Source organism: Mytilus trossulus, chromosome 5, assembly GCF_036588685.1.
Source record: "Mytilus trossulus isolate FHL-02 chromosome 5, PNRI_Mtr1.1.1.hap1, whole genome shotgun sequence".
NCBI classification, from domain to species: domain Eukaryota; kingdom Metazoa; phylum Mollusca; class Bivalvia; order Mytilida; family Mytilidae; genus Mytilus; species Mytilus trossulus.
The window spans coordinates 54,485,303-54,557,391 of NC_086377.1; the positions used below are offsets into that span (position 1 = coordinate 54,485,303).

Consider the following 72,089-nt stretch of genomic DNA (forward strand, 5'->3'; position numbering starts at 1 on the left):
CACAATAAATTGTCCCATGTCTACGTGTACGTTGCATGAAAAATCACACTGAATATCTAATCCAGACCTATAATACACGGATTCAAACAATTTCTAGCTACATAAACATAATACACAAAAATCACACTTATTTTCTAATCTTGAATTCAACAGTTACTTTCCAATGAATTCAATTTTATCACCTTTATATACATTATTTACATCAGATACATGCCTCAATACATATTAGAAAATTATCTTGATCATGTAACCGATTTAAAGTCACATGGTGTACAATTACCCCCAAAAAATGTCAAATTTACAGTAAAATGTTCAAAAATTACCAATAAAGGTCAAATCTGAATGAATATCAAAAAGTAGAAAAAGATACTGAAAAAATAGTTCTGAGAAAATGGTGTAATTTTTAAATAAAGTTGTGGTTATATGAATTTTACTTCTAATACATTTGTCAATACATATTAAAAAATTATCTTATCAAATGACCGATTTAAAGTAACATCGTATACAATTATCCAAAAAAAAATTTCAACAGTTTGTTCAGTTTTTATAAAATCACACATTTGAATCTTATAGTTAATATCTGAAAGTTTATCAATTATTATATATGGTCCATGCCAATAATGTAACAGTTTTGTCGATAGTCCTGGTTTTGTACTTGGATTAAAACCTTATATCTTTTCACCAATCATCCAATAGCAGAGTTAATCACACCAGACTTCAAGTCATATTGTTCTTTTGGCTTCCGCTACGCTATCTGTAAATTGTCTTTGGCTAGTGTAAATGCCTCTTGCAGTTTAGTTACCATTACTGATTTGTAATCGTCACTCGAGGTATACGTAATAGTAGGCGGAAACATCACTGCTTCCACTGGTAGTACCGGATCACGGTCATGCATTAAGAAAAACGGAGACTCTAGTATACTTTCTTGTAACGAGTTTCTGTAAGCGAACAAAACGGAAGGAAAACAGGTATCCCATTCACGCTGGTGTCTACTAACATACATGGATACCATTACGGTTAATGTTCCGTTAAAACGTTCCACTTAACCATCAGTCTCATGATGGTATGCTGTAGTAAATGTTTTCATGAGTCCATAAGTTTACATATTTCTTTAATAGTCTTGACTGAAAGTTTTTAACTGCTGTCTTGGAGCCCAATGACGCCAAATAACTTCAAGACGATAACTATTATATAAATAACACATAGCTGAGAGGGTGATAGAGCAGATTGGTACCCCGAGAAAACATTGTCAACCGCGGCGAAGACAAGGTTGACAATGCGTTTACGAGGTGTTCCAATATTTTCATATGTTCATAACAACGTTACGGGCATAAGAACAACAATAAAACTCAAGCAAGATGTTTTATTTTATTTATTTTAACATTTGATAATAAAATCTGAGTCAAAACGTAGAACTTAAGCGTTGTATTTAATTCCGTGATGTAAATTCAATTCATTGTTCTTTGTATATCGATTTCTGATTGGTCTAGACGAGAGGTTAACAGTAAAAGTAAAAGAAATTGTAACCTGCTCAGCCATGTAAATTGACAACCTCGTCTCAACCAATCAAAATATGGCATTTTAACGTGAAGTATACTAATATTATTTACACAATAAATTGTCCCATGTCTACGTGTACGTTGCATGAAAAATCACACTGAATATCTAATCCAGACCTATAATACACGGATTCAAACAATTTCTAGCTACATAAACATAATACACAAAAATCACACTTATTTTCTAATCTTGAATTCAACAGTTACTTTCCAATGAATTCAATTTTATCACCTTTATATACATTATTTACATCAGATACATGCCTCAATACATATTAGAAAATTATCTTGATCATGTAACCGATTTAAAGTCACATGGTGTACAATTACCCCCAAAAAATGTCAAATTTACAGTAAAATGTTCAAAAATTACCAATAAAGGTCAAATCTGAATGAATATCAAAAAGTAGAAAAAGATACTGAAAAAATAGTTCTGAGAAAATGGTGTAATTTTTAAATAAAGTTGTGGTTATATGAATTTTACTTCTAATACATTTGTCAATACATATTAAAAAATTATCTTATCAAATGACCGATTTAAAGTAACATCGTATACAATTATCCAAAAAAAAATTTCAACAGTTTGTTCAGTTTTTATAAAATCACACATTTGAATCTTATAGTTAATATCTGAAAGTTTATCAATTATTATATATGGTCCATGCCAATAATGTAACAGTTTTGTCGATAGTCCTGGTTTTGTACTTGGATTAAAACCTTATATCTTTTCACCAATCATCCAATAGCAGAGTTAATCACACCAGACTTCAAGTCATATTGTTCTTTTGGCTTCCGCTACGCTATCTGTAAATTGTCTTTGGCTAGTGTAAATGCCTCTTGCAGTTTAGTTACCATTACTGATTTGTAATCGTCACTCGAGGTATACGTAATAGTAGGCGGAAACATCACTGCTTCCACTGGTAGTACCGGATCACGGTCATGCATTAAGAAAAACGGAGACTCTAGTATACTTTCTTGTAACGAGTTTCTGTAAGCGAACAAAACGGAAGGAAAACAGGTATCCCATTCACGCTGGTGTCTACTAACATACATGGATACCATTACGGTTAATGTTCCGTTAAAACGTTCCACTTAACCATCAGTCTCATGATGGTATGCTGTAGTAAATGTTTTCATGAGTCCATAAGTTTACATATTTCTTTAATAGTCTTGACTGAAAGTTTTTAACTGCTGTCTTGGAGCCCAATGACGCCAAATAACTTCAAGACGATAACTATTATATAAATAACACATAGCTGAGAGGGTGATAGAGCAGATTGGTACCCCGAGAAAACATTGTCAACCGCGGCGAAGACAAGGTTGACAATGCGTTTACGAGGTGTTCCAATATTTTCATATGTTCATAACAACGTTACGGGCATAAGAACAACAATAAAACTCAAGCAAGATGTTTTATTTTATTTATTTTAACATTTGATAATAAAATCTGAGTCAAAACGTAGAACTTAAGCGTTGTATTTAATTCCGTGATGTAAATTCAATTCATTGTTCTTTGTATATCGATTTCTGATTGGTCTAGACGAGAGGTTAACAGTAAAAGTAAAAGAAATTGTAACCTGCTCAGCCATGTAAATTGACAACCTCGTCTCAACCAATCAAAATATGGCATTTTAACGTGAAGTATACTAATATTATTTACACAATAAATTGTCCCATGTCTACGTGTACGTTGCATGAAAAATCACACTGAATATCTAATCCAGACCTATAATACACGGATTCAAACAATTTCTAGCTACATAAACATAATACACAAAAATCACACTTATTTTCTAATCTTGAATTCAACAGTTACTTTCCAATGAATTCAATTTTATCACCTTTATATACATTATTTACATCAGATACATGCCTCAATACATATTAGAAAATTATCTTGATCATGTAACCGATTTAAAGTCACATGGTGTACAATTACCCCCAAAAAATGTCAAATTTACAGTAAAATGTTCAAAAATTACCAATAAAGGTCAAATCTGAATGAATATCAAAAAGTAGAAAAAGATACTGAAAAAATAGTTCTGAGAAAATGGTGTAATTTTTAAATAAAGTTGTGGTTATATGAATTTTACTTCTAATACATTTGTCAATACATATTAAAAAATTATCTTATCAAATGACCGATTTAAAGTAACATCGTATACAATTATCCAAAAAAAAATTTCAACAGTTTGTTCAGTTTTTATAAAATCACACATTTGAATCTTATAGTTAATATCTGAAAGTTTATCAATTATTATATATGGTCCATGCCAATAATGTAACAGTTTTGTCGATAGTCCTGGTTTTGTACTTGGATTAAAACCTTATATCTTTTCACCAATCATCCAATAGCAGAGTTAATCACACCAGACTTCAAGTCATATTGTTCTTTTGGCTTCCGCTACGCTATCTGTAAATTGTCTTTGGCTAGTGTAAATGCCTCTTGCAGTTTAGTTACCATTACTGATTTGTAATCGTCACTCGAGGTATACGTAATAGTAGGCGGAAACATCACTGCTTCCACTGGTAGTACCGGATCACGGTCATGCATTAAGAAAAACGGAGACTCTAGTATACTTTCTTGTAACGAGTTTCTGTAAGCGAACAAAACGGAAGGAAAACAGGTATCCCATTCACGCTGGTGTCTACTAACATACATGGATACCATTACGGTTAATGTTCCGTTAAAACGTTCCACTTAACCATCAGTCTCATGATGGTATGCTGTAGTAAATGTTTTCATGAGTCCATAAGTTTACATATTTCTTTAATAGTCTTGACTGAAAGTTTTTAACTGCTGTCTTGGAGCCCAATGACGCCAAATAACTTCAAGACGATAACTATTATATAAATAACACATAGCTGAGAGGGTGATAGAGCAGATTGGTACCCCGAGAAAACATTGTCAACCGCGGCGAAGACAAGGTTGACAATGCGTTTACGAGGTGTTCCAATATTTTCATATGTTCATAACAACGTTACGGGCATAAGAACAACAATAAAACTCAAGCAAGATGTTTTATTTTATTTATTTTAACATTTGATAATAAAATCTGAGTCAAAACGTAGAACTTAAGCGTTGTATTTAATTCCGTGATGTAAATTCAATTCATTGTTCTTTGTATATCGATTTCTGATTGGTCTAGACGAGAGGTTAACAGTAAAAGTAAAAGAAATTGTAACCTGCTCAGCCATGTAAATTGACAACCTCGTCTCAACCAATCAAAATATGGCATTTTAACGTGAAGTATACTAATATTATTTACACAATAAATTGTCCCATGTCTACGTGTACGTTGCATGAAAAATCACACTGAATATCTAATCCAGACCTATAATACACGGATTCAAACAATTTCTAGCTACATAAACATAATACACAAAAATCACACTTATTTTCTAATCTTGAATTCAACAGTTACTTTCCAATGAATTCAATTTTATCACCTTTATATACATTATTTACATCAGATACATGCCTCAATACATATTAGAAAATTATCTTGATCATGTAACCGATTTAAAGTCACATGGTGTACAATTACCCCCAAAAAATGTCAAATTTACAGTAAAATGTTCAAAAATTACCAATAAAGGTCAAATCTGAATGAATATCAAAAAGTAGAAAAAGATACTGAAAAAATAGTTCTGAGAAAATGGTGTAATTTTTAAATAAAGTTGTGGTTATATGAATTTTACTTCTAATACATTTGTCAATACATATTAGAAAATTATCTTATCAAATGACCGATTTAAAGTAACATCGTATACAATTATCCAAAAAAAAATTTCAGCAGTTTGTTCAGTTTTTATAAAATCACACATTTGAATCTTATAGTTAATATCTGAAAGTTTATCAATTATTATATATGGTCCATGCCAATAATGTAACAGTTTTGTCGATAGTCCTGGTTTTGTACTTGGATTAAAACCTTATATCTTTTCACCAATCATCCAATAGCAGAGTTAATCACACCAGACTTCAAGTCATATTGTTCTTTTGGCTTCCGCTACGCTATCTGTAAATTGTCTTTGGCTAGTGTAAATGCCTCTTGCAGTTTAGTTACCATTACTGATTTGTAATCGTCACTCGAGGTATACGTAATAGTAGGCGGAAACATCACTGCTTCCACTGGTAGTACCGGATCACGGTCATGCATTAAGAAAAACGGAGACTCTAGTATACTTTCTTGTAACGAGTTTCTGTAAGCGAACAAAACGGAAGGAAAACAGGTATCCCATTCACGCTGGTGTCCACTAACATACATGGATAACATTGCGGTTAATGTTCCGTTAAAACGTTCCACTTAACCATCAGTCTCATGATGGTATGCTGTAGTAAATGTTTTCATGCGTCCATAAGTTTACATATTTCTTTAATAGTCTTGACTGAAAGTTTTTAACTGCTGTCTTGGAGCCCAATGACGCCAAATAACTTCAAGACGATAACTATTATATAAATAACACATAGCTGAGAGGGTGATAGAGCAGATTGGTACCCCGAGAAAACATTGTCAACCGCGGCGAAGACGTGATGTAAATTCAATTCATTGTTCTTTGTATATCGATTTCTGATTGGTCTAGACGAGAGGGTAACAGTAAAAGTAAAAGCAATTGTAACCTGCTCAGCCATGTAAATTGACAACCTCGTCTCAGCCAATCAAAATATGGCATTTTAACGTGAAGTATACTAATATTTTGTGTAATCATACGTTTTTTGATTGAGTTTAGTCTGCCAATTGATATTTTATCGTATTTTTTCTATGTAGTGATGTTATGCTATTGTTTCAGAAAAAGGGAGAAGGTTTGGATCCATTAAAACGTTTAATCCCGCTGCAAAGGTTTGCACCTGTCCTAAGTCAGTAATCTGATGTACAGTAGTTGTCGTTTGTTTATGTAATATATACGTGTTTCTCGTTTCTCGTTTTGTTTATATAGATTAGACCGTTGGTTTTCCCGTTTGAATGGTTTTACACTAGTAATTTTGGGGCCCTTTATAGCTTGTTGTTCGGTGTGAGCCAAGGCTCCGTGTTGAAGGCCGTACTTTAACCTATAATGGTTTAATTTTTAAATTGTTATTTGGATGGAGTTGTCTCATTGGCACTCACACCACATCTTCCTATATCTAATATTATTTACATAATAAATTTTCCCATGTCTACGTGTACGTTGCATGAAAAATCACACTGAATATCTAATCCAGACCTATAATACACGGATTCAAACAATTTCTAGCAACATAAACATAATACACAAAAATCACACTTATTTTCTAATCTTGAATTCAACAGTTACTTTCCAATGAATTCAATTTTATCACCTTTATATACATTATTTACATCAGATACATGCCTCAATACATATTAGAAAATTATCTTGATCATATAACCGATTTAAAGTCACATGGTGTACAATTATCCCAAAAAAATGTCAAATTTACAGTAAAATGTTCAAAAATTACCAATAAAGGTCAAATCTGAATGAATATCAAAAAGTCCATGGAAGTGCCAGGATACCGTGACCATCCTGTGTCACCCCTCTTGAATGCATTCCACGTTTTTTAGGAATTGTCACAAACTTCAAGTGGTGCACAGACATTTTCATACTGTCTCCTACCCATAGCATTATGGCATATTTTAGTTGTGCCATAATGAGTTTGTTTCAGTCTTGAATCAGTTGTAAAATTCGACTGCTGCGTCGGTGAGCGTCAAAAACGGAAAGGCCTGGATGCTACAAACTGGTACTGGTTCAAACTGATTCCTAACTAGAACAATATATAAAATAAAGAAACCAGACCGCGCAGCCTCTCTCCGGAAAATCAACGCAGCGTACATCTTGTCAAATAGAACGGAAACGCCAAAAAATAAGAAAACACGTTATTGGTGTTATAGTCCAGACTCTGACAATGGTGAGATATAAAAAAATTGTTTCAACATATATGTCCAATCGAGTTTATACAATAATAATGAATATAGTGACTAAAGTGAGTCAAGTTTTCATATGAACCGCCATTTGCATTGCAGATTTAAGGGGGGGGGGGGGGGGGGGGGGTAATCTCATACGCTTCACGCCACTGTTCTGTTATGGTTGAGAAATCCCGTCTGTTTTATATTTATACGAAGGTTGGAATCAATGACAAATTGCTACACACCTAATTGACCTACTTTTTCACCAAATCGTCCAACTTCCTAAAAGTTTAAAAATCGCCACACTCTTGAGTCTTGTTTACCAACTCGCCCCACTTTTGCACTTGTGAAAAGGACAAAAAAATCTTGAAATAAAGTATACTAACTGGCCTCACTCCCCGGAGGTGGGGTAGGATTAGTCCAAATAATTATGACGTCTTGAAAGGCTATTATAATTTTTTTCTTTAAGAAAAGAATTATAATAGTCTTTCAAGACGTCATAATTATTTGGACAGGGTAGGATGTTCTGACTATCCTTTCAAGTATACGTGTGCTGTCAGCAATTGTCAAATCATACCCTAGCTGTTCTAACCATATGTAAAGGCAATAATTAAACATTGAAAAACATACCCTGTTCTATACACGCTCAAAAAACCTTACACTAGATCATATAAAATAGAAACAGTTAAAAAGAGAACCTGTTCTCACCAGCACGGCATGAAAAGCGACCCTGCTGTAACCAGCTAAACCCCCAGGAACCCCGAACCCCCCTTTTCTGGATTGGCGCCTGTAACCCACCTCTCTGGCCCCACTCATGACAAAAAGATAAATCACAATTGATTAAGTAATGCCAACTCACCCCACTCATGGATGAAGATGCTATCCTGTTGTATATGTGCCTGCCACTTACGTACATTACCTTTCACTAATTGTTCATTGGTGTTGAATTATTCTCAGTTTAAAGACAAAAGTAGCCATGCAATCCTTGGAGATTGTACATCCATGTACAAAAAATGTACCTTCAGTCATATTTCATTGACATCGAATATATATAGGTCGGTGAAAAAGTGGCACAATAAGGTGTGGGGCATTTTGTCCTGCTTTCCTGAATTTAATCATCATCATCTGGGACCACAAATAAAATTACAAAATCAAATGGGTCAACTAATATCCACATGTGCAATACATGTCATATGAGCATAAAAAACATCAAGTTTTCAGCAATTTTCCAAACTGTCCATAGGCGTAGCATGTTCAAAATTAATGGTACGGTTTTGGAAAGTAAACCTAAGGGACACGAAGTGTGCCTTCAGCCTCGCGAAGCGAGGCTCCCTTACGGCGGGGGTCTGGGGGCCGCTCAAGGCCCCCCGAAGCTCTTCGGGTTATAGCGTTAAAATCCTGCATTCTAGGTGTTTCCTGGCACTAAAATTTGTTTTTGAAAAGCAGTATTTTTTACTTGACAACTTGAAGAAAAAAAATGTAATGTCTGTGGTCCAATCACTTGCCGGTTTTGTAGTTTATTAATAATCGTTTCACAAATTCTCTAAAAAATATTTCAATCGGTTTCAAAATTTATATTGTAAAAATACACACTGCTGTTATTCATAAATAAATAAAAAAAATTAGTGTACCCTTACATCCAATCACAGCGCTCCTAAGTTCACTTCCTTCACCTGCCTTTGGTACACAAAAAGCCAACCTAATGCAGGGGAAAAGGTAATAGTAGTACCGTTTTCCCATGTAGTGAATAGAAGAGTGGATGGAAATGGGATATGTGTCAAAACAATACCGAAATCCTAACACACACTGGGGTAGGCTGCATCCGGCCAAGTAACAACGATGTAAACTAGCTCAAAGAAATTCGCTCTTCTACACTCCATAACACACAAAAAGAACTAAAACGGAAAACAGAACAAGAAGAAACATTGGCCAGAGGTTCCTGACTTGGGCCAGGCGTAAAATTGCGTTGGGATAAACATGTTTTAATGTGAACTTTTAAGACTACCACTGAAGTCGACACTAGGGTGGTCGTCTTGACCTTGTAGGAACTTGAATGATTTTTTGAAAATCATACAGCGACTATCAAGATGGAGAAATGAGATAAAGCACTGTGTTTCTTGATTATTTGTATCGTTTTTAAATGTATTGTGTACGATTTTGTCATATGCAACTCGTCAGCTAAAACTCCGATTAAAAGAAGTTCATTTCAAAATCTATATGGATCAAAAGATAAACACCCAATAGCGTGTGAAATGAAACACTAGCTGTGTATAACAGAAACTTTATATAATGTGTACATAAAACTGTTTATATATTCTTGATGGTGGAGGTAGTCCTGAAGGACGGAAGATGATTCAGCGGTAAGGCAAGAGAGCCCTACACAATTACACTGATTTTTTTGGATGTCTTCACTTACCCTTTCGGAGCACCTGATGTCGCCCCAGTATTTTTGGGGTCTGTGTGTCTTGTTTTTTTTTTAGTTTTCACAGTTGAATGGTGTCCTTGTGCGTCTTATTTGTTCCCTAGCTTGTCTTGTCCATTGATCGCGATTATTTTTTTGGTTAGTGATTCGTTTGTCAACTTTTCTTTTTACTACATTGCACCTTTTTAACATTTTGGTGGCTTTGTATTTTTCTGGTTGAAAAATTTATTGCATAAGAAATCAGTTTCCGATATCAAAGAACTAATCATTTATACCGGTAGCGGTTGGGGGAACTCTCCATCTCTGATTTTACTTTATGAAAAATGCCAAAATCACCCTTGCAAAAAGGAAAACTTTTTTCATGTTAGAATGATAAAGAATGTTTCACCCCTTGTCGATTTTCTTTTTCATTTTAAAGTTTTTTCCCTATCCAAAACAAACCATGATACCCCCAAGAAATTGAAAGCCTTTTCCCTTTTCAAGGCCACCTTGGTCGGTAAACAAATTATAAACCCGTAATCAGTACACGTTTCATGTTTAGAAACGTATGAAGAATAAATTTATTGAAACTTTCCAAATATGTTTTTACGGTATTCCTTGAATGCAAATTCCCTAGCGATACTCTTCAAGTCCAAATTATCTGTTCTTGTTTTATGAACATGCAGCACCATGAGATCGTTTAACCTGTCCTGTTTCATGGTCGACCGTAGATATGTCTTGATATGACGAAGTGTACTAAACGACCTTTCGCTTGTTGCATTTGTTGCTGGCAGGACTAAAACTAGTTTTAAGACTGTAACAACCTCTGACAATAACACTCGTTCTCTTGGTGTCAATCATCTTATGAACGTAATGATATCGGCAAGGACTATATCTTCCCTTGGTGTTGCTGATTCGAATATAGTTGCAAATAGCCTTAACTGGCATTGAAGATTTGCTTCGTGTAAATCTTCCTTATAAAACTGGCAAACTATCTTAAATTCTTCGCTGAAATCAACGCCCTTGGTGCATTTTAAAAGAACTTGCTCTGTATTTAGATAGATGGTGAAGTCTTCTTGTTCGAATCTATTAGTAATAGCTTGAACAATATGGTCAACAGCTTGATAATACTTTTGACGGTAGAAATCTTTAGGAGTAGAATGAAACTCTGCAGTCGCCGTCCCAGTTTCAAATCTAGAAGGCATTCTTCTCTTCCTTGGGAGAACTGGTTCCTCAACTGACTTCCGTCTGGATTTCATAATTACATTTTCCCAGAACAAATTAAAGCACTTGTCATCTCTCAAGCTTTTCAGAGTTTGAACTGTCTTCCGGGCAATAGATTTACTCTCAGCGGCAGACAAATCTTTATACTGAAGAGTTTTGCTTAGATTGTCTGCATTTCTAAGCAGCACCTCTGCCAAGGATGACCCAAAGAAAAATTCAAATTTCTGCATATGGGCTTGCACTCCCCTTATTCTCGCTTTCATGTCAGTGTCCTTTACTGTCTGCAGGGACCAATCCCATAAGTCGTTGAGGGTGTCGTAGTTGTCAATGATACTCAGCAAGGCATCTGCTTTCACTGTCCACCTAGTTGGACATAGATTTCTTATCTTCGAGTTTGGTCTGTCAAGATCTGTTGCAGCATCTTTACAAATTTTTTCAAGATGTGTATCACGATTGGGCGATTTCTTTACAAGTTTTGTTATCTCGTAAGCAGTATCCATTGCACTGGAAAGCGATTCATTCTTCTTGATTTTATCTGCACATGCAAGATTAAGCAAATGACCGTGACAATGGTTGTAAAGTGCTTTTGGTTCAATTTCTTTTATTCTCTGTTGTACCCCAGATTTTCGTCCCGCCATTGCGCTGGCTCCATCATATGTTTGGCTTCTACAATTTCCTATGTTAACGTTCAGTCCTACTAACACATCTTTGATTGATTCTGCTATGGTTGCAGCCTGTGTGTTGTCTACTTTATAAAGACCAATCAAGTCTTCGTGTGCCTGTAGATGATCGTCAATCCATCGTAGACAAACAACTAACTGTTGACGGTTACTAATGTCAGTTGTCCGTCGGCCAATATGGCAAAGAAGTTGGACTGTCGAATTTCTGTACCTAAACTTCTAACAACCTGATCAGACATTATCGAAATGATTTCATTTTGGATCTCAGGAGAGGTAAACCTATCTGTTTTTCGTTGAAGCCATTCTTTAAACTTTGGATCTTCTTGACATCTCAGGTTGTTCAACTGATAGAAATTAGAATCTTTATTATTATCAGCACCTCTGATTGGAAGACCCTGTCTTGCTAAAAACTGAATATTTGAAATAATTTTCAGGAGAGAATATCTATTTTTTTCTTTTTCTTGACTTGACTGAGTTACTAATGCTTCATCAATGTTTGAATTACTTTTCTCATATGTTTATTTACATAGTTCTAAAACTTGTCTTTAAAAGATTTTATCGCACATCTATATTGACACCGGTGTCCTATAGCCATTCTTCCCCCATGCCAATTTTTCCGGGGGGAAAAACTGGATCGATCCAATATTTCCCCGCGGAAAAATTGGCATGATCCAACTTTTCCCCCTCAACGTTATAGGGGGAAAACGAGGATCAGGCCAATTTTTCCCCTTTGCGGCATGATAAGCTATTTTTTCCCCTTTATAAACTTATAACGTCGGCGACGTCAGTTAGAAATTTTTATCCTGAAAAAAAGAATATTATCTTTTTTGATTAGTTTAGCGGTACCAAAGCTTCATCGTATTAATATAAATTGATATGTATTTATATACATCATGTATACATACACACGAAGCACATTCTGATGCAGTGATCACATCCATTCTCAATCGTGAACCCTTGGTATCATTGACCTACTGAATACAACCACTTCTGGTCAGTTTGAAGATTTTGACTTTACATGATAAATCATTTTTGTACCACAAGGTAAAAGTACCCATCAAAGGCATGGATAGAGAAAAATACTCATCGCCTTTAAGCTTTCATTCAGGAGAAGAAGTCCCATAAGTGTGAAACTTCATCAAACCTAGGGGAGATATGAACCCCCTCTCCAACTAGCATGGGAGACGTGCAGTGGAAACTTGGATCGGAAGTACAGGAACTACCTCTATTATTGTGACTCGCTGTACAAGATCTACAAAAATATTCCACCTGCCCTAAAGGTGTATATATAGGGTCGACCACGATCTAGCACTTATGATACAAATATCCACCGGAGTTACACGGACCTGGTAGTAAGTAATAAAAGGCCACCGTACGGCCTTCAAAAGAAAAAAAACATATATAGTCGGCTATAAAATGCTCCGACCATACAAATAAGGGAACAAAACAAACAAAACTAACAGGCTTATTGATTGCAAAATAATTTACAAAAAACCCAAACTCAAACGACATGAACCAACAACAACCACTGTAACCGGTACTACATGTTCCTGGCTTTCAAATGGGCATTGGTGCATAAACAATGTGATGGTCATAAACTCAACCCTCCCCAATGAACCCAACCTAGAACAGCACACCGCAAGAAAAAAAATATCAGTTGAAATTGGCTTCACTAAAAATGTTGATACGTTGCACAATAATCACTTACATAAAAACAATAGAAACAAAACACCGAAATACAAGTACTCGCAGTTACTGAAACTTATTTCAAAGCTAGTGAAAATATAGACGGACTAGTGATCATAGACAGACTGGTGAACATGTGAACAGACGGATGAATATGTAGACAGACTGGTAAACATTTGAACAGACGGTTGAATATGTAGAAAGACTGGTAAGCATGTGAACAGACGGGTGAATATGTAGACAGACTTGTCGACATACAGACAGACATGCAGTTGAGAATGTATAAAGACTAGAGGACACAAAGAAAGACAGATTAGTTGAAACATAGATAGACTGATAAACCTGCAGACAGACTTTTGTTTATGTAAAAGAACTAAAAATTTGTATCTATAAACCCTTTTTCTAACACTGTTCGGGTTAATTTTCAGACGTGTATATATCTACAGTGATATCTATAATATAGGGGGAAAGATTGGCATGGGGGAAAAGTGACTATATGTATACGTATTGTCAATTTTCCGCGGGGGAAGAATGGCAATGATCCAAACTTTCCACGGGGGAAATATTGGCTCATGCCAGTCTTTCCCCCGGGGGAAAAACTGGCATGGGGGAAGAATGGCTATATAACAGGGGCACATCCATATTACGTATTTGTTGCAGCATTATGCATAATAATCTTTGTACGTATGGTCAAAATACACCTAGGAACTCCGAAGTGTTTGAAATTTATATGATGTTATACAGTGAGCTCGACTTATTTGGAATTGGCAGCCCTACACACCCAGACCCAACCCTACCATAGACCCTGACCAAGGCATCTTCCAATCAGCTATGGTTGAAGTAGGAGTTTATATCTGGCGCTGTGTATAAGGAATATGAGACGTTTTGCTTGGTGTTCTATCTATGAGACTTCTTCACTGTTTGGACGTTTATTGCTCACGGGGGGTCAACTTCCTATTTTTGGGTATACGGGATGTGCCGAAAATATGGGTCATAATTTTGCGTGATTTTATATAAAAATGACCCTCCTTTTTAATGTCATCCTATATTAAAATGCATTTGTAATGTTTGATAACTGTATATTGATTTGGGGTATGATCTACACACCAATCCAACAATCCATGCGGATTTATAACGATAAAATATACATATGTGCATCAAACGATGTCAATTCATATATAACAACTTATGGGTAGCTGGTATATTTATGAATATGATGATGAGTTAGTGCTTATGTAAGCATGGCCGTCATATTTTAAATATTGTATATAAGTATAGTACTAAACAATGTTGTTTTCTTATATTATATGTCTCTAATTTATGTCTAATCATATGTACTTGTATGTAATGTCATGAAAGCTCTTTATAGGGCCCTTTAATTGGAAATAAAATATTCTTATTCTTATTCTTATAGGTAATTCTTTCTTATATATTTATATAACCATGGAAGTATAATACTTCCATGATATAACTATAGGTAGTGAATTTCATTGAATGTTATATTAAAATGGGTACGTTTTTTAGGGCAAAAATGGCACACCCTACCAAAATAATATCGAAGGTTACCCCCCCCCCCCCCCCCCACCCCCCCGTGTTATTGCTATGATTTTTGTTTCACGTGCAGTCGTGAAAAAGGTGCGATATGTACATGTGTCGTGAAATCGGTAAATATGTCAACGTGCAAAGTTTTCAATTTTACGTTCATCGTGAAATGGCAATTTTATTTCGCGTCCCTTCAATGCAGTTACCTTAACCCCAATTACCAATACATATTTTTTAACGTCAAATACGTTAAAAGGCTTCAGTAAGCTTTATTTGTCATGTTTGTGTATATGATAGTGGCTGTGTAAACCATTTGAACGTTGGCCTCTGTTCTAAGAGGATTTTTTTTTCATGCAGAAATTTAATCTTTTAAAAGAAACAGACCTAAGGGAGCTACCATTTGATTTTTATGGGGGGGGGGGGGGGGGGGGGGGGGGGGGGGGGGGGGGGGGGGGGCTAGGATGAAATTTGAAAAAAAATAGGCAGGACAGGAGTTTTGAGTAAAACAGAGGCAGGATGACGACAATTTAGGTAAAAAAAAGTCAGGATAAACTAAAAAAAAAATGGCAGGGCCGAACAGAGTGCAAAATAAAAAGGCAGGACAGAGATTACAGCTATTAAAAAACAGGACAAAATTTTCCATCCTAGCCCCCCCCCCCCCCCCCCCCCCCTAAAAATCAAATGGTAGCTCCCTAGGAAGAAATTGCCCAACCTTGACCTCACATCGTGAGTTGACAGAATGTCTACCATTCCGGCGAGCGGAAGAATATTTAAAGCGGCGACAAAAAGATAATACAGATGATATACATGCTGATCTAGCCGTGTGTGAAGTAGGTGCATTGAAAATGAAATTTTATTGTCGATGTCACTCGACTACTACACTATTTAATTTAAACGGATCAATACAAGAAATATATTCTGATATAGGGAGCTACCACTTGATGTTAAAGGAGGGGGTTAGCATGAAACATTTGTACTTGTTCAAGTTGTAATCTCTGTCCTGCTTTAATTCTCACTATATTCGGTCTAGCATTTACATGGATAGCCGACCTTCCTAAGGAAAGAAACAAGTGCTTGTGCTCATGTCCTGCCGTTTTTTTCAATTTCATCCTAGCAACCCTTAAAATTAAATTGAATGGTAGCTTCCTTTTATAGAAGACGACATAATTTTGGCGGATAATCCTATCGGCGCACATGATGAAAAATCATGAATTTGTCTCATAAAATGGAAGATAAAAAAGTGTGAAAGAATGAAAAATAAGCCGACTGTCTTTTTAGCAAATTTAAGGTAATATATACTGTAATACCACCCCCCCCCCCCCCTCCTAACAAGAAAATTAAATTATCGCACTAACTTAAAAGGCTGCAAACTTAAAATTTCTAAGTCAAAAAGTGAAAAAGTGAAAGTTGAAGGAGTTTATAAAGGCATGTGACAACAATTCTACGTAGAAGCAATTTATTAATGAAACACACAAGTAAATGATAGCACTTAAAAAACTATTTAAAAGAAAAAAAAGAAAAAAAAAATATCCCTTGGGGCAGAGAACTGTTGTATTCCTATAATAAAAAAAATCGATAAAAAACGTTGAATGTTAATGATATGAACCTTCAGAGTCTTATATTATAGGATTAAGACCTGATGGAACCCCTGGACCCTTTTCTGTCATAAAAAAAGTCTTTCAAGTAGTATATATTCTTCAACGTATCAAACTAAAACAGTGGTGTCTATCAGATATGTTTTATATCTTCTGATTATTATATTCATAATTCAGGTGTGTACAACTAATGTAGAACTTATTTTTATGTTCATATGCAAAAAAAAAAGAAATTCATTACATAAAAAAAGACATGTGACAATTGTAGGATATTGTGTTATAAATGTTTGACAAACTGGAAGAAGCATCGCCAAACAATAAATAGATGTGTTTAGAGTTTCATGGTGGTTCGTCATAACTAAAATGAATGGCTATATTTACACCTCATTACAATCATGTAAACCTGTCCAGTTTGAAAAGTTTAAAGGTGTGACCGTGTGTATCAAGTAAATATATAAAAGCTTATTTATAATATAAGTTGTGTGTCAGAAAGATGAAATGTTTTTTTTGATTTTGATTGACATTTTTATGCTCCTGCTGCAGCGGAGAGGCAATTAAGTTTTACACTTGTATTACTCAATGATGTTTTCTGTTGCAGGATCCTCACACTTCCTCTTCACCAAACTCAATCATATTTTGATTGTTATCTTTATTATTTCTGTTGCTGCTTCTGGTTATTTCAGCTGGACATCATAATCATGATCATGCAGAATGTCAGATAGATTTCTTTGCATTCCCAGTACTTATCTTATCTATTTTTAAATGCGTTTATAGATGGATCTTTTGTTACTTTATCTAGTAATTTGTTCCATAATTCGCCATTTCAGAATCTAATGCATTCTGGGTAACATTTTTAAAAGGGTACACCAACACGTTGTGATTGTGAAATGCTCTAAACAATGGAAATTCAACCAATGACGTTACTTAACACAATGCTTATTACCAAAAAACTTAGATGTGGTCTGGCTTATATGGTAGCGTAATTTTTACTGTTCAGAAGTTATGCCCCTTCATATAGAGAAAAATAGATGAATATTTATTTTACTTTCTAACATTGCATCACATTGATAACGATCCAGAAAAAAGTAGTTACAGAAGGCACTACCATAATATCTCTAAAGGGCCCTGTGCAACAGATGAATTTGTTATTTTCTTTTAAGCACTTTTTTTTTCAGTGGATGCAATAATTGATAAATGACCCAACACCAATACAGGATACTTTTTAAGAACCATCATATGCATGTTATATTTAAAATCAAGATGTTATATGAACAAAGCTACATTGGTGATATATAATCCCTAACATGCTTGACTAGATAATGAGATTTGAGTAGAAAATTTTATTCACTGCTATGATTATGACAAAGATTTAAAGAATGTATTTTTTCCATCAACTTTCAATATGTAAAGTGAATTGTTACAGACTGACCATTTCAAGAATATTGTGTCTTAAGTAAATATATGCCTCCATGTACATGTACTGTCTGACACTATGTAGTATGCTAGCAATTTATAAGTTCAAATCGCTCTTTCATTGTACAAATAGTTAAAGATGATTAGAAATGAAACTTCATTATACAAATTTACATTTTTTTATTATAGCAACTAATGATGGATGATGGAATGTTCCCTTTTGGTTCCCATGTTGCCTGGGTTACAGGATAGCCATCCCAATGAACCAGATACATTCTCTTCCTGCCTACTTTTTTATCTCCCAAGATGCCCGCAACTCTAAAGAAATTGGCATTGAGTTCTTCATCTGAAAGAAGTAAAAATTTTAAATTGATATAATTTATATATATACATATATAAAACAAAAAATTAGGTAAGTCACTAACAATATGCTTAGGATTTTAGTGTAACAAATTTATTGGATCTAAATGTGTCGGTGTATCACATGGGAATGTAAGGCCAAATGAAAAAAAATATGCGTGTTTTGCTTTTGACCCTACACTCCCTCCCTATTTTTAAGATAAAAAAAAAGCATACCCTTAATTTTTTTATTCAATTTTTTAATTTCAATGTAGCACTTTCATGACAGTTAAAGTGTGATTGTCCCTTCCGTAGACTCAATGTGAAAAAAATGGTGAAAAAAAATCCCTGTATGTCATGTATGTATGTTTTTATTTTGTAATGTTTGTTATAGAAACCAATTCATTTGTTAATTGTCAAAAGTTCATTTTGTATACTATGAATCTGATGAGTTTAGTCTTTTTTAACAAATTTTTATTCTTTATCGGTAACATTGGTAATTATACACACATCATGATCAATATCTTATTTGTATAGTTTATATTCAGAAGTTATTATGTTAAAATTTTGATCACAATCCAAAATTAGTTATTATCAAGCATGAATATTATTTCCAAATTTGCCCCTTCTGTTCAGAGTTTAACCTCTGCAGTTGTATCAGGCAGCGCTCAGCATGTTGATACATGTACTACAGTAAAAGTAGAGAGGCAATATCTAAACATTGAAAAATCAAGATTTTTATGTGTCAGACAAGTATTTTAAAACACTTTACCTATTTTATTTTTCTTAAAGCTGCCTTCAGAATCTTTGCTGTCTTTCCTCTTTTTTGTGTGGGTAGGGTTGGAAGTTCCTGTTTGTGTTGTTTCTATAGTTTTTTGTGTCTGTCCAAGTTGTGATGTTGAGGGTGTGTCTGTAGTTATAAGATTAGGTGTATGCATTTTTGTTGAGAGGGTGTCTGACATTTTTTTAGATGTTGATGGTGCAAGTGTAAGTTTTTTGTTTGTAACTGATTGTATAGTTTTTTGTGTTTGTCCAAGTTGTGCAGTATCTGTAGATATGAGAATGGGTGTATGATTTGTAGTTTTTAGAGTGTCTGATAGTTTTGTAGATGTTGATGTAGGATTAGTAGTTGTGTGTGTGTGTACAGTTGTTTGTGTAGGTTGTGCAGTAATTACAGGTGTACATGTGTGCATTGATGTTTTAGTTGAGGATGTGTTAGTTATTACAGTGGGTGTACGAATTATAGTAGTGAGGGTGTCTGATGGTTTTGCAGATGTCGATGGTGCAAGTGTAATTTTTTTGTTTGTAACTGATTGTATATTTTTTTTGTGTTTGTCCAAGTTGTGTAGTTGTAGATAGATTTGTGTGTGACAATTCATGTTCTGTAGTTGTTACAGTAACTGTAGGAATGATAAATTCGGTCAGCAGATCTGGAAATAAATATTGAACGTTGATTTAGAAAATATGCAGTAATTATAAACAAAATACAAAAAATAATATATAGCAATGGACCAAAAGATCTAGGTTATCAAAACAGTTTACTTCTTTAATCATATTTTCCTTTTCATTTAATATAGTTTCTGATTTAATTCTACAACCAGCAAAAATGTGACTTTAAATTTCCATTTCTAGTTGTTTGTCTCATACAGTCCACCATTAATCAGGGAAATCAGTTTTGTCATGACCTGACATGCAGATAGTAGATTTGTTATTTTGCATGGTTAACAAATGACCAGTTATGATTCATAAGTTTTTTTTCTTAATTTTATATAGATTAGACTTTTTTTCTTCTAATTTGAATGGTTTTACTCTAGTAATTTTTAAGGGGGGTCCCATAGGGGGGTTCTGATCCCAGATCCAGATTACTGTTTTGTCAGATTCCAGTATCCAGCTTATACTATATATATAAAAGCAATTCTCAATTGTTTGTAATTTCCTGTGTCCAGCTAGACTTCATGTTTGGTTTTGACAGCACAATAATTGGACTTTCACATGTCACTCTTGCAAAAAATTGTCAATCCCGTGTCACCCTTAGAGCCCAATGAGACCCACTTTTTATAGGCCCTTTAAAAACTTGCTGTTTAGGTGTTTTAGCCAAGACTCTGTGATGAAGGCCAAACTTTGACCTATGATGGCTGACTGTTACAAGTTGTGACTTAGATAGACATGATAGAGACCTAGTTGTTTCATTGGCATCTATACCACATCTTTTTAAACTCACGCTATAAAGATTAAATTGTAGAGTTATTGTCCTTGGACTTAAAAAATACATGCAAGTAACCAGTTTTCTATATTTTAACTGTGGTTGTCATGCAATTCTCTCTAAATGCTTTTTGTTATCTTCAGTTTTCGTTTGTTCAACTAATATTATAAGGGTTAAGCTGATTTATTCCTTTCTATACATGTAATGTGTAAAATGCATTAAAAGCAAATCATAAATGAGTCTTTCAAAACCTTAAATTTATCATACATGTACAATGTATAAGACAATGAGTTTTAACAAACATATATTTTCATTTGCCATTTTTGAAATAGTAAGTGTAAATGTATGAAACTAGAAATTACCAAAGTCATTAGGCAATTCCACAACTCCAATGTCATCTTGATTCTGTAAGGATCTGAAAGGGTTTAAATATAAATGAACACTGCAGTCATTTCTATTATTTTGTGCATGCAGAAATATCATGTATATATTTTTGCGGGTATTTTTGTTTGTTTGCTGATATCTGGAAAAATCATGATTCAAATAATTGCTTATACTTTAACCAGAAACGGCATTATATATAGTTTGTCAATGAACATGATGAAAGGAGTTGTGATTTTCAATATATGCATCCTTTCTGTTCTGTGGTAAAAGTTTTTATCAGGTTAAGCTTTAAAGATCTGCTTGTAACCGAATTTTCAGGTGATTGATTAAATGACAGGCACTCATCATGACAGCTACTTCGTGTACTTGTTGAAGATTAAATTTGATCTTTTCTTAGCCCAACATACATGTATTCCTTTTCACACAAACAATTGAAAAGAGGGTTGTAGTGTTAGTTATAAATGAAATGCAATAGGCTTAGGATTAATTTTACTATTCAGATTTGTATTGAAAGTCTCAGCGGACTTTTTGTGTTAAAAACAGTTAAGTAACGCTTTAAACATATGAACTTGCAAAAATGATATACTTTGACATGTCACAGTTCTTATTTATTTAACTTACATGTATTCCTCTTGGGTCAAAGTTAAGATATCAGATTCTGAAATTAGATTAATGATATAAAGCATTAAAAATATACTGCAAAAACTTGAGGTATTTTAAAAGATTATTTAAGGAATGAATAATCCTTTTTATACGAAAAAAAATTATGGGATCGTAAATGGTATGATGTTGTGTGAAGACACATTGGTTTTCGGACAATGATTTTAGTTTAAGATAATAGGTCCACAAAAGGAAGGTTAGGATCGGTTTTGGGATGGTCCCATCCATTAAGGAAAAAGGGGCCCAAAACAAGCACTTTTCTACTTTAAGGATAATAAATTGTGTATAAGCATTTCAATTGCTCTGAAATTGTACCAAAATGTTTGAAACCACAAGTAGGTTTGGATACATTTATGGGGTTATAGGTCCAAAGTTTAGGAATTAAGGGCCAAAAACAAGCATTTTTCTAGTTGCAAGACACCCTTGTAGATTCTGAAAAAAATAACAGGCTAATGACGCTAAAAGGCAGCACTCACACCTTATATGATAACCCTATATTATTGTTATGCTTTTTATACCTTGCATGTGACTGACATTGTTTGATCTGACTGTAGTTTAATATCTTAAATTTAGAATTTGAGAGGGTAATGTTCATATTTATTAATCATTTATATTAATTTTTGTTATTGTTCATTTTCTGTTTTCAGTGATCCCAGTCTCAGTTATTATATTCTACCCAAACATGAAAACTTAGCAAGATGATTTATATTACTCATTTACCTTGGAAAGTTGAATTGTCAGTTTGGTTCTCAGAAGAAGAGGTTTTTTTTCTGAAAAAAAGAGGTATTATATACTAATGATTTATACAATATTGTTAAATATGAGGAGATGATACTAGCAAATCATTTTCATGATGAATACCGTACATTTTTATTCAAGCATTGATACACATATAGCAAGTTTGAAATTATTCATTGGTCAAATAGTTCATGGCTTGCAATCTAAAAATATAAACATAAATAATTTAAGAAATTACAAGTAATGATAAGACAATTTGTTACACAATCATGATGGCCCTGCTATTTTTAAGATGAGTTCTGAACATATGTCAGTTGTTCCGTAGAACCTTTTTGACTTACGTTTCAACTGAAAGTTCAGTTAAAGAAATTATTGTCTTTAACTTGTCCTTGCCATAGGTCGACATTCTTTGGATTGGCAAAAGCTCTGCTGGTACACCAGATATGGTAATCTTGCCATCCTGTACTTTTTTATAAGGGAATCTACTTTCCTTTTCCACTGCTTTAGCTACAAAATAGTAAATACTAAGATGTAACTATATATATATAAATAACCGTTATTATCTTTTAATAATTTTCTTATATGTTACCAGCATACGGACTTTACGTAACTTTTTCTTAAATAGATAGATATATATGTTTAGACAAGTTGTATATACATTATGTACACAGCTATGTATATATATGTTTAGACGAGTTGTATATACATTATGTACACAGCTATGTATCACCATCATTGATGGCGATCTGATGGATCAATATGTTGTAGAGTTGTCACTGACTTCGACATACTTATATATATATATATAAAGACCCGTCAATTCGAAATTCTCCCTGTTCTGAACACTTTGACCGATGTGGAAAGGGAAAATTTAAAATATATCCCTTTTTTAAGATGTGGACCGAAGATAAAATTTCGCGTGAAGCCAAGGAACAATATTTTATTGAACTTTATAAGCCCACACTAAATAGGAAGTGAAATTCGGTCCGTTAATAAAATTCCGTAAGATATATACAATTACCGCATGACGTTACTATAACGTAACGTCACAAGTCGTTACTATTAACGATAACAATTCTGTCTGATGAACCGCTGGAGATGCGGTGAAAGCGCTAACAGAAACAATGTTCGATTTATGATGTGATTTTTTGTGTTTTTTACTTTTAAATTATATTTTCTGTACCAAGGACTTTTTATTTATCAAAATATATATATATATATATGTTACAGTAAATAGGTGAAATTAGGAATTACACGTAATTACTAAACATTTCAGTAAATACCTGTAATTACTAGCTAATTTAGTAATTACATGTATTTACTAGTTGTTTCAGTGATTACTGGTAATTACTGATTTTTTTTGTCATTTTTACAGCTATTTACTAACTTGATGTTTTTGTTTAAAAATTAAAAACATAACTCAAGATACCAAATAAGAAAGTAAAGGGGTAGGTATTTTAAGGAAACTTACTTGAGGATGTAGGACTATAAGGCACATCAAAAGTGCATACTCTTTAGTGTTTGTGAATTGAAACTGGAAAATGGTTGTTTTATAGGTCTTGAAACTCCGTAAATATATGCATGCAAGACAATGATATCAATCCAAAATTGATTTTCATAATTTTGTTAAACTAAAATCTCAATCATGCACTGTGATTTAAAACTTTAAAATAACTTTCTTCAGATATCTTATATTTCTATCAAACTTGGACAGAAGCTAAATGTTTATGAGCATAAGGTAATATCCGAAAGTAAAGATTGTAAAAAAAATCCTTTTTTTCTTATATTACTTATATTATACATGATAAATGGACTAGTTTTTTCCCAGTTAACATTACATACACTCTGCAGTTAAAGTCTTTAAAACATTAGATTTTATAAACCATCCTGGATTTTTACCCAATTTTGACAGAAGCTTCTTTATATAGTACTAGTCAAAAGATAGTATCTAGAGGATTTTTTTTTTTATTTTTTCCTCATTTTTGTTGAGCCTGCGATTAACTTCAAAAGTAGGCGATACTATTTGTTCGGCAAAACCCTTACAATGTTAATAGCTTAATACATCGATAACCGAACTTCAGCTAGAGGTTGAATTGAAAGTCACATGAATACGTATTCAATGAGGTCCAAACATTCACTCGCAAGTGCACACAACTCATCAACTTTGTTTATCAGCGAATTTAACAAAATAGAACTAGATTGGCTACTAACAGTGAATTATAATTTCACTTTATATCATTTTTATTAATGATTTAACAAAAAAAAAAATATATATTTAATTTTTTTCATATCTTGAAGCTAGTATAAATGCACATAACAGTTAATTCCAGTTCTTAACATTCACAACATTATCTGATCTTTATAAGGTAATAAGTCTAAATATTCTTCAAACTCAATGATTTTTGAAAAAAGTTAAAACATAATGTTTTGGGAGAATTTTCCATTTCTGATTTCCATGTCTGCTGAAATTGGTCAAAAATTATCTGTATATTATGCTCAACTTTAATCATTTTGGATTAAAACTAAAGTTTCTCTGATTCAACCAAATATTTGAAAGTCCATATTTATTCAAAATATTTTGAATACAAATCAACCATTCAATATTTTAAGAGTACTAACTGATCTTCTAGTTAGTATTACCATACCTTTTGATCATCTGACCATAATACAACATTGTTTTAGCAGTCAGTAAATAGGTGTAAAAACTCATTTTAAAATTAGTAATTACTGGTAATAACTGGGCTGTTTCAGGAATTACTTGTATTAACTAAGTGCACTGGGAATTACCTGTAATTCCTAAATTTTAGTAATTACATGTAATTCCTAATTTCACCTATTTACTGTAACATATATATATATATAAAACTCGTCTAAACATCAACCCAACAATGTTAGATCTGTAAATTTGCTTTCGCAAATTTTTGGTTCTTCCCTCGCCGGGATTCGAACCCACGCTACTGTGATATCGTGACACCAAATCGCCCGCTAGACCACACGACCACCTGGACTCTCAAATTAAAAGAGCTTTCGCTGGCCATGTGTTACCTTTCCACATCAGTTTTAATCTAGCGGCGTACTACAGTACATGATATATAAGGCATGAAGATGTTATTGTTACAGTTCAGCTAAATTATCTATAGTAAAGGATCCTAGAAATTAATGTAAGATACAGTCACAGAAAATAATTATATTCATAAGTACGTCTGAGTCTATATATATATATACAACTCGTCTAAACATCAACCCAACAATGTTAGATTTTTAAATTTGCTTTTCTTTCCTCTGCAGGATTTGAACCCATGCTACAGAGATAGTGTGATACCAAATCGACTTCACTGCAGTGGTTCCGCTAGACCACACGACCACCTGGGCTTCACAATGATAAAGTTTTTGGTGGCTGTGTTTTATTTCCTCGTCAGTTTTAATCTCGCAGCGTACTACAGTACATGATATATAAGGCATAGAGATGTATATATATATATATACATATATAAAACTAGTCTACATTAAAAACCATGTTCAAACCTTTGATTTTGTTGGATAAAATCTGTAATTTTTATACATGTGCATGTAAAACAAATTTCTTTGTAGAAGGGTCCAAATATATATATATATCCCATTTAAAGACTGTTATATAGCAATAGCAATAACCATTGATTGTGCCGAGTCAATATGATAATTTTTACGTATTCCATCTCGTGATGCAACCAGTTCTTATATACATTTGTACGACATATACTGAATACTATATTAGATATATTACTTGTTCCTTCTGTTATAATGAATAAGTGGAAAACAAAAGGGGCTGGAAGATAACAATTTTAGACTACACCACATTCTTAAATATACTTATTACATTGGTTGCAAGGAATTACATTAATTTTCCAGTGAAATAAAAACCGCTCATGGTTATTTCACTCTCTGACGTCATACAACAATAGAAGCTATCAAGACGTCAATAAGGGTGGATCAAAACAAAAATTGAATGTGTAGAAAAAAAGAAATAGTTCCTTTCATGTTTTACATTAATTTCTTTAAAAAATGCCATTTGCCAATGTTAAACTAATTAAAAAATTCAAATGTCAAAAAATATTCAATTCAATATTGTTCTCTATTCGAATTCTTTGAGTAGTTATTCTATAATTTATGGTGTTCTGTACATCAGTGATTTAGATTTCTTTGATTTTTATTCTGAATAAATGAAAAAATGGGTAGTTCTGCAAACAGCTGACAAGAAAAAACAAATAAATAATAATAATATTTTTTTTCAGCTTTGCGCTCCATCAGACCACAGATGAATTATCACGTTGTGATTGGTTAAACGCCGTCATGTGGTGACTGAGACCGTATGGGGTTAGTATGTTTCATATGTGTTTCATGACGCGTTAATGGTGTTGTCATCAATTAATGTTGTCATGTTTCATTGTTTATTTTTCAACAAAACGCCGCAGAAAAAGTCCAGCGTCCGATAAATTAGTTATACGATTAACTTCTGACCCCCTATGGATTCATAGAGGGTGAATAAAATTCATAGGGGGTGAGGCCGGATATTGTCCATCCATCAATCACACTTCAGTTTTCCAGATTTTTATAGAAAAAGTTAAGGCAAATTTAGTTTTAGTTTTAGTTTTTGTAAGTATATTTTATGATTTTTAATTACAAAGTTCAATTTTCACACTTATTGGAAATGGGATTATAATTATTAGGGTTATTTCCCTTGAAATTGTTAGTATTCATATGTATTCAACACTAACAAATGACTAAAGCATTTATAATTTTAGACCTATACAGATAACTTTATGCTGAATTTGCAAACATATTTTATTAGATATAGGACAGTCAGGGGTATTACTGAAGAAGTAATATTATTATACTTATATAAGTAAATTTGAAGGATACTTAACTTCAGTGAATTTTATTTACTTGTATAAGTAAAAAAATATTGGCTGAGTTATTTCCTTAAACATTCAGATTATTTTACTTGAGTAGAAGTATTATAAAAGTGATCCCTTCTTTTATTGAGTTCTTAGGATTTCTTTGCTAAAATATAATTTCAAATTATCTGCCCTTTGCAGATGTCTTTACTAATCATTTAAGTGTAATTTCATGGACTATGAAAATTTTATTTGTCTGTTATCTTCAGAACACTGTACTGGTCATTTACATGCCCACAAGGAGATTTTTTGAAGGCCTTGGGTAAAAACTTAAGATCTTTGCACAATCAGTTTCTTTGTTGAATTAATTAGATAAAACATTGAACTCCAATAAAAAAATATAAGCTATCTTAGGAAAAATTATTAAAGCCATGATTTTACATCTCAAAACTTGAGAATTTGTGTGAGATTGTAAGAAAACTTGTATAAGTAAATTTTTTAGAAAATTAAAGGCAGATTATTTAAACATTATAGTTAACTTATATATGTATACTTTTTTTTACTTCTTCAAGTAAATAAAAATAACTTGTACAAGTAGTACCCCTGACTGCAGGAAGATGTGGTGTGTGTGCCAATGAGACAACTCTCCATCCAAATAACAATTTATAAAAGTAAACTATTATGTACACTGCCTTCAACACAGAGCCTTGGCTCACACTGAACAAAAAATTATAAAGGGCCCCAAAATTACTAGTGTAAAACCATTCAAACGGGGAAAGCAACGGTCTATATAAAAATTAGAAACGAGAAATACATATAAATTACATAAACAAATAACAACTACTGTACATCAGATTCCTGACTTAGGACAGGTGCAAACTTTTGCCTGAAACAATAGCATAACATTACAACATAGAAAACCACACGATAATATCAATTGGAAGGCTTTATTCAATCAAAAAATTTTAAAAACTTAAATTTTTATTTGAACAGGGTTTTATTTAAATAACTGAAAGGGCCAACACATCTGTCCACCTAATATGTACATATAATGTTAAATATGATACTAATTACAATAACTTCATGAACTTTATTAAAAAGTAACTTACAGAACAACATATTCATTTGATCCTGGGCTTTTTTTCTTAATTCACTGATGTCCTCAAACCTATCTGTTCCATTGGTCTTTTGATTTCCTAAAATACACACAATTAAAAGAGTTTATTTTCATATATATTTTAGAAGAACTGCCATTTAGTTAAAAAAAAGTTTTGTGATACTGCTTAAGGTAGGTCACAGGAAGCTTGATGTGACCAATTCTTTTTTTTTTTTTTTGGAATAATTTGTCATTTTTAGAGTTTACCAATTTATGATGAATTTTAATTTTAATCTGCCTCCACAAAGTGAAATGCAATTTTAATATTGTTAAATAAAGAATCATAAACAATTTAATAATTTACGGCGTCATAAGAGCTTTTTCTGGCTTATAACTGCTTCACACCTTCCATTGTTACATGTAAATGTACTAACAATCTTATCAAAGCTTGCTTTGCTTCTATAATCGGAAAGATTTTATATTTTGTGTGTAGCTTTAAAATGATGAGTTTGAACCTATTACTTGTACTTCACAACTTTTAGTTCAACCATATTTTAGTATGTATAAAGAATGTGATGACTAGTCACATGTTAGTTTTAGTTGATTAACTGATATTTGATATTAATATTTGAAATAGTAATGCTTTACCAAAGTATTAGTTTTTAGAACTTGATTGACTCTTCGTAAACCAACTCTTGAAGTCATTTTACATTGTCATACTTATCAATATCATTGAAAGAAGTTTCTCTGTTTTTGTTAGTTTGAAATTTAACAATTATTGTTCATGTACAAGGATTGATTTTTTTTTTTAAAAGCCTACAGTTGTAATGGGTAGGTTAAATTCAGATCTGATGTTATTCCACCTCCTTTAATCCAAAATTTTGAAATTTCAGGTCCAGACAAATTTGATGAAACTTAAACACAATGCTTATTACCAAATAACACAGGTCAAGTTTGAATTTTGGTGGCGTCACTTTAACTTTTAGAGTTATGACCCTTTGTAAGTGGGAAATTGGTGAGTTTTAGTATTAAATCGTTACTTTAGTTTTCCTCAACCAAATGTCATCTATACACAATGTTTAATTTATTACCACAAAACACAGATCAGGTGTAACTTTTGGTGGCTTCACATTAACTTTTCTAGAGTTATGCCCCTTTATATATAGAATATTTAGTGAATTTTAATTGTGCTATCTCTTACGTTAGCTTGCCCCAACCAAATATTATGAAACTTATACACAATGCTTATTACCACAAAACACACATCAAGTTTGAGTTTTGGTGGCCTCACTTTAACCATTCCAGAGTAATATCCCTTCATGATTAAAATTGTTAAATGGTAGTATCGGTTTATGCCACTTATAAGTTTATAGAAAAATTGCTGAACTGTGAGTTTCCATTCTCTAACTTAATTTTCCTCCATCTAAATGTGATGAACTTTAAACATTATACTTCTTATCACAAAACTAAACTGAAGTTCAAACTTGGGTAGGCTCACTTTTTCTGTTCATCAGTTATGTCTCTTTTCAACTTATGATAATGCATGCTGGGGAATCATCTGCATCCATGATGGACAAGTTCTCATTTATTTCTTGTTGTAATATGATCTTTAATAGTTATATATATACCATTTGTTATATGAAGGTAAACCTTCTGAACTATTTCAGGGTTGTCTTCAATAAAGCTGCACATCTTAGGTGTGCCCATCTCTATCATGTTTTGGTTTAAATCAACCCCCATCAAACAAGCCTCTACACCAGTGTCTGCAAGTTCTTTTATCTATTTAAAAAATAAAAGCAATGACTTACTTTAAAATTTTCTTTCACAATAGTTTTACAGAAATTTGTCAATCATTAAGTTAATGCATCTTAATGCCGAAGACATCGAATAATAAAAAAAACAATACAGAGGGGCTCATGCTTCTTATTTAATATTAAAAAAAGAAATCATACTCAACATATTTTTCAAATGATTTTTATAGTTCGTTCTTTTGCTGTACTGTTATACCACTGTCCCAGGTTAGAGGAGGGTTGGGATACCGCTAACATGTTTAACCCCACCACATTATTTATGTATGTGCCTGTCCCAAGTCAGGAGCCTGTAATTCAGTGGTTGTCGTTTGTTTATGTTTTACATATTTGTTTTTCGTTCGTTTTTTTTTACATAAATAAGGCCGTTAGTTTTCTCGTTTGAACTGTTTTTTCTGGGCCTTTTATAGCAGACTATGCGTAATGGGCTTTGCTCATTGTTGAAGGCCGTACAGTGACCTATAGTTGTAAATGTTTAAGTCATTTTGTTCTTTTGAGGAAAGTTGTCTCATTGGCAATCATACCACATCTTCTATTTTATATATTGATAGTATTTTTCAGGAAAAGTCTGATCTTTAAACAATTCATTCCAAAAAAAACATTAACAAAAATGGAAATTAAATTCAACAAGAATAAGGTAAAGTGATCATTCCTCGTATAGTACCTATAGACATCATTTTTGTGTAGAGACTCAGATAGATGTTTTTGTGTACATTTATTTGAAGATGCATGTGGTATGAGTGCCAATAAGACAACACTCCATCAAACTCATAATTTGTTAATTTTCAAAATTTTTAATTGTTCAAAATATTTACCTACCAAACTACAGATCTTTTTTAATAATTGTTTGGAATGATTTAGTGGTTCTGATGGTTCACTGTTTATTTCTTTTGCCTTTTCTTTATAGTCATTTTTATCCTCAAGGCTAAGTTGATTCCAACTATTGGACCAATTTTCCATTTTACCTAATTTCTCTGTAATACAAAATAAAACAAATTTAAAGAATTATTTTTTTTTCAAGTTGAAACTGAAAATTAAATTGCTATGACATGGAGGACTATTCAAGTCATGTACTTTTTTCTTGTAGTACCTATTTTACAATAGTCATGAAAGTGTGAACCAATTCTTTCAAAGATGTCTTTTATGGCGATCATCAAAGTGAAACTTATTCTTAAAAAAAACCTAATGATTTAAAGTGTATTTAAAATACCCATGGACACTAGATTTAAGAAATAATCAAATTGAATCAGAAAATGGCTGTCCCTGTATTAAAATTACCATAATAAGTAAAGTATTAAAGACACCTGCTACAATAAGGAAATAAATACTGTTAACTGAACATAAAGGAATAAATAATTTACACAATATATGTTTTCAGTGTCTTTCAAATATTTTAACTATGTGTTTTTTTGAGTTGATATTTAATGATGTTGTACAAGTGTTATAAACAATTTGCCTTTGAAAAATTGATTGTATCTATCTAGTATAACATATTTTTTCTAATGAACACATTAACCAAATAATTTTGTTTTAGTATAATGTATACAGAATGTGATGACTAGTCACATGTTAGTTTTAGTTGATTAACTTATGTTTGGTATTAATCTTAATATACTAAATAGTTTTAGTTTTCAGAACTTGATTGACTCTTTATAAACCAACTCTTAAAGTCATTTTACATTGTCAATACTTGTTGACAGAAGTTTTTTTTTCTCCTATGAATAGAAATTTGGTCTATCGGGTAAGCAATATTCTTGGATAGCTTGTTTGATATTAGCGTCACTGATTAGTCTTTTGTTTAGATGAAACGTGCATCTGGCATATATACAAAATTTAGTCCTGGTATCTATGATGAGTTTCTTTAGTATTGAAAGTGGCATTAAACACCAATCAACCACTCCTGACTCTTTCTGCTTGACCTCTATTTTTATGCTTTAACCTGCGGATTTCATTTTTGGTATGTAGAATAAAAATAATGAATGGTCAGGTTAATTCAATAATTGCTAATCAAGTTATAGTAACAAGTGTTGAGTTAATTTGCTCTTTGATATAGAGAATTTAACCAAATTTTATAATTTATACTGTAGGTTTGGAACTAAAGAACATGAAGAAGTAAAAGACTTGAAAAAGCTTACAATTTTTAAATAAATTACAAGCACAGGTAATTATACAACATTGAAAAATTAAGAATATTCCAAGCTTGAATGATAGCTTGTTTTAACTTAAAACAAGAGTTGACATACACGAACAATCCAATCCGGAAGGGTGACTCAACATCAACAATACATTTTTAAAATCAATTTTATATTTATATCGGTTTATTGACTGTTTTTGTTTCAGATGATAAAAATGTGCTATCTTTAAGAAATGGTAAAAAGCTTAACAAATCACCTTTGTTTTCCTGTACGAAGCAGTTGTAGGATGTAATACCCCTGGAGTGGACTGGTTTGGCCTTTTCATAGGTCCTTCCCTGTTCTACCTTGTTCCTGTTTCCAATCCAGTCCTTGAATTATATTGAATGATAAGGATATTTCTTTTCCAAATACATATTTTAAAAATATACGGTAGAACTGTTAAAGCATTATTCAATAAAATCTTTGACTTAAACTGAAGCTTTTAATAAAAGCAATTCCATTCATTTTATTCCAGTGTTAAATTTTTAATTTGTTAAATCATCCTGAACAATTTTGAATAGGGATATTCCAACAATGATAAGGAAAAGTTTTTGTCAATTTGTCTGTTGTACCATCTATTTGTCCGTCTGTCCCACTTCAGGTTAAATTTTCCCTGTTACTAAGCCAGATCCTTATATTTTTCTTATGTTGAGTATTCTTTTACACTTTGATTGTTGATATCTAGGGGCACAATTTGTTAACCCCGATATATTATATATAACAATTGAACATGAACAATGAATAAAAATAATGTGCAATATTTCATGATTAAAAAGTCTTTAAGATCATCATGTATCTAAAAAAAATAATTGATGAGTGATCCAGAAACCATTCTCTTGACATATATATGATGAGTCAGTTCCATATACATCCATGTGGTGTTCTGGGACATTAGATATACATGAAAGAAAAATAACAAATCCTCAGCAGCAAAATTTGTATTTCCCTGTTGTCACTGGAGGGGCAATTAAGGATTTCACATCCAATCTTTTATGGTAATATTCTTTACAAAGCATAAAAATGTCAGTATTTGCCTCAAAAGCAAACTTAACCTTTAAACAGACTTATTAAGAAAGGATATAGTTACGATACTGTTGTCAGGTCATTAATGACTGCATATTTTGGCATTAATAATGATTCATTTCCCGAGGGATAGTACTTGATATATTCAAATCATGAACACATAACCTTTCAATCAGTTTAATTAAGGTCTGAGGCTGGCATGTTGTTAACCATGTTAAACTTAAACTGCTAGTAGTCTTTTGTTATTTATGGATTGTTGTCATTTTGTTTATTTTCTTATGTTACCTATTCTGACATCAGACTCCCCCAACTCCTCTTGAGGTGATGTGGGTGTCTTCCTCCATCTTGGATTGTAAAAAACAGAGAACCAAAGGTCCAGATTTTCCCTCAAGTTAGCAAAATTTGATGCAGGAATGCAGATATTTAATATGAATTTTCATTTATGAGAACCAATTTATAAGAATATAACTTATAAATATTATTTTTTTTGAATTAGCATTTTAAGGGGAGGTAACTCTAAAACAGTGCATTTTCTGAAGGATTCTACATGGAATTTTTCTATTTTGTATTTTAGCAGGAAAAAAGGTACGGCGACCCTATCTTTTCTTTTGATATTCTAAAAGCATTGTCTGAAAGCTATCTTTTCCTGAAGTATTGAACAATTCTATCATTTTGTTTTGTTCCTAATCACAAATGGTGTTTTTTCCTGTTTAATCCATACAAAATGTGTCATTGTTTCCCGTCCTGTAGCTTGAGAAAATGCATGGTGACCTATCATTTTTGTCGAGCCTTCAACTTTAGTCGAAAAAGCGAGACAGAGCGATCCTACATTCCGTCGGCGGCGTCCACAAATATTCACTCTGTGGTTAAAGTTTTTGAAATTTTAATAACTTTATTAAACTAAACTGGATTTCTACCGAACTTTGACAGAAGCTTGTTTATGATCATAAGATAGTATACAGAAGTAAATTTTGTAAAAATAAAATTCCATTTTTTCTGTATTTTACTTATCAATGGACTTGGGTTTTTTCTGCGGGGAAACATTACATTCACTCTGTGGTTAAAATGTTTAGAATTTTAATAACTTTTTTAAACTATCCTTGGTTTGTACCAAACTTGGACAGTTCTAAGCTTGTTTAAAATCGTAAGATAGTATCCAGAAGTAAATGTTGTAAAAAAATAAATCCATTTTATCTGTATTTTACTTTTAAATGGACTTAGTTTTTCTGCGGGGAAACATTACATTCACTCTATGGTTAAAGTTTTTAAAATTTTAATCAACTTTCTTAAACTATCCTTGGTTTGTACCAAACTTGGACAGAAGCTTATTTATGATCATAAGATAGTATCCGGAAGTAAATTTTGTAAAAAGATAAATCTATTTTTTCTGTATGTTACTTTTAAATGGACCTTTCTTCCAGTTAACATTACATACAGTCTGCAGTTAAAGTTTTCAAAACATTTATTAGATTCATTAACTATCCTTGATTTTTACCAAACTGGGACAAAAGCTTCTTACAATCATAAGATAGTATCAAGAGGAATATTTTTATTTATTTTTTTCCTCATTTTTGTTGAGCCTGCAATTAACAGCAAAAGTAGGAGAGACACTGGGTTCTTACAAATTTTTATTATATTTTTCAAAAAATAGCAATAGATACTTCGTTTTAACAAAGTATGAACACATTCTATCATTTTTTTAGACTCCCATACCACCTTAAATTGGTTTTTAGATATATCCCGTTTAATGTTGTATGTAAAAACATCCCATAGTAAGTCACATTCTACATTTTTTATTTGAATTTCCCCAAAGTGAAGAATAATGAGGTTAATGTTTCTGCAGAAGTCACCAAAACTGGTGAAATATGGTCATGTGTCAAATAGTTTAAAGATTTGGTTGTTGCAGATAATACAAACATGGATGTATATCATATTTCAGTTATACAGTGACATGCCATTATGATCCTGTAACCATACACTTGGCATTATAAATTAAATTCTATATTTCCTAATCATTTGACCCTTTTGAGCATTACAAATTTTAACACAATCATTCACACTTTCATACCAATCTTACTTGCTCTTCTCACTCTAAAAACAATTTAAAGTTTTAGTTTATTTTACAGATATTCCAGCAGTTCCCAAGTTTAAGAAAAAAGAAATAGTGATTGACTATAGTTTTGTTGTGATGTACTTCTTGACAGAAGAATGTGATCATAAACACAGTTTTTTTTAATCAGTAATTTGGCTGTTAGTCGCTGAACGAAGCGAACGACCACAAGAGCGAAAGCACAGCTGAGGCAGTCCACAAGAGGTTAAGACAGACACAAAAGACCATAATTTGTACAATTAATCTAGAGGCTTCAGATTTTTCAATGAATTTCTTATTTTTATATGACTTAAATCATTGTAAATTAAGAAAGTTCAACAAGTATTTACTGTTGCCTTTATTTATCTATTCTTCAGTTTCAAAGCTAACACACAACAGGCAGAGATGATAATTAAGATAACAGAGACATAATTTGAGAAGATGTTCACACCAAAAATATAAATAAAAAAAAATCTTCTAAATGAACTGATCATTTTTGTTTTTAAATGTATTTTATTCCTGATATTTCATGTAGTGCTATGCAGACATTGTTAAATTAACTTGAAGTCATAAATGTATGCTAAAAAATTGCAGGTTAAAACAAATATTCAAACAAACACAAACAGCATTGCAATGATTTTTTCATAAAAAAAATGTTGTTTCATATAAAGCTAAGTAGCATGTGGCACAAAGTTCCAATCAGTCCAGAATTTTGTTTGGGAATATACCATTTTATATATAAGTTGCCCTTTTTTTGTTATATAAAACAGTATAAGGGACGGTAACAAATGGCACTTTCTGCAATGGGAATAAAACATTTTCTCCAGTTTCAGTACCATAAATCTATGGTGATTTGAATTTTTGATCAGGTATTATTTTATTAAAAAAAAATATTTACATTAATATAAGGTCAATGTCAGAAAAATGTAAACTTTTTTGCATCTGACTGAGAAACTTGGAAGGGAGAGGTTTGTGCAGTCAAACAAAAAAAATCTGACCTTGTATTGTTTTTAAACTGCAACATGAATTGATACATTGATAGCTGTACAAATTGTAGCACAGATTTCAAATTTAATTTCTTCCCTTAATGAATCCTTGATTAAGAAAAAAAAGTATTCCATGATTGATATTGCACAAAATATAGCTGTGTTACTATATTTAGGAAATAAAAACAACTAGTTACAGTAATCAAAAGGATATATATATTTTTAGTCTAAGTAAAATAATATTATGTGTCTGTTTGTAGGTACTGTATGGTGTTGATTTTGGTTGCAGTAGTTTATGAAGAAGTAAAAGTCACATCACATTTGAGATAGAATAATTGATGGAAATGTCAAAGAGCTAAAGATTAATTTAAAGCCCAAAAAGTTCCTTTAGAAGAAGTCTTCATCATACTTTGCTACAAAAGAACAGCTAATGCAAAAGTGATGGTGCTTTTGATTTTCCTAGCTCTTCTTAGAGTTTGTGTATTGAAGAAGTTAATTAATTGTTCACTATTAAAGTTTATGTTTATCTAATACAGTTCTCATGATTTAATGTCGGGAAAAAAAATACTATTAAAGGGCAATAACTCCAATAACTAGGAAGATTTCACCTTATTTGTTGATCTTGTCTTTCTGGTCAGGTCAGTTGTGCTTTTTATAGTTTCTGTCTTTATATAACAGTTTTCAAAATAATAATTTTAGTAAAAAAAATAGAAGGACAATAATTTATTGGAACAATAAATCAAATCAAATGAAAGATGGGACCATGGAAATGACAAATTATAGGAGCTTTGTTTAGGAGACTTTGTTATAGCATTCTGTTACAATTACTACTTGTTTAAATTTGTGATTCGTTCTTGCTTATAGTAATCAATATGTGGTAGTCATATTTGGTATGCAGTAGTTTCAGTTTCTATCTCATTTCAATGTAGATTATTTGCCCCTGTAATATATAACTTTATAACTCTGCTTAATTCACATGTTTTAGTTTCTGGGGAACCGCTAGTGGTAAGTGAATGATATTTGGTATGCAGTTGTATAAGCTTTGGCATATCTAATTTACATCATGGCGATTTATTGGCCCCCTTTAGTCATTTAAAATTTTGCATAGTTAACATAGATATAGATATAGAAAGAACCTTGATAGGTAAAATCTACCTTTTTCTCCTCATTCTGTTAATTCAATCATTTTTTTTTTATTTTCCAACGTCTGACGTTGAAAGTCTCACTGTGTTTCCATTCCGCATCTCCGCCAAGAAAGATGAAATATAGCTCTTCATCTTTTATAGAAGCTTTGGATTTCAAATATTTTGGCCACGAGCATCACTGAAGAGACATGTTTTGTCGAAATGCGCATCTGGTGCAACAAAATTGGTACCGTTGATTTTTATTACTACCACTGGGTCGATGCCTCTGCTGGTGGACTATTAGTCCCCGAGGGTATCACCAGCCCAGTAGCCAGTACTTCGGTACTGGCATGAAAATACGGATTTTTTGTGTTATTTAAATTTGCTGTTACAAAATATTAGAAATTATTATAAATTCAGGAATGTATCTCCCTCATGTAAAGCTCTGATTCCTTTCACGAATTTGACTATACTTTTGGACCTTTAGGATTATAGCTCTTCATCTTTTATAGAAGCTTTGGATTTCAAATATTTTGGCCACGAGCATCACTGAAGAGACATGTTTTGTCGAAATGCGCATCTGGTGCAACAAAATTGGTACCGTTGATTTTTATTGCTTCCCTTTGTCACGATAATTGATTATATTCTCTAATTGATTTAATGGGGACTCCTGAACACTTTTTTGACAATAATTGTCTGCTTCTGACAAAAAAAACAGATAAGTGCAGAATAGTTACATGTGAGAAGTTTCGAAAGGGCTGCGATACAGGTTTAGCCATGTGATACCGGATAGGTGATACAGACAGTTGTTAATATATAAGGTATTTCCAGATTTTTTGTTTCATTAGAATGAGTTGATACTTTGTTTTTGCTATGAGTTTGATACTTAATCATAATAGGCAGTAAGTACATTAATTACTAGTTCTATAAGATCGGATAGGAGTAATATTAAAAACATATTTGTCAGCATTGTGAAAGAATGTGACATCGACGGTACCCATAGATAGATATTTCTTTTCAGACTACATCATCCATATAAAATAAAAAATAAATTCCCGAACAAACGACTCTATTTTGAATGGATAGAGGAAGGAACCTAGACCTCGCCGATTTTTGCACAATATATTTATAAACCTGCTTTCGGGCCTGCTATTTTACTTTACACCAACAGTTTTATACAAAATAATATGCAAAGTAGTGTATATACAGTTATTATCTATAAATTTCTACCCTGCAAGCTTTACGTACGGAGAAAAAAGATAACATGACGACTCGTCATTCAAAATATAATACAATCGTTTTCCGTCGGTGATCAATGTGTACTTACTTTAAAATTTTATTATACGGCCTTCCTTATATTTCATCAACTGGCAATATTGGCGGTTGGATATCTTGATGATAATTTGAGATTTAAACCTGATTAAAATGGATGATTCGCTGTGCAACTAGTAAATAAAAAAAGATTTGAATCGGGAAATGTACTAATTTCACCAAAACCTTTTTCTGGTATAAAGAGTCAAAGCCATATGATTACATCTTCTCAGGTCAAGTTGATGTGACCACACCATGTGTACAGTTACCTTAAACAGAAACATTCATCGGATATGGATAGGAAATCAAATGACATGCAAATATGAAAACACTCTCAGGAAGTACATGTGAACGTCCTTTATAGTACACTTTCTATATATTATCTATAATATTAACTTATTTTTCACCATGTTTTAAACTAAAAAAATACTTCTGAGGGAAATCATGTCTACAGGTAGCCTCACACACTGCTGATTCCGACAATTTCTTGTTGTTTGATTTGAATGTTAGATCATTATTATATACATATATCTATATACATATCTCTCAAACGTACTAAAACTGAAAACCTAGAATATATTGTTCCTAAGGTGGCTCCTGGGTACAAAAGTTTTAGCAAAAAATTAAACCTTTTTTTTTTCCATTACAAGTTTTATTTATTACACTATTAGTTATTACTCTATGATATGTTATAATACTATATGCATTAAAGGATTTCATAACATGGAGAGAAAAAATGTAAACATGAACTTGTCTCCACCCAATAATCTGTTACAACATGTCTATTTCCTCTTCATTAATGGGTCTGCTTGGTTTGGTCGGTTTCCTTTGTCTTGTTTGCGTACATATTTCCTTTTAGAAGTCAGCGCATCCCTTGAGTTCCTTGTCCTTTATCAAGTTTGTTGTTTTCTTAAACAAGTGATGACTGTATTAATATCTTGAATTTCTTTTTTCTGTTGACCTAAAGTAATTTTAAGTGTTGAAATTGTTTTCAAATTTCTCTTCTTTCTTTAAATTGTATTTTGATTTAGAATAATGCAGTTGGTGTAATTTTCAAAATCATCTTTTCCGTACTGCCTGTAATTCAGTAAGTCATGCACTAAAGTTAATCTTGTGCATTCAGACACAGCTTTCACTCGAGCACCATAATGTAATTACTGAGCAACCTCTTTTAATCCTGCATCATAATAAATTTGTATAAGAACTGGTTGGACATGCTTTAAAAGATGCCAGTCTCCGGGATAAATTAGCAACCAGTCGCATGCTTCTCCATACTCAAGTTTTAGTTTCATCAGTGTATCAAAGCATTTTCCATCTCCGACTAAAACTATATGTATTGTTAAAATATCAACTTGAAACCTGTTGTGTATTAATATATTGATCACCTTCAATACAGGGTCCCTGTCTTCTGAATGTTCATCAAATACTGCAACAAAATGAGTTTTTGATTTCTCATTTTTATCTAGTAAGGAAAAGAAGTATGTAATGCCTTTAAGATTTAAATTAGCATCAGTCAAATCTGTAAACTGCTGACTACAAATACAGTTTAACATGTAGCTACACATATAGTTTAACATGTTGCTACAAATATAGTTTAACATGTTTTTAGAAAAGATATTCAATTCTGAGTTCTCAAAATCTGTCAATTAATAAACTGATTCATTTGAGATGTTATCACTTTTGAAGGAGCCCCAATATTGGTTCCTAAATATATTTTATCATTTGTTCAGGTATTTACCTGCTGTCCTTTGTAATTGTTTGCGGACATTCAAAACTTTGATGGAAACTCTGTTCAATTCAGAAGTGTTTTTGTTGTATTTTAAAGTATTCAACTATCTGGATTGAGGTTCCATGAAATCCACTGCTACTGTTCCCAGCTAAAACACAGGAATATGTCTGTTTTTTGTCAATGTTGTCAAAGGAACAGATGGCAAAAGATTGTTTTAGTTTTGAATTTGATTTTGATCTATCTTTTACTACATTGCAAACAAATCTTTTATAGCTATCCTTAGAAACACAAATACCAAGTCGGGAAAGAATTGTCAAAAATTCAGTTGATGAATTTGAAAAACTTGTCCGCTAATTCAGTTATTAGCATTTGTAATTGTGTTGCAGACCGATTTTGTGTGTGTGTACAATAGTACTAAAATAAATATATAATAATCTAGATCTGTGAAAAATGTCATTATTTGATGGAATGTAATGGTCCAGTCAAAAGGTTTTTTTAACAATTTTGTATCCTGTGGAGGTAAGTCTAAAAATGAAATTACACAAGAAGGGTTGTATCTTCTAAAAATATTGAATTTTTGCCTATAGACACTAAAAATTAATCTCTTATTATTTTTAAAAAATGTGAAAGAGGGAATTTTGTCATGTGCTGATCATGTTTAACAATTAAAATTGAAAGGAACAAAATTTCTAAGACGCTATAGAGAAAATTACATTGTACCAACAAATGGGCTATACTATAACCATTTTAGTATTTTCACTTTAGAAGTGGAGGCAACTAATTTGTCAAAGCAGTTCATCTTGTTCTGATAAATGGGATTCCGTGAATGGAATACCAGAATTCAAAATGTTAAAGTTCTTAATTTGTTCCATGTTCATTTCAACAACTATCCCTGCGGATGTATTATTTGTAGTTTAAAAAAGTCTTTGGAGGCAGTTCACACTACTCTTAGTATGTTGATACTCTAGGTGGCAAATTTAAACCAATATCAGCTGGTAACAAATCTTCTATAATTGTGAAACCTTAGTCTGCTATGACAACATCTCAAAGTGATAACTTCGGTAAATATCCGTCATGTTGAAAAAATGTCGATCTGACCCATTTCCACCCTAAAGTCTAGACACAAATGTCGCCATTTCATTTGTTGCAACACCAATCAGTACTTTTGAAGTGTTTGAATGTTTATACTCAGACCAAGTTAACCTGTGCTTTCAGTGAAGTTGGTTTGTCAACATGGTCAATATAAAATTCTGTGCAGATATCAAGATGTCCTGTTAAAAGTTTTGTCAAATTGCACATACGTGTAGTCCAAGCAATGATCATATGTAAAAAATATATCCAGGTTTAATTATTCTATCAGGATCACTATCTGTATCTTTATGTTCATTGTTTATTCTTCTTGACTGACTGGCCCCCAAGGGTGACTGGGGTATAGACATGTGGTCACTTGGTCTTCTCCCGACCGGCAGTTAAACGTTTGCCGAAGTGGGGCGTCCGTTTGGCTGTGCGGGATGTATCAAGTTCGCAGTCACGTCCGGTCAGAAGGGGGACGTTAAATCCGATGCCTCGTGTAAAGAGAGTGCCACGCTCTTTGCACGTTAAAAACCCTTGCAACAACTCGTTGAGGGGTCCGTAGGTGGCCTGTTGCAAGGCAAAATTTCTGTCTCTATCCAATATACCCTCATTTTCCAGTGGCAGTCCAGATTTCCCCGACCATCATCCCCTATTATAACAACCTACCTATAGTATTTATTGTTAACTTATTCTCGTCTTGAATATGCATGAAATATTTGTCACTGGACGTTAAGCAATCAACAATCAATCAATCTTGACTGACTGACTCATCAGTATGGTCAGTTGAAGGTCAACTGCCAACATTCTGCTCGTTAATATTGTCATCAAAGTCCCTGACAATGTCCCCGCTATCGGTCTCGTACATGTATGATGGAAATCGACCGGCGAAAAACTTTTGAATTCCTGATATGTTTTACAGTTTCTTGGTGCGTTTGAAAGTTGGAAAGCTTTCAGGAAAAGTAGATGTATGGACTACATACTTTCCGACTTTTTGTACCATCTTGATTGTTGACGTGAACCCTTTTCCTGTTTTATTTTAATTATTGCTGTCATTGATTACGGATGTTGAAAAACGTCTAACAAAGGGTAGGTTGTTATATATGCCTTTTTGGGAACCGTATGGTACTGTTGATGTTAATGCAAAAGTTGAAAATTAATTCCAAATTTCATACATTGTGTTCTATATATCACAGTTGAATTTTTTGAAGTTTTCCAATTGATTCCATCCATAGCTCATACAATATTAGTGTACTTATATAGTTCTTAATTAGTTATTCGAGCACCCCAGATTTAAGTTCTACCCAATAAATGCTGAAATATGTGCCATTTTTATTATCTGGCTGGCTATCATGTAATTTATAACTAATTGAACACTGTTTTCATACTTTTTATTCTTGGATATAAAAAATATTACCATAAAAACGTTAAATGGTCGTCGATTTTCCCAAAAGTTTTGACGTTGCACATAGGACTCATAGTCCTTCTATAGTTTATTATCCCCTGTGCTGTTGGCGAAGATGTCAAAGATCAATCGTATGAAATATTTGATCGCCGAAAATGTACAAAGATGAGTCGTTTACATTTCCCATACGGCAAAAGTCGTAGGAATATTGTTGGTCATCGATACGTATTACATTCGTCAGTAGTCTGTTAATCAACTGATATAAGTTGGCGGCAATTTCAAATTACATAGAAGACGATATTTACGTACCTTTTAAATTAGGAGAATTCTGATGATACATAGGTACTTTATTATTAGTCATTTTTTGTTGTTGTCTAAAATGATTTAGATTATTTAATTCAGTAATTTTATATGTTTGCTCATTTGTTTTCTTGTTAATATTATTCCGATTTCTCGCAAATGACTTTCATGCTTGTCAAATTAATTTGGTGTTATTGTATTTTTCTGATTGGTCGATGTCAATGTCATTTTAAGATTATTTCGCTTTTGTGTACTATGTTACACGTTTCACATTTAAACACTCGTTTAATGTAATTAAATCAATTCTATGCGGTCCTTCAGCAACTTTATGCTGACAAACAATTTCCCCATGAAAATATTTTGAAAAGGAATTGCATGTAAAATATGTGTCTGTAAATATAAATTAGTGAAATTATTATAAATTTGTCTTGGTCAAATGACCGATTTAAGGTAACATCTATTACAATTATAAAAAAAGATGCCAAATTGATACAAGGAGAATTATCTTCATCAAATGACCGATTTGAGGTAAAATCTACTACAATAATCCAAAAAAGTTGTCAAATTTAAAGTAAAATGTAGAAAAATCATTAAGAAAACCAAAGGCAAGTTTATTGTTACAATCTATACACCTATCCTTAGAATGTATCAGAATAAATTATCAAAAAAGGGGCAAAATTTACTAAAAAAATTTTAGTTTGTTCAAGTTTACTTCAGATTCAATTGTCAATGCATATAACCAAATAATCTTTCCGATTTAAGGTATCATATATTACAATTATCGAAAAAGTTTACAAATTGAGAGTGAATTTTTTTTTAAATCTTGATTAAAACCGTTGGCAGGTTTGGTAATACATTCTATAAAACTATCTTTAGAATATGGTCGATATAATGTAATATCAGAATGAGTTATCAAAAAGGGGTAGAATTTACTAAAAAATATAATATTGTTAAAAGAAATAAAGTTGGTTCAATTTTACTTCAGATACAATTGCCATTACATATAATAAAACTATCTTAATCAAATGACCGATTTAAGGTATCATCTATTACAATTATCGAAAAAGTTGGCAAATTTACAGTGACATTTAAAAAAAATCTTCATTAAAACTGTTGGCAGGTTTGATAACTTATTCTATACAACTATCTTTAGAATATGGTCTATATAATGTAATATCAGAATGAATCATCAAAAAGTGGTAGAATTTACTAAAAAATATAATAGTGTTAAAAGAAATTAAGTTGGTTAAAGTTTACTTCAGATACAATTGTCATTACATATTATAAATTTATCTTGATCAAATGACCGTTTTAATGTATCATCTATTACAATTATCGAAAAAGTTGTCAAATTTACAGTGTCATTTTAAAAAACTCGTCATATAAACCGTTGGCAGGTTTAAAAACATATTCTATACAACTATCTTTAGAATATGGTCGATATAATGTCATATCAGAATGAATTATGAAAAAGTGGTAAATTTATTAAAAAAATATAATATTGTTAAAAGAAATAAAGTTGGTTCAATTTTACTTCAGATACAATTGCCATTACATATGATAAAACTTTCTCAATCAAATGACCGATTTAAGGTATCATCTATTACAATTATCGAAAAAAGTGTCAAATTTACAGTGAAATTTCAAAAAATCGGGATTGAAACCGTTGACAGGTTTGGTTATATATTCTATACAACTATCTTTAGAATATGGTCGATATAATGTCATATCAGAATGAATTATCAAAAAGGGGTAGAATTTAATGAAAAATATAATATTGTTAAAAGAAATTAGTTGGTTCAAGTTTACTTCAGATACAATTGGCATTACATATTATAAATTTATCTTGATCAAATGACCGATTTAAGGTATCATCTATAAGAATTATCGAAAAAGTTGTAAAATTTACAGTGAAATTTAAGAAAAAACTTGATGAAAACCGTTAGCAGATTTGATAACATATTCTATACAACTATATTTAGAATATGGTTGATATAATGTCATATCAGAATGAATTATCAAAAAGAGGTAGAATTTACTAAAAAAAAATATAATATTGTTTAAAGAAATTAAGTTGGTCCAAGTTTACTTCAGTTACAATGGTCATTACATATTATAAATTTATCTTCATCAAATGACCGATTTAAGGTATCATCTATTACAATTATCTAAAAAAGTTGTCAAATTACCAGTGAAATTTTAAAAAATCGTGATTAAAACCGTTGACAGGTATGGAAATATATTCTATACGACTGTTTTTAAAATATGGTCAATATAATGTAATATCAGAACGAATTATGATAAAGGGGTAGAATTTACTAAAAAAAATATACTATTGTTAAACGAAATTAAGTTGGTTCAAGTTTACTTCAGATACAATTGTCATTACATATTAAAAATCTATCATGATCACATGACCGATTTAAGGTATAATCTATTACAATTATGAAAAAGTTGTCAAATTTACAGTGAAATTTAAAAAAAAATCGTGTTCGAAACGGTTGACAGGTTTGGGAATATATTCTATACAACTATTTTTAGAATATGGTCGAAATAATGTTAAACCAGAATGAATTATGAAAAAGGGGGAGAAATTTACAAAAAAATACAATATTGTTATAAAAGAAATAAAGTTGGTTAAAGTTTACTTCAGATACAATTGTCATTACAGATTATAAATTTATCTTGATCAAATGACCGATTTAAGGTATCATCTATTACGTGTTGAATTATCAAAAAGGGGGAGAAATTTACTAAAAAATATAATATTGTCAAAAGAAATAAAGTTGGTTCAAGTTTACTTCAGATACAATTGTCATTACAGATTATAAATCTATCTTGATCAAATGACCAATGTAAGGTATCATCTATTACGTGTTGTTTAATCTTTAGTTTTCTATGTTGTGTCATGTGTACTATTGTTTTTCTGTTTGTCTTTTTCATTTTTAGCCATAGCGTTGTCAGTTTGTTTTAGATTTACGAATTTGACTGGCCCTTTTATTCTTTCGTCCCTCTTTTACAATTATCGAAGAAATAGTAAAATTTATAGTGAAATTTTAAAAAATCGTAATTAAAACCGTTGACAGGGTTGGTAATATTATCTATACAACAATCTTTAGAATATGGTCGATAAAATGTAATATCAGAATAAATTATCAAAAAGAGGTAGAATTTACTGAAAAATATAATATTGTTAAAAAAAATTAAGTTGGTTCAAGTTTACTTCAGATACAATTGTCATTACATATTATGAATTTATCTTTATCAAATGACCGATTTAAGGTATCATCTATTACAATTATCGAAAAGTTGTCAAATTAACGGTGAGATTTAAAAAAAAACTTGATTAAAACCTTTGGCAGGTTTGGTAATTTATTCTATACAACTATCTTTAGAATATGGTCGATATAATGTAATATCAGAATGAATTATATAAAAAGCGGTAGAATTTACTAAAAAATATAATATTGTTAAAAGAAATTAAGTTGGTTCAAGTTTACTTCAGGTACAATTGTCATTACATATTATAAATTTATCTTGATCAAATGACCGATTTAAGGTATCATCTATAAGAATTATCGAAAAAGTTGTCAAATTTTCCGTGAAATTTTAGAAAATCGTGATTCAAACTGTTGACAGGTTTGGTAATATATTCTATACAACTATCTTTAGAATATGGTCGATATAATGTAATATCAGAATGAATTATATAAAAAGCGGTAGAATTTACTAAAAAATATAATATTGTTAAAAGAAATTAAGTTGGTTCAAGTTTACTTCAGATACAATTGTCATTACATATTATGAATTTATCTTTATCAAATGACCGATTTAAGGTATCATCTATTACAATTATCGAAAAGTTGTCAAATTAACGGTGAGATTTAAAAAAAAACTTGATTAAAACCTTTGGCAGGTTTGGTAATTTATTCTATACAACTATCTTTAGAATATGGTCGATATAATGTAATATCAGAATGAATTATATAAAAAGCGGTAGAATTTACTAAAAAATATAATATTGTTAAAAGAAATTAAGTTGGTTCAAGTTTACTTCAGGTACAATTGTCATTACATATTATAAATTTATCTTGATCAAATGACCGATTTAAGGTATCATCTATAAGAATTATCGAAAAAGTTGTCAAATTTTCCGTGAAATTTTAGAAAATCGTGATTCAAACTGTTGACAGGTTTGGTAATATATTCTATACAACTATCTTTAGAATCTGGTCGATATAATGTCATATCAGAATGAATTATCAAAAAGGGGTAGAATTTGATAAAAAATATTATAGTGATAAAAGAAATTAAGTTGTTTTAAGTTTACTTCAGAGACAATAGTCATAACATATTATAAATCTATCTTTATCAAATGACCGATTTAAGGTATCATCTATTACAATTATCGAAAAAGTTGTAAAATTTACAGTGAAATTTAAGAAAAATCTTGATTAAAACCGTTGGCAGGTTTGATAACATATGCTTTACAACTATCTTTAGAATATGGTCGATATAATGTCATATAATTTACTAAAAAATATAATATTGTTAAAAGAAATTAAGTTGGTTCAAGTTTACTTGAGGTAAAATTGTCATTACATATTATAAATTTATCTTGATCAAATGACCGATTTAGGGTATCATCTATTACAATTATCGAAAAACTTGTCAAATTTACCGTGAAAATTTAGAAAATCGTGATTCAAACCGTTGACAGGTTTGGTAATAAATTCTATACAACTATCTTTAGAATATGGTCGATATAATGTCATATCAGAATAAATTATCAAAAAGGGGTAGAATTTAATAAAAAATATAATATTGTTAAAAGAAATTAAGTTGGTTCAAGTTTACTTCAGATACAATTGTCATTACATATTATAAATGTATCTTGATCAAATGACCAATTTCAGGTATCATCTATTACAATTATCGGAAAAAGTTGTCAAATTTACAGTGAAATTTTAAAAAAAATTGATTAAAACCGTTGACAGGTTTGGTAATAAATTCTATACAACTATCTTTAGAATATGGTCGATATAATGTCATATAATTTACTAAAAAATATAATATTGTTAAAAGAAATTAAGTTGGTTCAAGTTTACTTCAGGTAAAATTGTCATTACATATTATAAATTTATCTTGATCAAATGCCCGATTTAGGGTATCATCTATTACAATTATCGAAAAACTTGTCAAATTTACAGTGAAATTTTAGAAAATCGTGATTCAAACCGTTGACAGGTTTGGTAATATATTCTATACAATTATCTTTAGAATATGGTCGATATAATGTCATATCAGAATGAATTATCAAAAAGGGGTAGAATTTAATAAAAAATATAATATTGTTAAAAGAAATTAAGTTGTTCAAGTTGACTTCAGATACAATTGTCATAACATATTATAAATTTATCTTGATCAAATGACCAATTTCAGGTATCATTTATTACAATTATCGAAAAAAGTTGTCAAATTTACAGTGAAATTTTAAAAAAAATTGATTAAAACCGTTGACAGGTTTGGTAATAAATTCTATACAACTATCTTTAGAATATGGTCGATATAATGTCATATCAGAATGAATTATATAAAAAGCGGTAGAATTTACTAAAAAATATAATATTGTTAAAAGAAATTAAGTTGGTTCAAGTTTACTTCAGATACAATTGCCATTACATATAATAAAACTATCTTAATCAAATGACCGATTTAAGGTATCATCTATTACAATTATCGAAAAAGTTGGCAAATTTACAGTGACATTTAAAAAAAATCTTCATTAAAACTGTTGGCAGGTTTGATAACTTATTCTATACAACTATCTTTAGAATATGGTCTATATAATGTAATATCAGAATGAATCATCAAAAAGTGGTAGAATTTACTAAAAAATATAATAGTGTTAAAAGAAATTAAGTTGGTTAAAGTTTACTTCAGATACAATTGTCATTACATATTATAAATTTATCTTGATCAAATGACCGTTTTAATGTATCATCTATTACAATTATCGAAAAAGTTGTCAAATTTACAGTGTCATTTTAAAAAACTCGTCATATAAACCGTTGGCAGGTTTAAAAACATATTCTATACAACTATCTTTAGAATATGGTCGATATAATGTCATATCAGAATGAATTATGAAAAAGTGGTAAATTTATTAAAAAAATATAATATTGTTAAAAGAAATAAAGTTGGTTCAATTTTACTTCAGATACAATTGCCATTACATATGATAAAACTTTCTCAATCAAATGACCGATTTAAGGTATCATCTATTACAATTATCGAAAAAAGTGTCAAATTTACAGTGAAATTTCAAAAAATCGGGATTGAAACCGTTGACAGGTTTGGTTATATATTCTATACAACTATCTTTAGAATATGGTCGATATAATGTCATATCAGAATGAATTATCAAAAAGGGGTAGAATTTAATGAAAAATATAATATTGTTAAAAGAAATTAGTTGGTTCAAGTTTACTTCAGATATAATTGGCATTACATATTATAAATTTATCTTGATCAAATGACCGATTTAAGGTATCATCTATAAGAATTATCGAAAAAGTTGTAAAATTTACAGTGAAATTTAAGAAAAAACTTGATGAAAACCGTTAGCAGATTTGATAACATATTCTATACAACTATATTTAGAATATGGTTGATATAATGTCATATCAGAATGAATTATCAAAAAGAGGTAGAATTTACTAAAAAAAAATATAATATTGTTTAAAGAAATTAAGTTGGTCCAAGTTTACTTCAGTTACAATGGTCATTACATATTATAAATTTATCTTCATCAAATGACCGATTTAAGGTATCATCTATTACAATTATCTAAAAAAGTTGTCAAATTACCAGTGAAATTTTAAAAAATCGTGATTAAAACCGTTGACAGGTATGGAAATATATTCTATACGACTGTTTTTAAAATATGGTCGATATAATGTAATATCAGAACGAATTATGATAAAGGGGTAGAATTTACTAAAAAAAATATACTATTGTTAAACGAAATTAAGTTGGTTCAAGTTTACTTCAGATACAATTGTCATTACATATTAAAAATCTATCATGATCACATGACCGATTTAAGGTATAATCTATTACAATTATGAAAAAGTTGTCAAATTTACAGTGAAATTTAAAAAAAAATCGTGTTCGAAACGGTTGACAGGTTTGGGAATATATTCTATACAACTATTTTTAGAATATGGTCGAAATAATGTTAAACCAGAATGAATTATGAAAAAGGGGGAGAAATTTACAAAAAAATACAATATTGTTATAAAAGAAATAAAGTTGGTTAAAGTTTACTTCAGATACAATTGTCATTACAGATTATAAATTTATCTTGATCAAATGACCGATTTAAGGTATCATCTATTACGTGTTGAATTATCAAAAAGGGGGAGAAATTTACTAAAAAATATAATATTGTCAAAAGAAATAAAGTTGGTTCAAGTTTACTTCAGATACAATTGTCATTACAGATTATAAATCTATCTTGATCAAATGACCAATGTAAGGTATCATCTATTACGTGTTGTTTAATCTTTAGTTTTCTATGTTGTGTCATGTGTACTATTGTTTTTCTGTTTGTCTTTTTCATTTTTAGCCATAGCGTTGTCAGTTTGTTTTAGATTTACGAATTTGACTGGCCCTTTTATTCTTTCGTCCCTCTTTTACAATTATCGAAGAAATAGTAAAATTTATAGTGAAATTTTAAAAAATCGTAATTAAAACCGTTGACAGGGTTGGTAATATTATCTATACAACAATCTTTAGAATATGGTCGATAAAATGTAATATCAGAATAAATTATCAAAAAGAGGTAGAATTTACTGAAAAATATAATATTGTTAAAAAAAATTAAGTTGGTTCAAGTTTACTTCAGATACAATTGTCATTACATATTATGAATTTATCTTTATCAAATGACCGATTTAAGGTATCATCTATTACAATTATCGAAAAGTTGTCAAATTAACGGTGAGATTTAAAAAAAAACTTGATTAAAACCTTTGGCAGGTTTGGTAATTTATTCTATACAACTATCTTTAGAATATGGTCGATATAATGTAATATCAGAATGAATTATATAAAAAGCGGTAGAATTTACTAAAAAATATAATATTGTTAAAAGAAATTAAGTTGGTTCAAGTTTACTTCAGGTACAATTGTCATTACATATTATAAATTTATCTTGATCAAATGACCGATTTAAGGTATCATCTATAAGAATTATCGAAAAAGTTGTCAAATTTTCCGTGAAATTTTAGAAAATCGTGATTCAAACTGTTGACAGGTTTGGTAATATATTCTATACAACTATCTTTAGAATATGGTCGATATAATGTAATATCAGAATGAATTATATAAAAAGCGGTAGAATTTACTAAAAAATATAATATTGTTAAAAGAAATTAAGTTGGTTCAAGTTTACTTCAGATACAATTGTCATTACATATTATGAATTTATCTTTATCAAATGACCGATTTAAGGTATCATCTATTACAATTATCGAAAAGTTGTCAAATTAACGGTGAGATTTAAAAAAAAACTTGATTAAAACCTTTGGCAGGCTTGGTAATTTATTCTATACAACTATCTTTAGAATATGGTCGATATAATGTAATATCAGAATGAATTATATAAAAAGCGGTAGAATTTACTAAAAAATATAATATTGTTAAAAGAAATTAAGTTGGTTCAAGTTTACTTCAGGTACAATTGTCATTACATATTATAAATTTATCTTGATCAAATGACCGATTTAAGGTATCATCTATAAGAATTATCGAAAAAGTTGTCAAATTTTCCGTGAAATTTTAGAAAATCGTGATTCAAACTGTTGACAGGTTTGGTAATATATTCTATACAACTATCTTTAGAATCTGGTCGATATAATGTCATATCAGAATGAATTATCAAAAAGGGGTAGAATTTGATAAAAAATATTATAGTGATAAAAGAAATTAAGTTGTTTTAAGTTTACTTCAGAGACAATAGTCATAACATATTATAAATCTATCTTTATCAAATGACCGATTTAAGGTATCATCTATTACAATTATCGAAAAAGTTGTAAAATTTACAGTGAAATTTAAGAAAAATCTTGATTAAAACCGTTGGCAGGTTTGATAACATATGCTTTACAACTATCTTTAGAATATGGTCGATATAATGTCATATAATTTACTAAAAAATATAATATTGTTAAAAGAAATTAAGTTGGTTCAAGTTTACTTGAGGTAAAATTGTCATTACATATTATAAATTTATCTTGATCAAATGACCGATTTAGGGTATCATCTATTACAATTATCGAAAAACTTGTCAAATTTACCGTGAAAATTTAGAAAATCGTGATTCAAACCGTTGACAGGTTTGGTAATAAATTCTATACAACTATCTTTAGAATATGGTCGATATAATGTCATATCAGAATAAATTATCAAAAAGGGGTAGAATTTAATAAAAAATATAATATTGTTAAAAGAAATTAAGTTGGTTCAAGTTTACTTCAGATACAATTGTCATTACATATTATAAATGTATCTTGATCAAATGACCAATTTCAGGTATCATCTATTACAATTATCGGAAAAAGTTGTCAAATTTACAGTGAAATTTTAAAAAAAATTGATTAAAACCGTTGACAGGTTTGGTAATAAATTCTATACAACTATCTTTAGAATATGGTCGATATAATGTCATATAATTTACTAAAAAATATAATATTGTTAAAAGAAATTAAGTTGGTTCAAGTTTACTTCAGGTAAAATTGTCATTACATATTATAAATTTATCTTGATCAAATGCCCGATTTAGGGTATCATCTATTACAATTATCGAAAAACTTGTCAAATTTACAGTGAAATTTTAGAAAATCGTGATTCAAACCGTTGACAGGTTTGGTAATATATTCTATACAATTATCTTTAGAATATGGTCGATATAATGTCATATCAGAATGAATTATCAAAAAGGGGTAGAATTTAATAAAAAATATAATATTGTTAAAAGAAATTAAGTTGTTCAAGTTGACTTCAGATACAATTGTCATAACATATTATAAATTTATCTTGATCAAATGACCAATTTCAGGTATCATTTATTACAATTATCGAAAAAAGTTGTCAAATTTACAGTGAAATTTTAAAAAAAATTGATTAAAACCGTTGACAGGTTTGGTAATAAATTCTATACAACTATCTTTAGAATATGGTCGATATAATGTCATATCAGAATGAATTATATAAAAAGCGGTAGAATTTACTAAAAAATATAATATTGTTAAAAGAAATTAAGTTGGTTCAAGTTTACTTCAGATACAATTGTCATTACATATTATAAATTAATCTTGATCAAATGACCAATTTCAGGTATCATCTATTACAATTATCGGAAAAAGTTGTCAAATTTACAGTGAAATTTTAAAAAAAAATGATTAAAACCGTTGACAGGTTTGGTAATAAATTCTATACAACTATCTTTAGAATATGGTCGATATAATGTCATATCAGAATGAATTATCAAAAAGGGGTAGAATTTAATAAAAAATATAATATTGTTAAAAGAAATTAAGTTGGTTCAAGTTTACTTCAGATACAATTGTCATTACATATTATAAATTTATCTTGATCAAATGACCAATTTCAGGTATCATCTATTACAATTATCGGAAAAAGTTGTCAAATTTACAGTGAAATTTTAAAAAAAATTGATTAAAACCGTTGACAGGTTTGGTAATAAATTCTATACAACTATCTTTAGAATATGGTCGATATAATGTCATATAATTTACTAAAAAATATAATATTGTTAAAAGAAATTAAGTTGGTTCAAGTTTACTTCAGGTAAAATTGTCATTACATATTATAAATTTATCTTGATCAAATGCCCGATTTAGGGTATCATCTATTACAATTATCGAAAAACTTGTCAAATTTACAGTGAAATTTTAGAAAATCGTGATTCAAACCGTTGACAGGTTTGGTAATATATTCTATACAATTATCTTTAGAATATGGTCGATATAATGTCATATCAGAATGAATTATCAAAAAGGGGTAGAATTTAATAAAAAATATAATATTGTTAAAAGAAATTAAGTTGTTCAAGTTGACTTCAGATACAATTGTCATAACATATTATAAATTTATCTTGATCAAATGACCAATTTCAGGTATCATTTATTACAATTATCGAAAAAAGTTGTCAAATTTACAGTGAAATTTTAAAAAAAATTGATTAAAACCGTTGACAGGTTTGGTAATAAATTCTATACAACTATCTTTAGAATATGGTCGATATAATGTCATATCAGAATGAATTATATAAAAAGCGGTAGAATTTACTAAAAAATATAATATTGTTAAAAGAAATTAAGTTGGTTCAAGTTTACTTCAGATACAATTGTCATTACATATTATAAATTTATCTTGATCAAATGACCAATTTCAGGTATCATCTATTACAATTATCGGAAAAAGTTGTCAAATTTACAGTGAAATTTTAAAAAAAATTGATTAAAACCGTTGACAGGTTTGGTAATAAATTCTATACAACTATCTTTAGAATATGGTCGATATAATGTCATATCAGAATGAATTATCAAAAAGGGGTAGAATTTAATAAAAAATATAATATTGTTAAAAGAAATTAAGTTGGTTCAAGTTTACTTCAGATACAATTGTCATTACATATTATAAATTTATCTTGATCAAATGACCAATTTCAGGTATCATCTATTACAATTATCGGAAAAGTTGTCAAATTTACAGTGAAATTTTTAAAATAATTGATTAAAACCGTTGACAGGTTTGGAAATAAATTCTATACAACTATCTTTAGAATATGGTCGATATAATGTCATATAATTTACTAAAAAATATAATATTGTTAAAAGAAATTAAGTTGGTTCAAGTTTACTTCAGGTAAAATTGTCATTACATATTATAAATTTATCTTGATCAAATGCCCGATTTAGGGTATCATCTATTACAATTATCGAAAAACTTGTCAAATTTACAGTGAAATTTTAGAAAATCGTGATTCAAACCGTTGACAGGTTTGGTAATATATTCTATACAATTATCTTTAGAATATGGTCGATATAATGTCATATCAGAATGAATTATCAAAAAGGGGTAGAATTTAATAAAAAAATATAATATTGTTAAAAGAAATTAAGTTGTTCAAGTTGACTTCAGATACAATTGTCATAACATATTATAAATTTATCTTGATCAAATGACCAATTTCAGGTATCATTTATTACAATTATTGAAAAAAGTTGTCAAATTTACAGTGAAATTTAAAAAAAAATTGATTAAAACCGTTGACAGGTTTGGTAATAAATTCTATACAACTATCTTTATAATATGGTCGATATCATGTCATATCAGAATGAATTATATAAAAAGCGGTAGAATTTACTAAAAAATATAATATTGTTAAAAGAAATTAAGTTGGTTCAAGTTTAATTCAGGTACAATTGTCATTACATATTATAACTCTATCTTTATCAAATGACCGATTTAAGGTATCATCTATTACAATTATCGAAAAACTTGTCAAATTTACCGTGAAATTTTAGAAAATCGTGATTCAAACCGTTGACAGGTTTGGTAATATATTATATACAACTATCTTTAGAATATGGTCGATATAATATCATATCAGAATGAATTATCAAAAAGGGGTAGAATTTAATAAAAAAATTAATATTGTTTAAAGAAATTAGGTTGGCTCAAGTTTACCTCAGATACAATTGTCATTACATATTATAAATTTATCTTGATCAAATGACCGATTTCAGGTATCATCTATTACAATTATCGAAAAAAGTTGTCAAATTTACAGTGAAATTTAAAAAAATTGTGATTAAAACCGTTGACAGGTTTGGTAATAAATTCTATACAACTATCTTTAGAATATGGTCGATATAATGTAATATCAGAATGAATAATTAAAAAGGGGAAGAATTTACTAAAAAATATAAAATTGTTTAAAGAAATTAAGTTGGTTCAAGTTTACTTCAGATACAATTGTCATTACATATTTTAAATATATCTTGATCAAATGACCGATTTAAGGTATCATCTATTACAATTATCGAAAAAGTTGTAAAATTTACGGTGAAATTTTAAAAAAAACTTGATTAAAACCTTCGACAGGTTTGATTATATATTCTATACAATTATCTTTAGAATATGGTCGATATAATGTCATATAATTTACTAAAAAATATAATATTGTTAATGAAATTAAGTTGGTTCAAGTTTACTTGAGGTAAAATTGTCATTACATATTATAAATTTATCTTGATCAAATGACCGATTTAGGGTATCATCTATTACAATTATCGAAAAACTTGTCAAATTTACCGTGAAATTTTAGAAAATCGTGATTCAAACCGTTGACAGGTTTGGTAATAAATTCTATACAACTCACTTTAGAATATGGTCGATATAATGTCATATCAGAATGAATTATCAAAAAGGGGTAGAATTTAATAAAAAATATAATATTGTTAAAAGAAATTAAGTTGGTTCAAGTTGACTTCAGATACAATTGTCATTACATATTATAAATTTATCTTGATCAAATGACCGATTTCAGGTATCATCTTTTACAATTATCGAAAAAAGTTGTCAAATTTACAGTGAAATTTAAAAAAATTGTGATTAAAACCGTTGACAGGTTTGGTAATAAATTCTATACAACTATCTTTAGAATATGGTCGATATAATGTGATATCAGAATGAATAATTAAAAAGGGGAAGAATTTACTAAAAAATATAAAATTGTTTAAAGAAATTAAGTTGGTTCAAGTTTACTTCAGATACAATTGTCATTACATATTTTAAATATATCTTGATCAAATGACCGATTTAAGGTATCATCTATTACAATTATCGAAAAAGTTGTAAAATTTACAGTGAAATTTTAGAAAATCGTGATTCAAACCGTTGACAGGTTTGGTAATATATTCTATACAATTATCTTTAGAATATGGTCGATATAATGTCATATCAGAATGAATTATCAAAAAGGGGTAGAATTTAATAAAAAATATAATATTGTTAAAAGAAATTAAGTTGTTCAAGTTGACTTCAGATACAATTGTAATAACATATTATAAATTTATCTTGATCAAATGACCAATTTCAGGTATCATTTATTACAATTATCGAAAAAAGTTGTCAAATTTACAGTGAAATTTTAAAAAAAATTGATTAAAACCGTTGACAGGTTTGGTAATAAATTCTATACAACTATCTTTATAATATGGTCGATATAATGTCATATCAGAATGAATTATATAAAAAGCGGTAGAATTTACTAAAAAATATAATATTGTTAAAAGAAATTAAGTTGGTTCAAGTTTAATTCAGGTACAATTGTCATTACATATTATAACTCTATCTTTATCAAATGACCGATTTAAGGTCATCTATTACAATTATCAAAAAACTTGTCAAATTTACCGTGAAATTTTAGAAAATCGTGATTCAAACCGTTGACAGGTTTGGTAATATATTATATACAACTATCTTTAGAATATGGTCGATATAATATCATATCAGAATGAATTATCAAAAAGGGGTAGAATTTAATAAAAAAATTAATATTGTTTAAAGAAATTAGGTTGGCTCAAGTTTACCTCAGATACAATTGTCATTACATATTATAAATTTATCTTGATCAAATGACCGATTTCGGGTATCATCTATTACAATTATCGAAAAAAGTTGTCAAATTTACAGTGAAATTTAAAAAAATTGTGATTAAAACCGTTGACAGGTTTGGTAATAAATTCTATACAACTATCTTTAGAATATGGTCGATATAATGTAATATCAGAATGAATAATTAAAAAGGGGAAGAATTTACTAAAAAATATAAAATTGTTTAAAGAAATTAAGTTGGTTCAAGTTTACTTCAGATACAATTGTCATTACATATTTTAAATATATCTTGATCAAATGACCGATTTAAGGTATCATCTATTACAATTATCGAAAAAGTTGTAAAATTTACGGTGAAATTTAAAAAAAAACTTGATTAAAACCTTCGACAGGTTTGATTATATATTCTATACAATTATCTTTAGAATATGGTCGATATAATGTCATATAATTTACTAAAAAATATAATATTGTTAAAAGAAATTAAGTTGGTTCAAGTTTACTTGAGGTAAAATTGTCATTACATATTATAAATTTATCTTGATCAAATGACCGATTTAGGGTATCATCTATTACAATTATCGACAAACTTGTCAAATTTACCGTGAAATTTTAGAAAATCGTGATTCAAACCGTTGACAGGTTTGGTAATATATTATATACAACTATCTTTAGAATATGGTCGATATAATATCATATCAGAATGAATTATCAAAAAGGGGTAGAATTTAATAAAAAAATTAATATTGTTTAAAGAAATTAGGTTGGCTCAAGTTTACCTCAGATACAATTGTCATTACATATTATAAATTTATCTTGATCAAATGACCGATTTCAGGTATCATCTATTACAATTATCGAAAAAAGTTGTCAAATTTACAGTGAAATTTAAAAAAATTGTGATTAAAACCGTTGACAGGTTTGGTAATAAATTCTATACAACTATCTTTAGAATATGGTCGATATAATGTAATATCAGAATGAATAATTAAAAAGGGGAAGAATTTACTAAAAAATATAAAATTGTTTAAAGAAATTAAGTTGGTTCAAGTTTACTTCAGATACAATTGTCATTACATATTTTAAATATATCTTGATCAAATGACCGATTTAAGGTATCATCTATTACAATTATCGAAAAAGTTGTAAAATTTACGGTGAAATTTAAAAAAAAACTTGATTAAAACCTTCGACAGTTTTGATTATATATTCTATACAATTATCTTTAGAATATGGTCGATATAATGTCATATAATTTACTAAAAAATATAATATTGTTAATGAAATTAAGTTGGTTCAAGTTTACTTGAGGTAAAATTGTCATTACATATTATAAATTTATCTTGATCAAATGACCGATTTAGGGTATCATCTATTACAATTATCGAAAAACTTGTCAAATTTACCGTGAAATTTTAGAAAATCGTGATTCAAACCGTTGACAGGTTTGGTAATAAATTCTATACAACTCACTTTAGAATATGGTCGATATAATGTCATATCAGAATGAATTATCAAAAAGGGGTAGAATTTAATAAAAAATATAATATTGTTAAAAGAAATTAAGTTGGTTCAAGTTGACTTCAGATACAATTGTCATTACATATTATAAATTTATCTTGATCAAATGACCGATTTCAGGTATCATCTTTTACAATTATCGAAAAAAGTTGTCAAATTTACAGTGAAATTTAAAAAAATTGTGATTAAAACCGTTGACAGGTTTGGTAATAAATTCTATACAACTATCTTTAGAATATGGTCGATATAATGTGATATCAGAATGAATAATTAAAAAGGGGAAGAATTTACTAAAAAATATAAAATTGTTTAAAGAAATTAAGTTGGTTCAAGTTTACTTCAGATACAATTGTCATTACATATTTTAAATATATCTTGATCAAATGACCGATTTAAGGTATCATCTATTACAATTATCGAAAAAGTTGTAAAATTTACAGTGAAATTTTAGAAATCGTGATTCAAACCGTTGACAGGTTTGGTAATATATTCTATACAATTATCTTTAGAATATGGTCGATATAATGTCATATCAGAATGAATTATCAAAAAGGGGTAGAATTTAATAAAAAATATAATATTGTTAAAAGAAATTAAGTTGTTCAAGTTGACTTCAGATACAATTGTAATAACATATTATAAATTTATCTTGATCAAATGACCAATTTCAGGTATCATTTATTACAATTATCGAAAAAAGTTGTCAAATTTACAGTGAAATTTAAAAAAAAATTGATTAAAACCGTTGACAGGTTTGGTAATAAATTCTATACAACTATCTTTATAATATGGTCGATATAATGTCATATCAGAATGAATTATATAAAAAGCGGTAGAATTTACTAAAAAATATAATATTGTTAAAAGAAATTAAGTTGGTTCAAGTTTAATTCAGGTACAATTGTCATTACATATTATAACTCTATCTTTATCAAATGACCGATTTAAGGTCATCTATTACAATTATCAAAAAACTTGTCAAATTTACCGTGAAATTTTAGAAAATCGTGATTCAAACCGTTGACAGGTTTGGTAATATATTATATACAACTATCTTTAGAATATGGTCGATATAATATCATATCAGAATGAATTATCAAAAAGGGGTAGAATTTAATAAAAAAATTAATATTGTTTAAAGAAATTAGGTTGGCTCAAGTTTACCTCAGATACAATTGTCATTACATATTATAAATTTATCTTGATCAAATGACCGATTTCGGGTATCATCTATTACAATTATCGAAAAAAGTTGTCAAATTTACAGTGAAATTTAAAAAAATTGTGATTAAAACCGTTGGCAGGTTTGGTAATAAATTCTATACAACTATCTTTAGAATATGGTCGATATAATGTAATATCAGAATGAATAATTAAAAAGGGGAAGAATTTACTAAAAAATATAAAATTGTTTAAAGAAATTAAGTTGGTTCAAGTTTACTTCAGATACAATTGTCATTACATATTTTAAATATATCTTGATCAAATGACCGATTTAAGGTATCATCTATTACAATTATCGAAAAAGTTGTAAAATTTACGGTGAAATTTAAAAAAAAACTTGATTAAAACCTTCGACAGGTTTGATTATATATTCTATACAATTATCTTTAGAATATGGTCGATATAATGTCATATAATTTACTAAAAAATATAATATTGTTAAAAGAAATTAAGTTGGTTCAAGTTTACTTGAGGTAAAATTGTCATTACATATTATAAATTTATCTTGATCAAATGACCGATTTAGGGTATCATCTATTACAATTATCGACAAACTTGTCAAATTTACCGTGAAATTTTAGAAAATCGTGATTCAAACCGTTGACAGGTTTGGTAATAAATTCTATACAACTCACTTTAGAATATGGTCGATATAATGTCATATCAGAATGAATTATCAAAAAGGGGTAGAATTTAATAAAAAATATAATATTGTTAAAAGAAATTAAGTTGGTTCAAGTTTACTTCAGATACAATTGTCATTACATATTATAAATTTATCTTGATCAAATGACCGATTTCAGGTATCATCTTTTACAATTATCGAAAAAAGTTGTCAAATTTACAGTGAAATTTAAAAAAATTGTGATTAAAACCGTTGACAGGTTTGGTAATAAATTCTATACAACTATCTTTAGAATATGGTCGATATAATGTGATATCAGAATGAATAATTAAAAAGGGGAAGAATTTACTAAAAAATATAAAATTGTTTAAAGAAATTAAGTTGGTTCAAGTTTACTTCAGATACAATTGTCATTACATATTTTAAATATATCTTGATCAAATGACCGATTTAAGGTATCATCTATTACAATTATCGAAAAAGTTGTAAAATTTACAGTGAAATTTTAGAAAATCGTGATTCAAACCGTTGACAGGTTTGGTAATATATTCTATACAATTATCTTTAGAATATGGTCGATATAATGTCATATCAGAATGAATTATCAAAAAGGGGTAGAATTTAATAAAAAATATAATATTGTTAAAAGAAATTAAGTTGGTTCAAGTTTACTTCAGATACAATTGTCATTACATATTATAAATGTATCTTGATCAAATGACCAATTTCAGGTATCATCTATTACAATTATCGGAAAAAGTTGTCAAATTTACAGTGAAATTTTAAAAAAAATTGATTAAAACCGTTGACAGGTTTGGTAATAAATTCTATACAACTATCTTTAGAATATGGTCGATATAATGTCATATAATTTACTAAAAAATATAATATTGTTAAAAGAAATTAAGTTGGTTCAAGTTTACTTCAGGTAAAATTGTCATTACATATTATAAATTTATCTTGATCAAATGCCCGATTTAGGGTATCATCTATTACAATTATCGAAAAACTTGTCAAATTTACAGTGAAATTTTAGAAAATCGTGATTCAAACCGTTGACAGGTTTGGTAATATATTCTATACAATTATCTTTAGAATATGGTCGATATAATGTCATATCAGAATGAATTATCAAAAAGGGGTAGAATTTAATAAAAAATATAATATTGTTAAAAGAAATTAAGTTGTTCAAGTTGACTTCAGATACAATTGTCATAACATATTATAAATTTATCTTGATCAAATGACCAATTTCAGGTATCATTTATTACAATTATCGAAAAAAGTTGTCAAATTTACAGTGAAATTTTAAAAAAAATTGATTAAAACCGTTGACAGGTTTGGTAATAAATTCTATACAACTATCTTTAGAATATGGTCGATATAATGTCATATCAGAATGAATTATATAAAAAGCGGTAGAATTTACTAAAAAATATAATATTGTTAAAAGAAATTAAGTTGGTTCAAGTTTACTTCAGATACAATTGTCATTACATATTATAAATTTATCTTGATCAAATGACCAATTTCAGGTATCATCTATTACAATTATCGGAAAAAGTTGTCAAATTTACAGTGAAATTTTAAAAAAAATTGATTAAAACCGTTGACAGGTTTGGTAATAAATTCTATACAACTATCTTTAGAATATGGTCGATATAATGTCATATCAGAATGAATGATCAAAAAGGGGTAGAATTTAATAAAAAATATAATATTGTTAAAAGAAATTAAGTTGGTTCAAGTTTACTTCAGATACAATTGTCATTACATATTATAAATTTATCTTGATCAAATGACCAATTTCAGGTATCATCTATTACAATTATCGGAAAAGTTGTCAAATTTACAGTGAAATTTTTAAAATAATTGATTAAAACCGTTGACAGGTTTGGAAATAAATTCTATACAACTATCTTTAGAATATGGTCGATATAATGTCATATAATTTACTAAAAAATATAATATTGTTAAAAGAAATTAAGTTGGTTCAAGTTTACTTCAGGTAAAATTGTCATTACATATTATAAATTTATCTTGATCAAATGCCCGATTTAGGGTATCATCTATTACAATTATCGAAAAACTTGTCAAATTTACAGTGAAATTTTAGAAAATCGTGATTCAAACCGTTGACAGGTTTGGTAATATATTCTATACAATTATCTTTAGAATATGGTCGATATAATGTCATATCAGAATGAATTATCAAAAAGGGGTAGAATTTAATAAAAAAATATAATATTGTTAAAAGAAATTAAGTTGTTCAAGTTGACTTCAGATACAATTGTCATAACATATTATAAATTTATCTTGATCAAATGACCAATTTCAGGTATCATTTATTACAATTATCGAAAAAAGTTGTCAAATTTACAGTGAAATTTAAAAAAAAATTGATTAAAACCGTTGACAGGTTTGGTAATAAATTCTATACAACTATCTTTAGAATATGGTCGATATAATGTCATATCAGAATGAATTATCAAAAAGGGGTAGAATTTAATAAAAAATATAATATTGTTAAAAGAAATTAAGTTGGTTCAAGTTTACTTCAGATACAATTGTCATTACATATTATAAATGTATCTTGATCAAATGACCAATTTCAGGTATCATCTATTACAATTATCGGAAAAAGTTGTCAAATTTACAGTGAAATTTTAAAAAAAATTGATTAAAACCGTTGACAGGTTTGGTAATAAATTCTATACAACTATCTTTAGAATATGGTCGATATAATGTCATATAATTTACTAAAAAATATAATATTGTTAAAAGAAATTAAGTTGGTTCAAGTTTACTTCAGGTAAAATTGTCATTACATATTATAAATTTATCTTGATCAAATGCCCGATTTAGGGTATCATCTATTACAATTATCGAAAAACTTGTCAAATTTACAGTGAAATTTTAGAAAATCGTGATTCAAACCGTTGACAGGTTTGGTAATATATTCTATACAATTATCTTTAGAATATGGTCGATATAATGTCATATCAGAATGAATTATCAAAAAGGGGTAGAATTTAATAAAAAATATAATATTGTTAAAAGAAATTAAGTTGTTCAAGTTGACTTCAGATACAATTGTCATAACATATTATAAATTTATCTTGATCAAATGACCAATTTCAGGTATCATTTATTACAATTATCGAAAAAAGTTGTCAAATTTACAGTGAAATTTTAAAAAAAATTGATTAAAACCGTTGACAGGTTTGGTAATAAATTCTATACAACTATCTTTAGAATATGGTCGATATAATGTCATATCAGAATGAATTATATAAAAAGCGGTAGAATTTACTAAAAAATATAATATTGTTAAAAGAAATTAAGTTGGTTCAAGTTTACTTCAGATACAATTGTCATTACATATTATAAATTTATCTTGATCAAATGACCAATTTCAGGTATCATCTATTACAATTATCGGAAAAAGTTGTCAAATTTACAGTGAAATTTTAAAAAAAATTGATTAAAACCGTTGACAGGTTTGGTAATAAATTCTATACAACTATCTTTAGAATATGGTCGATATAATGTCATATCAGAATGAATGATCAAAAAGGGGTAGAATTTAATAAAAAATATAATATTGTTAAAAGAAATTAAGTTGGTTCAAGTTTACTTCAGATACAATTGTCATTACATATTATAAATTTATCTTGATCAAATGACCAATTTCAGGTATCATCTATTACAATTATCGGAAAAGTTGTCAAATTTACAGTGAAATTTTTAAAATAATTGATTAAAACCGTTGACAGGTTTGGAAATAAATTCTATACAACTATCTTTAGAATATGGTCGATATAATGTCATATAATTTACTAAAAAATATAATATTGTTAAAAGAAATTAAGTTGGTTCAAGTTTACTTCAGGTAAAATTGTCATTACATATTATAAATTTATCTTGATCAAATGCCCGATTTAGGGTATCATCTATTACAATTATCGAAAAACTTGTCAAATTTACAGTGAAATTTTAGAAAATCGTGATTCAAACCGTTGACAGGTTTGGTAATATATTCTATACAATTATCTTTAGAATATGGTCGATATAATGTCATATCAGAATGAATTATCAAAAAGGGGTAGAATTTAATAAAAAAATATAATATTGTTAAAAGAAATTAAGTTGTTCAAGTTGACTTCAGATACAATTGTCATAACATATTATAAATTTATCTTGATCAAATGACCAATTTCAGGTATCATTTATTACAATTATCGAAAAAAGTTGTCAAATTTACAGTGAAATTTAAAAAAAAATTGATTAAAACCGTTGACAGGTTTGGTAATAAATTCTATACAACTATCTTTATAATATGGTCGATATCATGTCATATCAGAATGAATTATATAAAAAGCGGTAGAATTTACTAAAAAATATAATATTGTTAAAAGAAATTAAGTTGGTTCAAGTTTAATTCAGGTACAATTGTCATTACATATTATAACTCTATCTTTATCAAATGACCGATTTAAGGTATCATCTATTACAATTATCGAAAAACTTGTCAAATTTACCGTGAAATTTTAGAAAATCGTGATTCAAACCGTTGACAGGTTTGGTAATATATTATATACAACTATCTTTAGAATATGGTCGATATAATATCATATCAGAATGAATTATCAAAAAGGGGTAGAATTTAATAAAAAAATTAATATTGTTTAAAGAAATTAGGTTGGCTCAAGTTTACCTCAGATACAATTGTCATTACATATTATAAATTTATCTTGATCAAATGACCGATTTCAGGTATCATCTATTACAATTATCGAAAAAAGTTGTCAAATTTACAGTGAAATTTAAAAAAATTGTGATTAAAACCGTTGACAGGTTTGGTAATAAATTCTATACAACTATCTTTAGAATATGGTCGATATAATGTAATATCAGAATGAATAATTAAAAAGGGGAAGAATTTACTAAAAAATATAAAATTGTTTAAAGAAATTAAGTTGGTTCAAGTTTACTTCAGATACAATTGTCATTACATATTTTAAATATATCTTGATCAAATGACCGATTTAAGGTATCATCTATTACAATTATCGAAAAAGTTGTAAAATTTACGGTGAAATTTAAAAAAAAACTTGATTAAAACCTTCGACAGGTTTGATTATATATTCTATACAATTATCTTTAGAATATGGTCGATATAATGTCATATAATTTACTAAAAAATATAATATTGTTAAAAGAAATTAAGTTGGTTCAAGTTTACTTGAGGTAAAATTGTCATTACATATTATAAATTTATCTTGATCAAATGACCGATTTAGGGTATCATCTATTACAATTATCGAAAAACTTGTCAAATTTACCGTGAAATTTTAGAAAATCGTGATTCAAACCGTTGACAGGTTTGGTAATAAATTCTATACAACTCACTTTAGAATATGGTCGATATAATGTCATATCAGAATGAATTATCAAAAAGGGGTAGAATTTAATAAAAAATATAATATTGTTAAAAGAAATTAAGTTGGTTCAAGTTTACTTCAGATACAATTGTCATTACATATTATAAATTTATCTTGATCAAATGACCGATTTCAGGTATCATCTTTTACAATTATCGAAAAAAGTTGTCAAATTTACAGTGAAATTTAAAAAAATTGTGATTAAAACCGTTGACAGGTTTGGTAATAAATTCTATACAACTATCTTTAGAATATGGTCGATATAATGTGATATCAGAATGAATAATTAAAAAGGGGAAGAATTTACTAAAAAATATAAAATTGTTTAAAGAAATTAAGTTGGTTCAAGTTTACTTCAGATACAATTGTCATTACATATTTTAAATATATCTTGATCAAATGACCGATTTAAGGTATCATCTATTACAATTATCGAAAAAGTTGTAAAATTTACAGTGAAATTTTAGAAAATCGTGATTCAAACCGTTGACAGGTTTGGTAATATATTCTATACAATTATCTTTAGAATATGGTCGATATAATGTCATATCAGAATGAATTATCAAAAAGGGGTAGAATTTAATAAAAAATATAATATTGTTAAAAGAAATTAAGTTGTTCAAGTTTACTTCAGATACAATTGTCATAACATATTATAAATTTATCTTGATCAAATGACCAATTTCAGGTATCATTTATTACAATTATCGAAAAAAGTTGTCAAATTTACAGTGAAATTTAAAAAAAAATTGATTAAAACCGTTGACAGGTTTGGTAATAAATTCTATACAACTATCTTTATAATATGGTCGATATAATGTCATATCAGAATGAATTATATAAAAAGCGGTAGAATTTACTAAAAAATATAATATTGTTAAAAGAAATTAAGTTGGTTCAAGTTTAATTCAGGTACAATTGTCATTACATATTATAACTCTATCTTTATCAAATGACCGATTTAAGGTATCATCTATTACAATTATCAAAAAACTTGTCAAATTTACCGTGAAATTTTAGAAAATCGTGATTCAAACCGTTGACAGGTTTGGTAATATATTATATACAACTATCTTTAGAATATGGTCGATATAATATCATATCAGAATGAATTATCAAAAAGGGGTAGAATTTAATAAAAAAATTAATATTGTTTAAAGAAATTAGGTTGGCTCAAGTTTACCTCAGATACAATTGTCATTACATATTATAAATTTATCTTGATCAAATGACCGATTTCGGGTATCATCTATTACAATTATCGAAAAAAGTTGTCAAATTTACAGTGAAATTTAAAAAAATTGTGATTAAAACCGTTGACAGGTTTGGTAATAAATTCTATACAACTATCTTTAGAATATGGTCGATATAATGTGATATCAGAATGAATAATTAAAAAGGGGAAGAATTTACTAAAAAATATAAAATTGTTTAAAGAAATTAAGTTGGTTCAAGTTTACTTCAGATACAATTGTCATTACATATTTTAAATATATCTTGATCAAATGACCGATTTAAGGTATCATCTATTACAATTATCGAAAAAGTTGTAAAATTTACAGTGAAATTTTAGAAAATCGTGATTCAAACCGTTGACAGGTTTGGTAATATATTCTATACAATTATCTTTAGAATATGGTCGATATAATGTCATATCAGAATGAATTATCAAAAAGGGGTAGAATTTAATAAAAAATATAATATTGTTAAAAGAAATTAAGTTGGTTCAAGTTTACTTCAGATACAATTGTCATTACATATTATAAATGTATCTTGATCAAATGACCAATTTCAGGTATCATCTATTACAATTATCGGAAAAAGTTGTCAAATTTACAGTGAAATTTTAAAAAAAATTGATTAAAACCGTTGACAGGTTTGGTAATAAATTCTATACAACTATCTTTAGAATATGGTCGATATAATGTCATATAATTTACTAAAAAATATAATATTGTTAAAAGAAATTAAGTTGGTTCAAGTTTACTTCAGGTAAAATTGTCATTACATATTATAAATTTATCTTGATCAAATGCCCGATTTAGGGTATCATCTATTACAATTATCGAAAAACTTGTCAAATTTACAGTGAAATTTTAGAAAATCGTGATTCAAACCGTTGACAGGTTTGGTAATATATTCTATACAATTATCTTTAGAATATGGTCGATATAATGTCATATCAGAATGAATTATCAAAAAGGGGTAGAATTTAATAAAAAATATAATATTGTTAAAAGAAATTAAGTTGTTCAAGTTGACTTCAGATACAATTGTCATAACATATTATAAATTTATCTTGATCAAATGACCAATTTCAGGTATCATTTATTACAATTATCGAAAAAAGTTGTCAAATTTACAGTGAAATTTTAAAAAAAATTGATTAAAACCGTTGACAGGTTTGGTAATAAATTCTATACAACTATCTTTAGAATATGGTCGATATAATGTCATATCAGAATGAATTATATAAAAAGCGGTAGAATTTACTAAAAAATATAATATTGTTAAAAGAAATTAAGTTGGTTCAAGTTTACTTCAGATACAATTGTCATTACATATTATAAATTTATCTTGATCAAATGACCAATTTCAGGTATCATCTATTACAATTATCGGAAAAAGTTGTCAAATTTACAGTGAAATTTTAAAAAAAATTGATTAAAACCGTTGACAGGTTTGGTAATAAATTCTATACAACTATCTTTAGAATATGGTCGATATAATGTCATATCAGAATGAATGATCAAAAAGGGGTAGAATTTAATAAAAAATATAATATTGTTAAAAGAAATTAAGTTGGTTCAAGTTTACTTCAGATACAATTGTCATTACATATTATAAATTTATCTTGATCAAATGACCAATTTCAGGTATCATCTATTACAATTATCGGAAAAGTTGTCAAATTTACAGTGAAATTTTTAAAATAATTGATTAAAACCGTTGACAGGTTTGGAAATAAATTCTATACAACTATCTTTAGAATATGGTCGATATAATGTCATATAATTTACTAAAAAATATAATATTGTTAAAAGAAATTAAGTTGGTTCAAGTTTACTTCAGGTAAAATTGTCATTACATATTATAAATTTATCTTGATCAAATGCCCGATTTAGGGTATCATCTATTACAATTATCGAAAAACTTGTCAAATTTACAGTGAAATTTTAGAAAATCGTGATTCAAACCGTTGACAGGTTTGGTAATATATTCTATACAATTATCTTTAGAATCTGGTCGATATAATGTCATATCAGAATGAATTATCAAAAAGGGGTAGAATTTAATAAAAAAATATAATATTGTTAAAAGAAATTAAGTTGTTCAAGTTGACTTCAGATACAATTGTCATAACATATTATAAATTTATCTTGATCAAATGACCAATTTCAGGTATCATTTATTACAATTATCGAAAAAAGTTGTCAAATTTACAGTGAAATTTTTAAAATAATTGATTAAAACCGTTGACAGGTTTGGAAATAAATTCTATACAACTATCTTTAGAATATGGTCGATATAATGTCATATAATTTACTAAAAAATATAATATTGTTAAAAGAAATTAAGTTGGTTCAAGTTTACTTCAGGTAAAATTGTCATTACATATTATAAATTTATCTTGATCAAATGCCCGATTTAGGGTATCATCTATTACAATTATCGAAAAACTTGTCAAATTTACAGTGAAATTTTAGAAAATCGTGATTCAAACCGTTGACAGGTTTGGTAATATATTCTATACAATTATCTTTAGAATATGGTCGATATAATGTCATATCAGAATGAATTATCAAAAAGGGGTAGAATTTAATAAAAAAATATAATATTGTTAAAAGAAATTAAGTTGTTCAAGTTGACTTCAGATACAATTGTCATAACATATTATAAATTTATCTTGATCAAATGACCAATTTCAGGTATCATTTATTACAATTATCGAAAAAAGTTGTCAAATTTACAGTGAAATTTAAAAAAAAATTGATTAAAACCGTTGACAGGTTTGGTAATAAATTCTATACAACTATCTTTATAATATGGTCGATATCATGTCATATCAGAATGAATTATATAAAAAGCGGTAGAATTTACTAAAAAATATAATATTGTTAAAAGAAATTAAGTTGGTTCAAGTTTAATTCAGGTACAATTGTCATTACATATTATAACTCTATCTTTATCAAATGACCGATTTAAGGTATCATCTAATACAATTATCGAAAAACTTGTCAAATTTACCGTGAAATTTTAGAAAATCGTGATTCAAACCGTTGACAGGTTTGGTAATATATTATATACAACTATCTTTAGAATATGGTCGATATAATATCATATCAGAATGAATTATCAAAAAGGGGTAGAATTTAATAAAAAAATTAATATTGTTTAAAGAAATTAGGTTGGCTCAAGTTTACCTCAGATACAATTGTCATTACATATTATAAATTTATCTTGATCAAATGACCGATTTCAGGTATCATCTATTACAATTATCGAAAAAAGTTGTCAAATTTACAGTGAAATTTAAAAAAATTGTGATTAAAACCGTTGACAGGTTTGGTAATAAATTCTATACAACTATCTTTAGAATATGGTCGATATAATGTAATATCAGAATGAATAATTAAAAAGGGGAAGAATTTACTAAAAAATATAAAATTGTTTAAAGAAATTAAGTTGGTTCAAGTTTACTTCAGATACAATTGTCATTACATATTTTAAATATATCTTGATCAAATGACCGATTTAAGGTATCATCTATTACAATTATCGAAAAAGTTGTAAAATTTACGGTGAAATTTAAAAAAAAACTTGATTAAAACCTTCGACAGGTTTGATTATATATTCTATACAATTATCTTTAGAATATGGTCGATATAATGTCATATAATTTACTAAAAAATATAATATTGTTAAAAGAAATTAAGTTGGTTCAAGTTTACTTGAGGTAAAATTGTCATTACATATTATAAATTTATCTTGATCAAATGACCGATTTAGGGTATCATCTATTACAATTATCGAAAAACTTGTCAAATTTACCGTGAAATTTTAGAAAATCGTGATTCAAACCGTTGACAGGTTTGGTAATAAATTCTATACAACTCACTTTAGAATATGGTCGATATAATGTCATATCAGAATGAATTATCAAAAAGGGGTAGAATTTAATAAAAAATATAATATTGTTAAAAGAAATTAAGTTGGTTCAAGTTTACTTCAGATACAAT

At 29.2% G+C, this 72,089-nt stretch overlaps 2 protein-coding genes and 1 long non-coding RNA gene across 4 annotated transcripts; 1 reads left to right on the top strand and 2 right to left on the bottom strand.

The window, feature by feature from the left end:
• Positions 1–10,726: 10,726 nt before the first annotated feature.
• On the bottom strand, positions 10,727–11,731 carry LOC134718083 (zinc finger MYM-type protein 1-like). Its single transcript, XM_063580575.1, has one exon. It carries the CDS (start codon positions 11,729–11,731, stop codon positions 10,727–10,729), a length of 1,005 nt encoding a protein of 334 aa, XP_063436645.1.
• Positions 11,732–18,267: 6,536 nt separating this feature from the next.
• LOC134719723 (uncharacterized) lies at positions 18,268–32,646 on the bottom strand. 2 transcript variants are annotated; one of them, XR_010107681.1, is made up of 10 exons: positions 32,503–32,646; positions 30,931–31,085; positions 29,932–30,082; positions 28,317–28,403; positions 22,675–22,840; positions 22,316–22,365; positions 21,557–21,593; positions 20,914–20,966; positions 19,121–19,778; positions 18,268–18,355 (listed from the first exon to the last, which is right to left on the bottom strand). XR_010107681.1 is itself a non-coding variant. In XM_063582684.1 (9 exons), exons 2-9 carry the CDS (start codon positions 31,069–31,071, stop codon positions 19,564–19,566), a joined length of 900 nt encoding a protein of 299 aa, XP_063438754.1. In that variant the 5' UTR covers positions 31,072–31,085; positions 32,503–32,646; the 3' UTR covers positions 19,046–19,563. The 2 variants fall into 2 exon arrangements, 1 of the variants encoding a protein (XP_063438754.1); XM_063582684.1 differs by lacking the exon at positions 18,268–18,355 and having other exon boundaries at positions 19,046–19,778.
• Positions 22,249–36,761, top strand: LOC134719724 (uncharacterized). The gene is made up of 5 exons (XR_010107682.1): positions 22,249–22,378; positions 25,622–25,801; positions 26,605–26,686; positions 32,199–32,272; positions 35,435–36,761. It is a non-coding gene; the product is annotated as an uncharacterized LOC134719724 (long non-coding RNA).
• The last annotated feature ends 35,328 nt before the right edge of the window (positions 36,762–72,089 follow it).

Coding starts and splice junctions, on each gene's coding strand:
- LOC134719723 (XM_063582684.1), bottom strand. CDS start 31,071: ATGGAAAATTGGTCCAATAGTTGGAATCAACTTAGCCTTGAGGATAAA. Junction 28,404..29,931: donor TTACCTTCATATAACAAATG/GTATATATATAA, acceptor TGTGTATTTTAG/GAAATCAAAAGACCAATGGA. Junction 22,841..28,316: donor TCAAATGAATATGTTGTTCT/GTAAGTTACTTT, acceptor ACTATTTTGTAG/CTAAAGCAGTGGAAAAGGAA.
- LOC134718083 (XM_063580575.1), bottom strand. CDS start 11,731: ATGGCGGGACGAAAATCTGGGGTACAACAGAGAATAAAAGAAATTGAA.